The 64,038-nt window shown below is 38.5% G+C and overlaps 2 protein-coding genes across 2 annotated transcripts in view; one reads left to right on the top strand and one right to left on the bottom strand.

Annotated features, from left to right (window-relative positions):
• The first annotated feature begins 4,601 nt into the window (after positions 1–4,601).
• LOC140236656 (E3 ubiquitin-protein ligase UHRF1-like) lies at positions 4,602–36,701 on the top strand. The gene is made up of 16 exons (XM_072316575.1): positions 4,602–4,855; positions 21,714–21,983; positions 22,739–23,142; positions 24,313–24,481; positions 25,242–25,413; positions 26,149–26,335; positions 27,138–27,261; positions 28,189–28,296; positions 28,939–29,043; positions 29,779–29,885; positions 30,358–30,520; positions 32,201–32,338; positions 32,778–32,913; positions 33,333–33,466; positions 34,264–34,362; positions 34,981–36,701. The coding sequence occupies exons 1-16, from the start codon at positions 4,703–4,705 to the stop codon at positions 35,125–35,127; spliced, it is 2,616 nt and encodes an 871-aa protein (XP_072172676.1). The 5' UTR covers positions 4,602–4,702; the 3' UTR covers positions 35,128–36,701.
• An 11,564-nt stretch (positions 36,702–48,265) lies between these two features.
• The window catches only part of LOC140237288 (ankyrin repeat domain-containing protein 13C-B-like), a 50,112-nt gene continuing 34,339 nt past the window's right edge, over positions 48,266–64,038 (bottom strand). The window contains exons 5-11 of the mRNA XM_072317229.1: positions 54,532–54,743; positions 53,477–53,676; positions 52,464–52,554; positions 51,729–51,808; positions 50,727–50,799; positions 49,869–49,998; positions 48,266–48,917 (exon numbers count right to left, since the gene is read on the bottom strand). Of these exons, the coding sequence (XP_072173330.1) occupies positions 48,784–48,917; positions 49,869–49,998; positions 50,727–50,799; positions 51,729–51,808; positions 52,464–52,554; positions 53,477–53,676; positions 54,532–54,743 (920 nt within the window). The 3' untranslated portion in view covers positions 48,266–48,783. The remainder of the gene's footprint in view (positions 48,918–49,868; positions 49,999–50,726; positions 50,800–51,728; positions 51,809–52,463; positions 52,555–53,476; positions 53,677–54,531; positions 54,744–64,038) is intronic.

Genomic DNA, 64,038 nt, shown 5'->3' with positions numbered 1-64,038 from the left:
GTTTCTGTCGAATGATGATTTCGATATGCGGATTGAAAAATAGGAAACATGCCGGATCACTCAAGGTAATCTTTGAGTTGTGATGACACAATCCTCTCCAAGACCTTACCCAAAATGGAAGATTAGCGATGGGTCTATTGTTGAGTTCATTTGGGTCAAGTGAAGACTTCTTCAGGAGAGGGAGGAGTAGATTGGTTCTGGGACGATACCAGTGGACAGAGAGAGGTTGAACAACTTGGTAATGACAGGAAGAATATCATCCAGCGTGTCCTTCAACAACCAGGTAGGTATTGGGTCCAATTTACAGTACTTCGGTGGTAGTGATGCGATAAGTTCCTTAACTTCCAGATCAGATACAGGACAGAATTCTGAAAGTTGAAACTGAGATGGACCAACCAAGGCTGCGGTTGATGACACTGGAACAGAGTCGGGGAAGGCAGATATAACGTTGGATACCTTCTCAGCAAAAAACTTTGCAAATTTGTTTGCAAGTGATGAGTTTCATTGTGCACAGAAAATGAAAATAATCACATTTACATTTCCTTTTATTACTCCGCAACTATGTCACATCACAAATATTGTTAGGTAGCCGTCTCGTCTGGCGATCATCGCTCATTAACCAAAAACGTCCAAACTTCTTTATTATAAAATGTTTTCACAGATTGTCAGATTCCCCTCAAACTTCACTGATACGTTCCCTACATTATTACTACATTCACTGATATTTGGAGGTGAAAATTCCCTCTTTAAAGTTAACTTGATTGTTTCTGATTTTCCTTTAAACAAGGGGGAGAATGACGGAAGGGAGAAGAACATGTTTTGTGTCATTAAATGGCAATTCATCATCCTTGTTTCCTATCGGGAGGAGTGTAGGTTTGTGACACATTATCTCAGTTTGTAAAAACACAGAAAACTTGAAACTTTCATACACTCTATTTTAAGTCTGATACTTAGGCAGCAAAACACGTTTTAATGTGTGTGTGTGTGTGTGTGTGTGTGTGTGTGCGTTGGGGGCGTGTCTTGCTGCATGTTTCTGCAAAATTAAGGTCACTATTACATCCCCCAACAACAGAAAAGTGCACTGCAGCCTCTCATTACAGTATGCAATCAATCATTACATATGCCAGAGGTTTTATTCTTCTCAATGGTATACCCTTCATTCAAGTCATGAGAACCCTTCAGTCATGTCAAGTTATGTCATGTTAGTTAAGTTCTCCTGTCTTGTTCCGTCCTGTCTTTGTAAACAAAATAATATTTTCATAAGAATCCTTTGAGTGGTTCATAGTAAACAAGCATGCTTTTCAGTGGACCTCTCAATTCTTAAAATTCTCCAAACATAACTTTGTATTTTTCCGGTATGCATGTAATGATTTTATTTGTTAACTATCATGTAAAGTTGAGTACATGCCTATACTTCCTGATTTATTCTGTGTTATATTTTGCTGAAAAAAAAGAAAATAAATGAATTCATTGAATTGAACTGAATATTTAAATTTCTTCAAATTCGAGAGTATAATATAAAACTCATCTATGTGAAAATAACACCTCACAATATCGCCTCCAGCAATACAAAGGCCATGCGTGACAATTATTGTCTCAAAGGTGACAGAGTTCAAGTTCAAGTTGTTCAAGTTGATTTTATTTCACTTCCAACAAACAAATAAGAAATACAAAGAAACACTCATATACACAGACGTCATGAAATCAGTACCACGATGCGATGAACAGAATAACATTGTAAGAGAAATATAGGTAAATTATCAACAGAGATACAAATATCTGTTACGTCACTGTGGTAAATGCATAAACGATATTGCTGGAAATGGAGGGGACTGCTAAAAAGCAGAGCTTGTAGAATGCAGTCCCCTCATCAAGAAAAAAAATGCAAAAAAACAACAACAACAACAACAAATTTCCCTAAGCGGTAGCAAAAAAACAAAAACAAAAACAAAAACAAAAACAAGAAAAACAGACAAGAGTACTATACACAGATACAAGCACACTTACGGACGCACATTAACAAACACATGACGGCTCTCTTGTAAGGAAAAAATTGAGGAGGATATAGTAGTGAAGAAGGTAGTAAGTCCGAGGTGGACAAGGGGGGGGGGGGAGGAGGGGAGAGGAGAGGAAAATGGTGGGTCATATCCAGGACACTGGAGGCACAGAAGCACGGGCTCGCTGGTGAAGAAAGAGTAGTGAGAATAACGAAGTAACAACAACTTTGAAAATCAAAAGTAAAAAAAGAAAAATGAATTATGCTGCGTACGAAGTTTTTAGATAATTCTTTAACTTTAAAGAAAATGTATGAAAACTTAAAGTTTCTTTTATGTTATTATCCAGAGAATTCCAGAATTTTGGTCCAGAAAAGGAGAATAAAGATTTTGCAATAACCGTTCTAGTCAAAGGCAAATGATATTCATGGGATTGACGGGTTGGATATGCATGAACAGTTTCATTCTTTAAAAACATGGAATCAAACACAAGGGGGAGAGAATTGTTGGTGAGTTTATACATGAATTGTCCTAATTGCAAACGATAAAGATCATGAATTTTCAAAATATTATTTTCGTGGAATAAATTATTAGTATGACTTCTCCACGATTCGTGACAAATGATACGAAGAGCTTTTTTCTGTAATAATAATATTCTTTCTGTATAAGTAGAAAAAGTGTTTCCCCATGCGAGTATCCCATAATTTAAGTAAGGTAGTATCAAAGTAGAATATAACATAAAAAGTACATTTTTGGGAAGATGAAATTTAACTTTGTTTATAACACCTATATTCCTTGAAATAACACGACATTGTTTTATACAGTATCAATATGCGAACCCCAGGTAAGTTTATTGTCCAGGATCAAACCTAAGAATTTGATGGAGGAAACTTCTTCTATGACCGTGTCTTCCAGGAAAATATTTCTCGGTAAACTTTCCAGCGAATTACTGAACAACATGCATTTAGTTTTTTTTTTTGCAAATTTATTGATAATTTGCTCGCTCTTATCCACTGAAATAACTTCATTAATTCACTATTTAAATTATCAATTAATCGATCAGAATCAGAATCAGATAAAAACACATTGGTATCATCCGCAAATAATAAGAAAGAGAGGATGTTTGAAGAATTTGACATATCATTCACATAGAGAATAAATAAAAGGGGACCTAGTAAGCTTCCTTGAGGAACACCACAGTTAACATTTTGTGTTGTCGATGCATGTCCGTTGATAAATACAAACTGTTTTCGATTAGTAAGGTAACTCCTGAACCACTCCAGAGGAATTCGTGCTCATTTTGGTTCATAAAAGCAGATGATATACTTGTTATTTCTTTCCTGTTGCTTAGTAGTTTCTTACCGAGGCACTTATTTTAGTTAAGTTGTTGAATGGGAAATCACTCGCGAAGTCATCTAAGTCCCATTTGCGGCATATGCCTATGCTAAAAAAAAAATATAGGCCTAGAGCGTAGGCCTACGGGGATCTATAGTTTTATTTCTTGAGATTACAACAAACAAGACTACTACTAGTTGTACTACTACTACTACTACTACTACTACTACTTCTTCTTCTTCTTCTTCTTCTTCTTCTTCTTCTTCTTCTTCTTCTTCTTCTTCTTCTTCTTCTTCTTAGTCTTCTTCTTCCAGGTAAGTAGGCCTACATAGGGCTAGTCTGGTTTCCAGACCCTTTGCCAACTGGACTCCGCGGCGACGAAGTCGCCGCCCCGCGACGAAGTCGCCGCCTTTGCCGAACGCGAGAAAATCAACTTAAACTATACTAGTTTTCGACGTTGAGGGCGTCAATATTATGGATAGCGAAATAGTATGGGCAGAGGGTCTGGAAGCCAGACTAACATAGGGCCTACTACAGACCACCGTTGACGTACCATCGTACATGTATTTGTGCTTGTCAAGTGCCCAGATGAAAAGTGCAAGTAAAAAGATCATAACAGATGATTCTTCGTGCTGCTAAAAAATAAAAAAAAAATAAAATAAAAAAAAGACAGAAGAGGCTTCACAAACGCTAATTTGTTGCACCCCCTTTTTGAAGACTTGATATGATCTACCAGCAAACTCTGCTCGTTTTTTCTGTACGGTATACTATTGGGTCCTATACTGCACCCTTATGTGACGATCGGAGTGATCGAGTTTCGTAAGAAAAACACGTACCGGTACACCAGCCTGGATTGGGCCGCCGCCGACGATCGAGCCTGGGCCCTCATCACGAACCCGGAGGATCAGGAACGCGCTCAACCAAAACAAGAGCACAATGAGCACAGCGCCATCTACAACTCCCACGCTTTGTTTATACAACCCGGAAGTGAAGGTCGCCTTCAAGATTTCCCGCCACTTCGCGTCGAACACATGTTTTGATTATTTACAACCACAACTCCGCGGCGGCATGCGTACTCGTTTGCAGTGCTAATGTGGTGGGAGAGTAGCGTCCCTCCGGCCGTGTGCATCATCAGTTGTATGCTGTGAGAGGTGAGGAAGTGCGTGCAGTGCAATTCGATCGTAGGTTTACAACTTGCTGAGTGTAAAACTACATCTGGGTATCCGAGATAGCGTCTTCACAGCAATTTGACAGAGTTCTATACCTGTTTGAACAGGTTGTTCTGTACGCGATAAACTAGAGCCATCGAAGACCGACCCAAGTGACTGGCGACAACCTTTCTGTGGCTGAAATTTATTGCAGTTTCTGCCATCATGTGGGTGCTCGTAAGGAAGTTCGACTGCAAGAATGCTCAACGAATCGATGGCCTGTCAAAGCTGACGAAAATCGAGCAGTTTCGGGAGAAGCTTGTGGATCTCTTCGATGCCCCGCTTGACCGCCAACGGCTTTTCTACGGTGGAAAGGAGGTGAGAAGCGCCTTACTTACTTGACGTTTTATGATTAATTATCTAGAGTAGCATAGAACACTACCTGTATAATAAGCTTGCTTAACTCCATATTCACGAGTTTCGAAGAAACACCATATTTTGTGTGTGTGTGTGTGTGTGTGTGTGAGAGAGAGAGAGGGGGAGAGAGAGAGAGAGAGAATAGGGAAACCTTGAGGATTGTACTATGTACCTTTAGACCTAGTGTTTTCTATGTTATGTGTTCTTTGCGAGAAATGTAACTGGAGGAGTGCGACCACAACGCGTAAGAGACAGAATCTAGTCCAGGACGATTTTTCATTTGGCTAGCTTTCCTCAGACTCTAACGTTACAGTTAGGCCTAACGTTAGGCTACACTGTATTTTCACAACGGGTGGCTGGTAGACAGTGCATGATTAATGATTTTACAACAACTTAAAACTTCAGCGGCAAGTTTTATCTTTCCCCATTTTTTTTCAAAGTTGTGAGATAGACATGTCTAGATTCTAACGTTACAGCATTCTTTAAAAACTTTTGACTCGGTTTCATTGCTGGTGAGAAAATTTTTCCTGAGTGCTTTCCTCAGTTAATGTGTAACCATTCATGAATCGTGTTCATCTTCATGAGAGTCACCTAGGCGGCTAAATTTTATGTTCTTTTACATCTTAGAACTACTTTGTCTAATGTACATGTGCATTTGTGTCTGCTGCAGCCGTGGACCGATTTAGAAGTGGATACAAATTACCTGAATTAGTAGGCCCCTACCTGAATTATTTTACCTATGAATGTGGGCCGTAATAACACTTAACAGATCCAATCCTAAGCCTGGAGAGTTCAATGTGATGTACAAATGTAGATCATTCTATCCAAGGGATGGCCAATTTGATGCATCACGCATTACCCCGGGGTACAGTAGTACCCCGGGTAACCGCGTTGTGTAACGCCACCTCACGTCCACTCGAGGACAGCCAGAGAAAAATGCATGCACTGTGTGTGCGTGTACATAGCATTCCCATGCCACTGCATGTTATACTATGCGTGCATGGAAGCTGCGATACCACTAGGGTGTGCTTTAGTGCAGTACAGTGCAGTGGCTAGCGCGCGCTAGCTCCAGCACCAAAATAATTTCCTCTTTTTGGCACCCAGGGTACAACTTTACAAAATAATTCAACAAAATGGCTGATTTTTATTTGGTACTCCAGGATACCATTTATGTCATCATTTGTGCAATCTGGATTAAATTTATTATGTTTCTGTTTCCAGTGATCATTGAGTTTAGACTTGAAGTCACTGAAGCCCAAGGCGTTGACTGATTGCCTCTACAGTATCCGTCGCTATGTCTGTTGTTAGTCACATTAATATCACAGTTATGCTGAGTCGAGAGGAAGGTGCATTCCGATGTCTTTTGTTGAACATTTCAGTACGGTACTTAAGCAATGATTGACAGATGAGGTCATCTCAAGAATTGGTTTGGAAGGATTTTTTTAGGGCGCTCCCAAGTAATCTGAAGAAAAATAGAAGAAAAAATTGTTAAAAATATATGGAAATGGGAAGTTTCTAGATATTCGTTTCACCGCAAAAGTGATGTTGAGGGTATCATAAATCAACACAAATCAACATGCATTTGGATTTCAGGGCCCCTTTAAAGTGGAAGAGTAAGGGAATAATGCCAGGTTATTTTCAGAAATTGACCTCCCCCGACTTTCGGATCCTTTTGTTGTAGCGGATCACGTATGTACCTTTCATTCAGATTTTGCTTCCTCCTCATGCCAGTTCAAAGCCAATTAAACAAAGTTGGGCAATTTCAACAAGAAAGAAAGTCAGAAAGAAAAGAAAAGAGTTTGAGTTGGCACTACTCTTCTACTGCAGCAGTCACAACATATACTGATAACATATCGGTGTAATTTTGTTTTCCTTTCACTTGAAATCAAAGGCAGGATAGGTAGTTATCTTTTAACAGTTTCTTTATACAGTAGCCATTTTCCCCACCTTTGCTCATTCTTTACGAATGAGAGACATTGTTTAACAATGGTATTTTGAGACAGCAGTTGCCCGCACAATTTACATGATCATCACAAGTTTTGGTTGCTTTGGGTAAGTGGGAATTTGGTTTGCAGCACATTGGTACAATGTATCTCCTGAGTTTAGCCAGATGTGTGATCGTAAATAACCCAATAAAGAAGTGGTAATATAGTGATATAGAGAAGAAATAGAGCTATGTAAACAGGATAGGCCTACTTGTAAGCTTGATATCCCGGAAATGAACACAAGAGTTTGCTTATCATGTGTACACTTCTTATCCAAACACAAGGGCCATACTTGCCTGAGAAAACACTATTCGTGAAAAAAATGCACAGATGTTTGTGAGGTTGCTGAGCTACAATAATGTTAGCTAAACTCCCCAGTAATTCTACTGGAAACTGCCAACTTGAGTAGGAATTATCTTAAAACTCTTTTTAAAACTGTGGATTTGGGAAGTGTAAATCATGTGCCAGCCAATATTCAATTTTACAACGCATATGGTCACATGACTTTTGGAACCGCCAGACTGTTACCCCTGTAATCTTTTGAAACTGCCGTTGTTTGCTAATGCTATGCCAATTTGATAGAAGTGATCATTCATATCTGCAATAGTGATTAAAAAGGAAGGTGCAGTTTCAGTATTCTAAAAAACTGTGGTTCTTCTGCACACGTGTAAATCGTAGACAAAAAGATGCGGTTTCTGGAAACGGGATTTTCTACTGTGTGAACAGTCCCTCGTGGTGCAGCATTGAGAGGGAAATGTTTGCTGTGGTGTCAAAGGTCACATGCTAGTGAAATGCCTGAGGTGAGGTAGGCCATAAGCTGGGACAGCCGTTCTTGTTATCTTGAAAAGAGATGGGATTATCACCCTATCTATCTATTGCACAGTTTCTCTACCTCATTGTCACATATCGTACTTTCAGGAATTGTAAAATGAAACAATCAAAGTAGCCAAGGCAGGCTTCTTTTAAAGGTGCAATATAATTAAGTTAAGCCCTCCGCCAGGGTTCTCCAAAGTCGTTCATTGTCCAAATGACAAGTATGGACTCTCTGTCTGTGGTGTGGTACCCTTTGTTCAGGAAGACAGGCCTATGGGGGGATCAATGTGACCACATTCCTGGTAATTGTGCTCCCCAAGGAATGAGGTTCTGTCACTATCATTGGCTGGAGGACCAAATGCTGGTTTGAACGAGGTCATTTAAAGGGAAGATAAACCCCAGGAACAATGTGGATTGAGTGAAAGCAGTAACATTAGTAGAACACATCAGTGAAAGTTTGAGGAAAATCGGACAATCGATGCAAAAGTTATGAATTTTTAAAGTTTCGGTGTTGGAACCGCTAGATGAGGAGACTACTAGAGGTTATGACGTATGAGTGGACAACAATACCAAGAAGATATAAAGAAAATACTACAAAAATCCATTTTTCTTGAAAATTACAAATTCCATCAACTTGATATTGACATAATGTTAAGGGTAGCAATTATTCCCCTGCTTTCTGAAAGCGGTTGGTCCACTGCTCTTTCATAATTCTAGAAAAGTGAATTTTTGTTGAATTTCCTTTAAATTTTCTTTGTATTGTTGTCCACTCATACGTCATATCCTCTAGTAGTCTCCTCATCCAGCGGTTCCAACACCGAAACTTTAAAAATTCATAACTTTTGCATCGATTGTCCGATTTTCCTCAAACTTTCACTGATGTGTTCTACTAATGTTGCTGCTTTCACTCAATCCACATTGCTCTTTGGGTTTACCTTCCCTTTAAAGGACCACCCCTCCCCCCCCCCCCCCCCCCCATCCTGCCTTTTACTTGTTTTGCCATTTATTAGTCTTGCGTCAGACTGAGGGACAGGCAGCGCCTGCAGGCTGTAAATCGGAATTGCAGGAGCTATGAATACCACCATGCAACATAAAGCCGTCAAGTAATTGAATCTTGTCAGGGTATTGTTAGCTATGGTATCTTGGGAGGATTTTTGTCTCATTAGACTTTTCTTGGCTGTATGTAAGTGAGTTTGAAAAATTTCTCCCCTAATCAGCAGTCCAAAACAATGTTTATTTTGTATGATCTTTTGATAGTGAATTAAGAATGTTCATGTAATATGATGACCACTTGAGCCTTGTAACATGAAAGGGGGTGCAAACTGTGATCATTCATTTTCAGTGATGCTATCATGGATTATGTGGTGCAAGTTGGTAAGACTTTAAAAAAAAGGGGGGCAGCCACGTACTATTATCATGAGGAGCCCTTGTTCAAACAATAGTTCTGGAAGAGGGCCAATGATAATCTTCTTTTTAAGGAGTGAATGGATGTTTTTAAATGAACTGTATAGGGAGACTTGTGGCCCTGGGGTAATTATGGCCCACATCATAAAATGTATCATACCACCATCTTCTGTCTGTTTGTACAATAGCTCATAGCTTATTGTACTGTAATGTGGAAGGTCAATTCTTACCACTAGTATGCCAAACATCCATTTATTTAGCTACTAGCATTGTGATATGAGGACCCGTTTTGTCAATATCAAAGTCACTGAGTAAAAAGCACATTTTCCACTTTAGAAAGATAAACTCTGTGTCATATCTTCTGTTTATTTGATGTTACTTGGGAATGATAAACCTTGTCTGAAGTGATTATGAAACAAAACATACAATATTTTATCCATCCATCGTTTGGGACATATGCTTCGGGGTAATTATGGCCCCCTATAGAAAAGCATGATCTTGCTAATTAAATATTTTGTCAATGTGATATCAAAGTCACTGAGTAAAAAGCACATTCAGATTCTCCACTTTAAGGTAAACGCTGTGTCATATCTTCTGTTCATTTAATGTTTATTTGGAATGATAAACCTTGTCTGAAGTGATTATGAAACAAAACATACAATATTTCATACATCATCCATCGTTTGGGACATGTGCTTCGCGGGGTAATTATGGCCCCCTATAGAAAAGCATGATTTTGCTATTTAAGCAAGGAAGATTGAGAATTCAGGTTAAAATCACACTTAACATGGTTCATTACTGGGATTTATCAAATGAATGTATAGTGTTTAAGTGTATTATCATTGCCGTTATGCAGCTTTGTTTTGGATATTCTCAGCTCTGAAGAACTCCAGATCTTCCAGGGTCATCATGCCACAGAAATTTTAAGGCCAAACCCCAACAAAATGATAGTCTCTGCATTACAGTTTTTGTAAAATTACATCAAGATAAGATAGATGCAACGAATGCTGTAAAGTGAGGTGGTGGGGCTGAAAGCAGCCCATAAAGCCTTTTGAGTCACTGTTTCCGTAAATCAGTAGGATGTTATGGAATCAACTTTTATATCACTTGTTGCTGATGTATCATGTATAGACAATTGGCTTCCTTTGTCCAGCATGTCGGGACACAATGTGAATTAGCTAAACTTGGATGAAATTGACTCTACTACATTAATTTAAATGGATAAATGAGGCTTGCTGCACTCTTAAAAAGAAAAGGGTACATTGTAAATCAACATTTAAAAGGGGCGAGGAGTCACAGCGTTTTTAAAATGTTGTATGCACCCTTTTATCCAGCTGAATCCAACAGTTAGATGTGCTAGATACAGCAAGAAAAAGTGAATACAACATTTTTAAAACACTGTCACTCCTTGCCCCTTTTAAAACGCTGATTTACCCTTTTCTTTTTAAGAGTGTGGTTTGTACTTTTTCAGTATAGGTATATAATGTTGTACATTGACTGTAATATAGTTAGAATACTGTTGAACTTTTCATATCTAGGGCCTAATGGTAGTAATAGAAAGTGTGAAAAAAGGGGTCAAAATTTTCCCAGTCTCCCCGACATGTGTATTTGTGTGTGTGTTTGTTTAATAGAGCAAGAGAGAGTGGTAGTACGTGATGGAAAAACATTTACAAATATTCAAATACTGGAATGATTTTGTAAAAGCAGAAGGGATTTGCAAGTCTCATTATTTGTTCACCATAGATGTAAATGAGCATATTTTGAACTTGAACACAAGCTATTTTAATTGTGGTGACAGGGTAGATGCTCTTGAAATGAATACACATAAATGCAAAGCTTTGTGTTAATACTTCTTTCTTGTTCTTGCTGTAGTTTTGTATTCCCAGCCATTCTGAAAAACAGCCTCATCTGGCTGAACAAGGGCATTTTATCCCGAGATTAAGTGAAAACAAACAATCAAACAATATTCACTTGACCAAGAATTTCACAAATAAAAAATACAAATGCAAAGAAACATAAATGGGGAAATGGAGAAAAAATATCATAGCTACCTTTTATTGCAGTTTTTTGATGGCCGTATGAAAATTTCCCATTCCTCCTCCAGTGCCTTGGGGGGCTGTTTTGTGCTGAAATCTATTTTGCCTTGACCCATTGACAGATAAACCACAGCATAGACTCGGAGGTGTTACTTCAATTTTTCCCTGGGCTGAAGCGCATTTATATTCACGTTTTTGTGCCAAACTCTTCTGCTGGTCTTATACTGCATTTTGCTCTCTGTCATTCGGTCATTCCACGTTGGAAAGAAATGCGAAAAATCCTGTGAGAAAGAGGAAAACGATAAGCAATGTAACTTGGAATTTCAAGTCGCTGATATTCTCCCTTATCCTCAGTGTGATGTTAGTGTTTTCAGAGTGAGTTCCTTTTACAACATACCAAAAAACAAAGAAACAAACAAATGTATATCACAAATGAAATAAGAGGTAATAGACCTCCCTGCTTCAATGATAGACAATTGGAATCTGCATTGTTGATTTTATGATTTTTGTGCATTATCTTTCTATTAAGTTCTTAAAATTTATTGTTATGTCAGGTTGACCTTGTTTGATATTTTGAAAAAGGCATCACACTTTAATATTGTTTTGAAATAAATTTGACAAACGTTCATGTGGAGATCATACTCTAGTTCCATTAATTTTATAAACAAACAAGATCTGAGTTGACCTTTATTTGATGCAAGATGGTGGAATGCTTTGATCACTGGATGAAATCCTTTCAGAGCCATCAGATTTCTCTTCATGTCCCGAGCTTCATATTTGCTTACACTGTAAACAAATGTGTTTTCAAGGCAGACTTGAATCTATTTATATCAGTGATTTGTCTTAGTTTCTGAGGTAAATTATTCCATTAGGTAGGGGCATTAAAAGCAAATGTTCGTTCTCCGTAAAATTTGGTTCTTCTGTTTGGATTGACAAATAAATCTTTACTTTTTGAACGAAGCTTCCTCTGTGGTGTGTAAATTTGACTTTATTTTTTTTTTTTTTCATGGGATGAAGTTGTTAATGCACAAGTATTGCCCTGATTGGTCTTCTGAACATCATTGATTTCTGATGTGTGAATTTCTGGCAGCCCTGTCCTTGTATTATTTGTGACCGTGCATCACAAAACCAACAAAAAGTCGCACGCACAGATTTTGTGCGAGGACTGAAAATCGGTGAAATGGGTCAACCCAGCCAATCTTGAGTTTTTCATATTTTCTGAAAGAGCAAGTTGTCTTCAACATTACACATATTAAAATTTGAGAACATAAAACGAACAGGAAATTGTGGGGTTTTTTAGCATTTTTTCTTGAATACTTTTTGGTGGAATAGTGTGATTAGTTGTGTCTTTTCGAGTCCCCTTTTCATTTCTTAAAAACTCTGTCCAAACTCTTCACTTTCAACTCTAATAACTTTGGAAAGGATAATGCTACAGCTCTTTAAATTGACATTAATCATCTACAGAATGCATGCTTAATTTCAGCTAAATATGATCATCCCTTTATTTGTTGTTCTGGTGGTGTACATCCCATTTTTGTTCCATTCATCACAGAGCTAGCACTGCTTGGTAAAGATTAAGTGCTTGAATACACCTATAAACACTTCAGAGCCTCTTTTCCCAGTTCAAACTTTCCATAGTGTGTACTTTCTTTCCAATATTACGATATGTTAGGAGAATCCATTTGAATTGAGTTAGACATCATTTTAAAGCGTAGAGTCTGCCCTTTTCAGAATATGCTTTTTAACCAAAAATCAGTGTCTGGTGACTTTTTGTTGGTTTTGTGATGCAGGGTCACATTATACTTCATCACTAGAGGTCATGGTCAAGCAGGGTTCGACTTAACTTTTTTTTTTTTAACCACTTGCTGGGATGGCCGAGGACTGTAGGAGATGTTCAGTTTGTTGCTGAACACTTACATGTTTGTACATGAACATGAATTTCACTCCCTGCAGAAGGGACCAGTTTTTATTATGTTACCATGGTGATACAAGCAATTATTGTTTTCTGAATATGTGGATATTGGATAATTGAACTGGAGGGAATGTTTCCCATAAATTCGAAGTTGTCTCTTTTTTCTAACTTTTTGTTGTTATTTGCCAGAATCAATGTGAAGTTCTAACTTCATCCCCAAGTAAAGAGTTAAGATTACCATCTGAATTTGAATTATTCTTCAGTAGACTTCATGTACAGTAAAATGTATAAGGTCAGTTACTGTTTAGAGAATTGGTTAAAAAAACAACCTTGGTTTAAGATGGAATTCTAGAATAATTTTGTATCAACTCACAAATTGTATGACATTATTGGCTCACACAAATAATGATAAATAAATAATAAGTGAATAACACTTATATCGCAAAGAAAGTAATGGTTAGAATATCACTTGGGTATTTGTAAAGTCTTCATGTCAATATTTATACCCCCGCCACACATAGTGTGAAGGGGGTATATAGGAATCACCACGATGTTGGTCGGGCGGTTGGTCGGTCGGTCTGTTGCAAAATCTTGCATCATGAACTCCCCCTACAGTTTTGAAGCAATTTAAATGAAACTTAGGGTGAATGATGATATTGAGGTATAGATGTGCAAGACACGTTTTTTGTGTTTTTCGGACAATGCGTTGCCATGGTAACCATGATTTTACCAAAACCTTGTGGATTGAATAACTTCCATAGTATTTAAGCAATCAATTTCAAAATTGGTATCTATGATGATCTATAGGTGTAGTTATGCAAGACACTCTTTGTGTTTGTACTTGACAAAGCATTGCCATGGTAACCGTATGTTTTCTTTAAATCTTGTGGAGTGAACAACTTCCACAGTTTTGAAGCAATTGAAATCAAATTTGGTAGGCATTATGGCCTTGAGGCATAGATGTGCAACACATAATTTTTGTGTTTGTCGGACAAAGCATTGCCATGGTAACCATAATTTTACCAACACCTTGTGGATTGAATAACTTCCACATCATTCAAGCAATTAAGGTCAAATTTAGTATGTATGATGATCGGGAGGTGTAGTTATGCAAGACACCAATGTGTTAATATAAGAAAAATGTGTTGCCATGGTAACCACTCATCTTTGTATCAAATTGAACCATTTAATCTATGAAGGTGAAATTTGGTGTGTATGATGGTCTTTAAGTGTAGTTTTGCAAAATGTCCTTTGTATTTGTATTGGACAATGCGTTGCCATGGTAACCACATTTTTTTTTTTTTTTTAAATCCTGTGGAGTGAACTTCTTCCACAGTTTTCAAGCAATTGAAACCAAATTTGGTGGGCATTATGGCCCTGAGGTATAGATGTGGAACACATAATTTTTGTGTTTGTCACACAAACCATTGCCATGGTAACCACAATTTTACCAAAACCTTGCAGATCGAATAACTTTTCCATCATTCAAGCAATTAAAGTCAAATTTAGTATGTATCATGATCTAGAAGTGTAGTTTTGCAAGACACCAATGTGTTAGTTTAAGGAAAGTGTGTTGCCATGGTAACCACTCATTTTTGTATCAAAATAAACCATTCAAGCTATGAAGGTCAAATTTGTGAGAAGGTAGGACATTCCAGTTTTACAAATTGTACTTTGCTAATTTGACTTTGGTAGCTATGAAGCTTTGGTCAGTATCAATAATTAGCATATACTTAGCGTATTATACTTAGTATATGATTAGCGTATCTGTGATACTGTTTAGGCTGTTATTTTCGCGTACAGATGTTTTCGCAAATAACGAGGTCATAGACATTTTTGCGCAATGTTGTTTTCGCGAATCGAAGCCGACGCTTACGTTAATGCTCTATTAACACAATGCATGGAGACATTTTCGCGTGTTGTTGAATTCACGATCCAACTGTGATTTGCGAAATTCGCGAAAATTAAACCCTCGCGATAACAACAGCTTATACAGTACCTCAGGGCTTTTACCCCCCCCCCCCCCCCCCCTCTGTTAAATACAGGTTTGTGATAAGGTTAGAGTAAAGATTAGGGTTAGGGTTAGAGTTTTGGTTAGGGTTAGGATTAGGTTCAGGATTAGGATTTGGGGTAAGGTCAGGGGAAGGGTCTTGGGTAATTGCCCAGGGGTTAATTGCCCTAGACCCATCTATGAATGGGACCAAGGTCTGTACCACAAGTTACTAAGGAATGTAACATTTATTGATTTCATCAGCGAGAATATCCTCCATGGCAATACTAAATTACAAGCTGTCCTCAACCTGTAAAGAAATATGCACACACACACACACCCACACAGTATCACTGGGATGTAAGATGGGACTCATGGTGATAGTCATACTTTCACAATGAAAACATTAATTTACAATTGTAGTACAGATTTCCTCCTCTATTGCCACTTTAATAATTTCGATATCATCTCTTTAGTTCTCTGGCAGCAGAGCTGTAAAAACTTGGCATTCGTTCTCCAGGCAAAACTTCCCAGCATTCTAAGAACCATTTTCTAGAACTTTGTCATTTATCAAGCCATGAAAACCAGTTGTCTGTGAGGCCAGGAGAGATACATTGTAGCACTGGTAAAGGATATGTTTACAGCATCGATGACTCTTTTTTTTTTCCAGGTATCGACTCCTTGTACTTGATTGTCTGCAGAATTCTCAACTAGATGATTAAATTGCTGTGTTTATGGATGCCATTGCTGTCTAGTGGTTGATTCACAGAGGTAGTGATAATGAGAATTCCTGGTAAGATATGGGATGAGGATACCATGGTGGCCATGGCGAAACTCTGGCAGAAGTGTTTCTGGAATCCAGTAACTTCACAAAAATGGTACCTCGGAGATGGAGAATGGAGATTGGTTTTCCCATGTTGGAAGCCCAATAAAAGGATTTGGATTTTGATGTCTGTACTGCACTCCATAGCAAGTGAACTTGTGTGCCTATATCATATTGTTACAAGTTTTCGTGGATCTCTCCCTCCAGTTTTTTTAGATCCCCTTTGGCAAGGGCTTGAGTGAGCTTGTGCCATTGTGCTCAGTCCATTATCCATTATTCAAAAAAATTTTTTTTTTTACATTTTCATGTTGTTCTTTCAATCCCATGATTACTTATAACCAAACTTGGCAGGAATTATTTTAGGGGATACAAGATTCTTCAAATGGATCAGGTACAATATATCCCCCATACATAGGACCCGATGACAAGACACCAAAGACCCAGGATTGTGTGAATGTCAAAATCATTATTTTATTTTCAGACCTAGAAGTAGGGAAATTAGAGTACACCGTATATTGGGCTAGATAGATGTACTCTTGCAGATAAAAAGATATTTAAAGAAGAATGGAACCTATGATACAAAAGAGACAGTCCCGATGGATGTAAATATATGGTCTACACAAACCTTATCCAAATCCAGTGATGTTTGTTTGTTTCATTTCCATCTGAGAAGATGGCTGTAATACCAATACCATATTCAGCTGCAGTAGCTGGTCTTCCATGGGGTCCAGTTTGATGTAAGGCAGAACCACTTCACCAGAAACACCTTGCTCTTTGTGATGAATAAATTATGTGGGATCTTTCATGTGCATGAGTTGTGACTCTCTCACACATGGGACCTCCATTTTATGTCCTATCTGAGGGACAGAGTGTTTTGCCTCTTACTAAGAGGGGATGGTATGATTAAACATAACATCGCTCAGTGGGACCGGGGAATCGAACCGGGGTCCTTTGGATCTTGAGGCAGACACGCTACCGACTGAGCTAACTCACCACCCTTGATGTGAAGCTTTGATAAGGAGTGTAGCCAAGAAAATGCACCAAGCTTCTCTTATAACTATTAAGCAATGCAGTGACTTAGGGTTACCATCTTGGTCATATTTAGCGGGCGATATGAGGCAGGGTATACATGCAGATGGTAGAATACATTTCTCCTTCATTGATCAATTCATACATGTATGTTCACAACTTGTAACAAGTAATACATATTAGATACTTTATTTTCATGTAAATCATGTAGCAAAAACTAGTCTAAAGTACAAAATGTCAGTAATTAATCTGTTATTGAAGTATAATTTTAAAAATTCATTGCCTTTGAATAGATTGTTTATAATTTTCTTGGAACTTCTCTGATGTATATACTAATATTCCTGCATTCTCTCTGCTTCTGTACATATTTGAATTTCAGTACCCTGGAACTGTAGCATTCTTTAGTAGGCCTATATAAATTTTGATAGGATTTGATTTCATTTCATTAATCTTAAACTCTGAGTTAACTTGACTTGATTTTCTGCATGGTAAATACTTCGGTAAGAGGATAAGATGCCCTGTTTTTGCCATTCCACACCTCCCCTCCCCCCCCCCCCCAAATCCTATCAGAAATGTGCACTTGCATCAAACATTTTGACTGCATTATCATTGGGAGAGCGGTCTAGGCAGCATAGCCCATGGTCTTCAAGTTTTGGCTCTTGAACCCTTCACAATATTGTAGCTGTGCCGGGGACTTATGTGCCTGCCACACGGACTTGGTTCTTCGGAATGTGGAATTCCAATCGAAGAATTACTCCCTCTACAACCACCCCTCTACCCCCCCCCCCCCCTTCATTCTTTTTCCCTTCTTTGTTTGACAACAGGCATGAACTCCCATTCAAGAGTTGTGCTGCCTAAAAAATAAAAAGAACAAGTGGGTAAGCCAGCCCCGCAGGGAACACTCCATTTGTAATCACAAGTACAGTTCACTGACTTGGGACTGAAGCCAACTGCTTTGTTACCATGGCAACTGTCAGATTCTGTCCCGAGGTTAAAGGTTGATGGCAGTATGCTGGCATCATGGAGCTGTATGTTGTAGTTTAGGATTTGAATGAGAGGAATTTTTTCCTTGTGAGAAGCCCGATGAAAGCACAAGAGTGCAAAGATGGTGTATTTGTACAAAAAATGAAATAGGGATCTTGTTTCCCTTTTCAGTCTCAAATCATGTACTGTATGTGGTATCTGGTCATAAACTATTCCAGTGTGATTTCCAGCATTGATAATGTAATTGTGGTGGAATGTATTCATCCAGGGTAGTCTCATTGTAAGTGTCATCACTGTGCAATTTTACATCTGGCTCAGCAGCATGGGATTCACAATGACACAAAGAATTAATAGCAGGATACAAATCATGTGATTTGTATTGTGATCCAAATCTCAAGTTTTTTGCCTTAGTGGACATAAAAATCCCACTAAATATCCTGATTAGCATTGCTATCCAAATCTGAAGAGATCTTATATGATTATTTCTGAATTATCGTTATAATTCACACTGTGGCTCTCTGAGTGCTTTTCTAGTTTTAACATATTTTTGTGCACAAACCAATTGAAAAGTTGATGACATCACCTCAGCGAATTTACCACTTTCACTGTTTTCATGAAAATGCAAACCTATAGAATTCTAGTAAACTCTTTATCTTTTAATCAATTTGACAACTTTGATGAAAGCCTATGATTCTGTTCCCCTACAACGTTGTAGGTTTACTACATTTATCAAAGTCAACTTTACACACTGTGTGGAATTGCACTCTCCCTCTGCAAAGATGCCACCTGCTCCGACCCGGTCTTTTACAAACCAGCGGTTGAGAATTCCATTTGTTCCAATAAATGCTCATACAGAGGGCTCAGCAGTGATTGTTTGTCTGTACAAAGCAGTTTGTGAAGTGTGTGGCTAAACATGATGTGAAGGGTAGGCAAATTCCGTATGTATCCACTAACATTTGATGCTGAGCGGAGTTTGAAATCAGAACATGCATGAAGGCATGCATACTGTATGCATTCATGCAGGGCGTTATGATGGTACAGGGATAATAAGTAATATAGTCTTGGAAGAAGCATCTTTATGGAATTCGATTCATGACTTTGTTTTGTCAAATTCACTATTGGATAGAGAATATGAATTAAGTGATAGTTTGTATGATGATGGATATGAGGAAGGACTTTTAATGTTTGTATTTAGTACATATGATTACAAGTTCATGCTCTACTGCTCTGATTTTGTTTATCCTGCAGTTACATGTAAATAGCACAAAGTTTTTAGTGAAGTGAATGTAATGGAGCAAAAGAAGCTGCTGAAAACTGCTTATCCAATAAAGGCGAGCCAATGGAGTAAAATGGAGTCAAAAGGGGCCTGAGCTTTCAATCCTAGCAGAATCTTCGTCAGAGGCAAAATGACCAAGTGAATGTAATGTTACATGTGCGGAGTAACATGAACACAAACATTTGATATGTGTCTGCCTAGTCTGTGGTCGCAGCCAAGTTTCTGTTAAGTGGACACTTAAAAATGGTATAAAGGCTCCTTGCCATTAGCCATTTCCATCCTAAGGGCTCGTTCGCACACTTGCCTGCCACAGATCATTTATTTTTCCAATGAATTAGAGACAGTGAGAAGTGACTTTTCATGATTTCCTTTTTCAATGTTATTGCCCGAAACAATTTCATGAATCTGTTGATGGGAGAATAACGAAATGGGCTGCGAGTCTGCACATCAGGAGCTAAATCTTCCAGCAGTAGCATGGGCAATTGTACTCTGTATTATGTAAAGTATATTCCTACTGTTCACACGAAGGCGGCGAGAGGGACCTTCTTTGGGATGAATTGCGGAGAGTCTGGCGTCGTGCCAAGTTGGTTGCGCAGGAGACGAGATGTTGTCCAGCATGAAGCTTTTATGTCAGCCGTATAAGGAATAAAAAAGACAGTGCTACACATGTACCTCCCTATAAAGTCATATTTCTTTTCCGCTACAAAAATCACAGGCCCTACATGACTCCTGTGAAGGATAGAAAGAAAAATAATCTGGGTATTTTTTTGCTTTTTATTCTACAAATTTTCATTTGTCATTTACAACGATTCTCGATGTAGGACACATTCTTGATGGCGTGGGGCACACAAATGAGTTGCTTGTTCTGAGATAGATTTTCTGTACAACCACTCAATCACACCTCTGATTCATGCTGGTAGAGATAGAAGCATTAATCTTATGGCTTCCAAGCTTTACTGAACAAAAGAGCTCCAGCTCTGGATAGTTAATTGCTATAGAGATGAAGTAATTACATAAATACATGCCAAGAAAACAAAAGGGCATACACTAATTGTTGACTAGTGTAGAACTCCTCCAATTATGCAATTAAAGGGTAAATTCTTGTCTCGTTTTTTTTTTCTCTTTTTTTTTTTCAAGCAGTCAAGTACAGAGTCTTTAGGTATTGGTGAGAGCTTTATGGGGAAATTTCGTGCGTTCAAGTGCCATATTTCTAAGGGGAATCTGTGTGTAGAAGTGATCTTTAAAGTGTCTGGACTCTTGTTTAATTCCCCTCATTCCAAGTTTCCTTCAAGGAATCTGTTCACATGCAGACGCTGTTGGGAAATTTATTTGCAGTTTGATTATGCTGCCACTCATTCAAAGATCCCCTATTGAATGGTCCCACTTGCTGGCGATGTGTGACTTGATTCCGTGTGAGAATGTGGACTTCATCCAACGTTCTCGACCCCTTGACCTCAGTTTTTTGAGAATTGCACTTCGGAAACAAAACCTCGGTCTTTGATCACAGTGCTTCTGTACGCGTTCGAAACGACTTTTCATTGAGCAATTGAAATTGAGTACTGTACTCGTGCCTTAATTGCTTGTTGAAGTTTACGGGAAGAATAGATGGCCATTTAAATGCACTCCTTGCCAAGTTCAATATATTATGCTATGGCATGTTGCCATATCAACCTCCCTGGGCATCATTCACGGTCATGTGACTTCTGCGATTACGGTCACAGTTCCTTTTAATGCTGGCAGCGTGGCATAGTAAACATTTCCCTAATGAATGAAATTGTTCCTGGGTATCTTGTTTCAAGTATGTGTATTGCAAAATTTCTCTTGTAAACAAACACTTATGTAGACAAGCAATCCTGTTGCACTTTTCCCCCCAAAATAGCGAAACTTCAAAATGTCATAACTTCCTTATTTTTCATCCAATTTCGATCAAATTTATACCGTTGAACTCGCAATATTTTACTCTTTCTTATCGGACTAATCTGTATTTGGCCTGGATTTCCCCCTTTAAAAGGTGCAGAGGCATTACATGTATGTTTTAGGGTTGTCACAGTCCATCCATAACGCTGTATGAATTTTCATTGTACCTAGCCTAGATGTGTTATTAGAGGTACTGATAATATGCTGTCAATTAGATGTTAGTCATTAACAAAGGTCAAAGGGCACTGCAGTTTGGAAATGCTTTGGGAAATATTTCCTTTGTGCAGAGAGGGTTAACGGTCAATCCTTGGTCAGTGGTCAAGACCACTTAACTGCATTGAAATGTAAATTTGAAGAGTGAATAGACTCATCCCAACAAATGTACCACATTTAATTTCATTTCTTCTTTATTCATCTCATAAAAATGTATGATGAACATGCTAAAATTATTCAAAAGCACAAATTCATAATTTGTACAGTTTAACATACAGAGTGGAATCATAAGTATAAAAAACAAAAAAATAAATCAATGTATATATACATGTATATTATACACACACAATGTATTAGATACCATGTAAAGTACTGTTTGTAATCACTTCTTTGTCTATAATGCTTTTGATATTTATTTATTTGTCTTTTCTTTACAGCTAGTAAATGGCCACACCCTTTTCGACTACGACATCGCCCTCAATGACACGATCCAGCTGATGATCCGGGCCGCTCCTATCATCGCGGAGCCGGAAGACTCGGAGAAGAGCCAGGAGGTCGACAAGGACAGCGAGGGCAAACCAGAGAGCGGGTTCGGCTCTGAGTCCAGCGACACGGAGACGTCCAACCACCAGTCGACGGCCGAGACTGGTGGAGATGTTGTAGCGGATGTCGAGCCCTCGACCAGTCAGCTCAGGGGCCTGTTCAAGGTGAGAGGTTGTGGCTATCAATGGGAAATTGAAAAATATGAAACGTATCTGACGATTTGTGGCCAGATGAGGAGGACGTATTTGTGTATAGCATGGCACCGCATGGACAGATGTCTTGTCTTACTGTTATCGCAAACTTCTTGGCACATCAGTGGTTAGCAATCTGTGGTTGGCATTTCAGAGAATGCTGACTTGATTTCGAGTATAGTTGTAAGCATTTCTAAAGCCACCAGCATAAGGTAGAGAATAGCTGTTGTACAATGTATTACTAAAAAACAAGAGTGCCTTTTGTTGAAATGGCACTTTTGCAATGCTCAAGAAAACCTTGAGTTCTGTTCTGTGCTTGTATCCCATAAACACCTTTCATGTGGTGATGCTTACAATTTCGTAAGGATGGTAATGATCATGAATAGGATGAAGGAGATGGTAAAGATGAAGATGATGACAGTGACAGGTGAATATGATAGTAATAACAGTAATCATGACGGTTATGACAGTGGCATAGAGATGAGAATTACGAAGGAGAATGGGATATTGTGGGAGTGACAAGAGTAATACCTTTGAATGAAGAAAGTCACTGAACATTGGCTTTTTAAAATATTGTGTGTGTGTGTGTGTGTGTGTGTATGTGTGTGTGTTTAACTCCTGAACTTCTCTGAAGAGAGATTAAGCAAAGAAAATATGTCTTTATCAATGTGTGCCTTAATAATATATTTCATGGTATCTAAGGAGTTCCGCTTTTTATCTCTTTACAGGTTGGTGATGTGGTTGATGCGATAGACATGAGCATGGGCGCTTGGTTTGAAGCAGACATCTTGAAAATCACAGAAAAGGAGGTGGAAGAAGAGGAAAGACAATCGGAAAATACGGAATCAAATAATAACAACAATAATAATGAAGTCAGTACTAAGGAGGGTGATGACAGTAAGGCTGTGGACCTCAAGTCAGCCGACACAATATCCAAAGATACAGACTCTCATGGTGAAGAGGTGGACATCCCCATGGACACTGAATGTAGTGACCCAGTTGAACAAAGGACATGTGATTCGAGTGCTTCCATTTCAAATGCCGGGGGTGTAAGTGGTGCTGCAGTCAGAGGGGAGCACGATGCTCATTGGACGAGAGACGATGGGCTCATCTACCACGTGAAATATGAAGGGTGAGTGGTGACCAGAAGTGGCCATTATTGGTGTGCGAGAAACCTAGTAGGTAGTAGATGATTGTCTTGTAGCTGCACTGAACGTTACACCCTGCTTTGCAGTGCACAAGAAGGCATCATTGTATAGATGATGAGGGATGTGGGAGGGAATATATACCATATGTCCCAAAAAAAATTACAACGGGACCTTCCGCAATGATATCTTTAAAAATATTGAATCAATTTAAATACAAATTCAGGGTATGAAACTATAACTCATTGCCCACATATTAAAGAAAACCCCATTCGATTTGCTTCAGTGGTCAAAGAGAAATGAGGAATTTTGTAGAGGATGTCAGGAATCTCTTCCCTGCAAGTTCTGTCTATTGTATTCACACACAAGAGCATCGAAGTGCTAAACTTAGAAGAATCAGACTGATGACATGCTTTACAACAATCCACATTTCTCTGAGACCGCTTAACCAAATTGAATGGGGTTTTCTGCAAATAAGATGTTACATTTTAAGACCCTGAAGGAGCATTTAGATGGTTTAATCATATTGGGTGTTATCAATGCAAAAATATGATCGTATTTTTTTGGGGGACATTGGTACTATATATTTAAGGTGATCTGTCCAAATGGTAAGACATTTTTGAAAATTATGTTTAAATGTTTTATCATAGAGATGTGTGTTCAGACAAGATTGCAGTATGAGGACATTAAGTGCTTACAGTGTCTGTGGTGTCACTAAAATTCACGGGGCTAGAAAGTCAAAGTATACACCTCCATACAATATTTTTTATGGGTGCACATGGAAAAAAAAATGCAAAAAACAACAACTATTGGGCATTTCAAAAATGTTTGCAGTTTGTTTAAACTGCAGTCATTTTGTTTACTGTGTCAATAGCTTTCAGCTGCAATCTTTTCTTGTTTCCTGCTACCATAGAAAGTACAGTTATTGAAAGTTATAGCAAAGTTGCAAACCTCTTTGAGAAATGGTCACTTTAAAATTCCATGCTAACAAGAAATTGATAACAAACTTGTCATCTTTCCCAACTGTATGACATTTGGATTTTTATAAACTTCTGTAGATTTCATTTCGACTGTGCCCAAGTTACGATTGTTTGCCTGAGGAGTTCCTGCTTTGACACTGATAACTTTTATCTTACCCGGCATCCACTGCATTTCAGCTACGAAGAGGAAGGCATCGCTAAGATCAGCAGTCGCAGCATACGACCGAGGGCTCGCACCATGATAGACTATGACAATGTGAATAAAGGCGATATCGTCATGGTGAATTACAACTGTGATGAGCCCAAACAGAGAGGCTACTGGTACGACATGGTTGTCAAAGATAAGGTGTGTAATAATGATCAGCTTTTGCATGTGTTTTAGGAATCTCCTTTTATTACCTCTTCTAAGAGAGGAGGTTATGTTTTTATCAGCATTGGTTTGTTTGTCTACATGTATTTGCAAATTACTCAAAAATCGTGAATGGATTTCAATGAAACTTGCAGGAAAAGTTGATAATAGCATAAGGAACAGATGATTGAATTTTGGTAGTGATCAAGGAATTTTTATAAATTTTTGAAGGATTTTTGTTCTTTTGGCAGATAGGGTCAATGAACTTGGGAGTTCAAGCTGTGCGTATTTGAGGTTTACAGCGCGTGCTCTGGCAGAGGTCTCCGAAGAAGGGAGATGAACTTTTGTTGGAGTGCTTGCTACAGCATTTTTTCTGTTTTCTTGAAGGAAGTGTTAGCTGCAGACTTTTGAAAGTACGAAGTACTGAGATTTTGGGAAGATAACATTCTAGCAGTTTTACTTAATAAGTACTGTATCGTCATATTGTCTTCCTAATCCATGGTAGCCTCTTCAGCACAAACTCTTTTCTCCCAGAATCCCCCGCCATTATTATTACCCCAGCATTGTCAAGTACCTAAAGATATCGTAGAGTCAGGAGAGACTTGGTAAGAAAAACATCCTGTCCGAGGATGTGTGTGGCAGGCAGGAATTGAACCTCGAGTTCTCCTGGTTTGGCTGGTTGGGAGTCCGAACTTCTACAAATATCTCTGTGGTTCAATGTAGCTCAAACTCCACTCTCATTTATCTCACGCCTTAGAAGCAGACCAGGACGTACAAGGAACTGATAGGGGACATTCTCCTCGGTCCCAGCTCCGACGTCCTCAAGGACTGCAAAGTGCGGCTGACTGAAGAAATTTTCAAGGTGGAGAGGGTGGGAGAGTCGACGTGCGATGCGGCAGCCATTGAGGCCACTGGTACCCCGGTCAAAAGTTAGTGACACCCAATCTTAACTTTTTCCTTTCTTTTTCTCTTGTTTGTCCTTGCTTTTCATCTTCTCTTTACCTCCTTTCCTTCTGTTTCTTTTCTTTCTCCTTTTTCTTCTTTCTCTTCTTTACCTTTTATACTTTCTTTTTTTATCATCCCTTGTCTTCTTTCTTCCAGTCCTCTTCTTCTTTTAATCATCTCTTCTTTGCCTTCTCTTTCTTCTTATTTCTTGTTCTTTTCCCCCTCCTTCATTTCAATCCTCCCCTTTCAACTCATCCCAGTTGTGACTCATGTTCATCTCAAAGTTATTGGTAATATCCAGCAATGATGTGAACAAGGTACATTGAGACTTGAGTTATTTGATGTGAAGCATTTGCCCACAAGTTTGATAATTACTGGTTACCCTGATATGCTTCTGAGGCAGTTGGATTTTGTTGACCAAGAAACTGGCAGTGAAACTTTATGATTTATGGATTTGACCCATGCAAAGATTTTACCCCCTGCAGGAAAAAAAAATATTGCCCATGACTTATCCCTGCAGTCTTGCTATGCTCAGCTGTGCTCATTTATATGTCTGATTTTGTTTGATTCATACATTCAGGATAAATACGCTCATTCTGTGGGCGTGTTTGTTTGGTGTGTCTTTGTGTTTTTATTTGTATGCGTGTGGGTTTTATTAAAGTAAAACATTGGCTGCCAGGCTTGTGAAGAATTACCTTTCTGTCTGTCTTTGTTGCCAGGGACAACCACCCCAAACTGTTCTCGCTGCAAGGACAACCCGAGGAGAAACTGTAAGTACTGCGCCTGCCATGTCTGCGGGAGCAAAGAAAACGAGGACAAGGCCCTGCTCTGTGATGAGTGTGATATGGCCTTTCACATCTACTGTCTGGATCCACCCTTGGCAAACATCCCGGATGTTGACGAATGGTAAGATGAAAAGCAAAGCAAAGGAATGACACTCAGATTCTAGTGATGGGAGGCAGTGACGTATTAGTGACTTTGAGCACCAGGCCATGATTGGAGGGCGATAAAACAAGAAACAATTATTGTTATTTAGTGATCATTTCAAGGCAGGCACCAAAAGAATTGATTCTGTTTGGAGATGATAGTGATGATGATGCTATTACAGTCTCTGTGACTGTAGTCGTTATGTGGTCATGATGATAAAGATAACAGTGTTGGTGCTGATGATTATATTTTTTATGACAATGGTGGTGATGATAATGGTGATGCTGATACAGGCACTATGAGTGGTTTAAGCAATGTTTACTAATGATGATAATATTTTATAGTGACATTTGGTGGTGTAAAGGGACAGAAGAGTATTGATTTAAATGATTATTGATTAATCTGTAAGAAAGAAGATGATAAGACCGTAAAAGTGACATTAGACAAACATGTCCTGACAGTGTTATGAATGGTGATCATTTTGTAGTGATGGCAAAGACTGGAGATGCTGATAATATTGATGATAGGACTCCTACCAACAATGATTGTGATAATTAAATGGTTTATTTAATGACATTTCTGTTCATTGATGACTTTAGTAAGAACCGAAAAAGAATCTTAGATCATCTTAAATTGTCACAATACAGCAGAACAACTTCAGATAGTGTGGCTGGTAGTAACTGCATTGATATTGGCGAACATTAAAATCATGCACATTTGAAAGTGAGACATTTTACCAGGTTCCATGAATTGTGTGGTCTTGCAATATTCCTGTGGTTAGGTACTGCCCGCTGTGCAAGAACGACGACTCCCAAGTGGTGAAGGCGGGAGAGAGACTCAAAGCCAGCAAGAAGAAAGCCAGGATGGCGTCTGCTACCTCTACCTCCCAGAGAGACTGGGGAAAGGTGTGTGCAGAGAGAAAGGGGGGGGGGGGAGGGGGAAGGTCTGCATTCAGAGAGATTTGAAATTTGGTGTAGCTTTGTGTTTTCTCTTCTCTGAGGTCTTTGGAATCCCACTGCTTGGAAGATTCACTTTCTAACCTCAACACCTGTTTATTGAGCATGATGGAATGTGTGTTCAAAAATCCTTTGCAGATCTGCCTATTTCTGTTTTTTTTTTTTTTTTTTGTGTTTTTTTTTTCATATGGTGCATTTGTACATGGTAACATTATTTCATAAATATAGAATGTAAATTGCTCAAAGGAATCTGCCCCACCATTTCTTACACCTTGTGAACAACTGATATGCTGATGTTAGACAAAGAAGTTTCTTTAAGATTTTTTTTTTTCTGAACATAAGCCATATTAATATTTTGCCATACTGTGTGTAGAATATAAAGTGATTTGCATAGGTTTGTTCAAAGTATTTCTGTTTGTTAATCACTAGTTACTGTAAAACCTGATATATTCGCGGCACAAAATTTTCACAAATTGGAGCCGACAGCCTTTTTTGTGGCATGAAATTTTCGCGAATTGCCACTGGCTTTCAATGCATATAGGAGTGTAGACAAGAAATTTCGCGTGCATTTTAATTTCGCGAATCTTGGCGCTCGCAAAATTGGCGAAATTAAAATGCATGCGAAAATTCCTGGTTTTACAGTAGTCAAAGAAAACTGTAAAAAGTATTAAAAAGGAGGAACTGGAAGTACTGTAATATTGTGTAAGTTTGCTGCCATCATTTCTACCTCAGTACACCTGGTTACATTGTGGATTGCTTTAGAAGTAGAAAGGCACTAATGTTATAGTCTTGTATGGCTTGGCTCTGTCATGGTTCTCAATCCTTGACACCATGCATCACCACAGACATTTATTCTTGTTGTACCCCCCTCTACAGGGCATGGCGTGCCAAGGACGGACCAAAGTGTGTACCATTGTCCCTCCCAACCACTTTGGGGCCATTCCAGGGATTCACGTGGGCCAACTTTGGAAGTTTAGAGTTCAGGTAGGTCTAGGTCTTCTCCAGACCAATACCAGCTCTAGTTATCATAACTTTAAGATTTCTCTTTTATATCACTTCGTTAAATCAGTTTACTTAATCCAGATCATTGCAAAGTACATGGCGTTGCATTGTGTTTAGTCAATGTGCTATCCAGTTTGATCTACAGGTAGTCCTCAGACTAGTAGACAGAATGACAATGGAGACCTGCTCAGTGGAAATAGGAAACACATGAAGGTCAAAGGTCACAGAAGTTCATCTATATATAGATGTGCTGTTTTAAATCACTTGAAACCATGTCTTAACAAAGACATTGACATCCTATGCATTATAACTGCCAGAGATTTGATGAAATGGATTGATGCAACCTGTAGTGAAGAGTGCAAAGTTGTTAAGGGTTATTTTCACTGAGCAGGCAAATCAATTGCAAAAGGTACTAATGTCAAATAGTTTTACTCAGAATGTGTCCCTGCAATGGAGCCGTAAATTGTTCTTGAGCAGTCTGTCCATAGTTTGTACATAAAATGAACTTAATTACAAATGTTGGACATTGCCATTTTTTCAGCATTCGCATATTTGACAAATTGTCCGCATTCCCTCTTGAAATGGCCCTTTGAAGTTGTCATGTGACCACCCAAATCAATGCAGGTGAGCGAGGTTGGAGTTCATCGCCCCCACGTGGCCGGGATCCACGGGAGGGAGTTTGAGGGCGCCTACTCTATCGTGCTGGCAGGAGGCTACGAGGATGATCTGGTGAGGAGAAAGAAGCGAGACAAATTTCTCTCCTAAGACTACCTCTAATGGCTTACTAAATACAATTGTAGTTATCCTTTTGAACATCAGTGGCCACACCCTAGTATAGTCAAAACTATCTGCAAGAGACGGGCCCATTATTGCTCAGGGGCCCGTTGCATAAATGTTACAATTATGGTAACTTTGCCATCCAATGGTAACTTCCATGGAATTCTTGATTTTGATTGGCTGTTGAGTATTGTTACCATGGAAGTTACCATAATTGTAACTTTTATGCAACGGGCCCCAGATATATTGAAATGTAAATTGTCTTGAAAACACCATTGTAAGACCTGTTACATGTATAACATAGAAGTATTCCTTACAAAACACTGATTCTAAATGTTCATTGTAAGGCCAATGTACAGGTGTTCCTTACAAAATTCTGGCTTTGAATGTTTATAAAAGAAAGAGCTGAGTAGAATTAAAAGCTGCAACATAGAATATCAGTCTACTTTCACTGTCTTTGCTACTCGTATTCATTTCATTTCTTCAACTTTAGAGGCAACACACCTGGATATTGATCCACATTTTTAAAGGAAATCATAATGTGTGGATAATAGCAAATTATGGATAACAATCTAGCGTATATTCAGAAATAATATTGTGACACCATGAATATACATTGCAAGTAGATCAGCTGAAAACCATGCACATTTTCATAGCCAGAAGCTCATTTAACTCTGTCATACACAGGACAATGGAGGTGAGTTCTACTATACCGGCAGTGGAGGAAGGGATCTGTCTGGCAACAAACGAACAGCTGAGCAGTCACATGACCAGAAGCTGGCCAAAATGAACTTGTAAGTGGATCTCAGTATAGCAGTAAAGTCTACTGTAAGTGGTAAAAGCATATGTTGCTTTTGATCATCAATCTTTGATTTTTATTACGTTTTTGCGTATTTATTATCATTTTTTTTTTTAATGCCAAACAGCAGAAGTGGTTTGGTACTGGGTACAAAATATTTCTCATGAATACGCCTTTGGTCATTCTGTGTGTGCTGCAGGCAAATGCAGCACTTAACCTCATGTATTTTTTTACATTGTACTTCAAATGCCTGTTGTGTATGTTGTATGCTGCAAGAGCACTTAACACAAAAAAAAAAAGATTTTTGAAAAACATAAATAAATCTGACCCAAACTGAAAAACAGGAACAAACATAACAAAAACAAAACACAAGTAGAAATACAATGGATAGCAGATCATTTATTTCCCCAGCTCTCTCTCTCTCTTCCCTATTATTGATTGTATGTTTTTATCAATTTTGTTCAAAGGGCCTTAGCTCGCAACTGCAATGCCCCCGTCGACAAGACCAAAGGAAACGAGGCCAAAGACTGGCGAGCCGGAAAGCCGGTCCGCGTGGTGCGCAACGCCAAGGGGCGCAAGCACTCCAAGTACGCTCCAGAGGAAGGCAACCGTTACGATGGCATCTACAAGGTTGGTATACCCATCACTGACACACCTTGTGACTTAGCGATGTTTTACACTACTTTAATGACATTCTCGTAATGAAATTTGGCTGGGAGAACATGACATATTATTGTAGCACTAGAGAACATGGTTAAACCTGGACTCAAAACACAGTACTTTGTGACACTCTGTAGCCTTGAACATCTGATGCATGTGGGGTTTTGTGCATTCATGCTCTGATAGAAGCTTTACCAAAATAGACATGGACTCATTTTGAAATGGATGTTTTACATTTGACATTCTGTGTAAGCTGTTATATTCGCAAATGAGAAGATCACAGACAGTTTTGCTAGATGTTGCTTTCGCGATTTGATACCAAGGCTATCACAGGTGCACTATTACCCTAGCGTATGGCGACATTTTTGTGTGTTGGCAAATTCACGGTCCAACAGTGATATACGCAAAAATCAAACCCTCATGAAAATAGCAGCTTTAACAGTATAGAGCCTTTACGATTACTGGAAAATCTCCAGATGTGTTTACAGTGAGTTGGTGTTCATCAAATGTTCAACGTTGAAGACATAGACACAATGTACACCCACCTACACCATTTTTGTCTGTTTTGAATATACCCTAAAGTGGTTTCCTTGAGTGAAAAACAAAAAATAAGCAAATTATATGAGTAGTAAGCAGAGCATTAACACTAGACACACACACACATTTCCTCAGTGTGCTTCAGGATCTGATTCAGGGATTTCCAAAAAGTTGAGAGGTGCAGGATTAAGGATTTTGGATGCCTCAACAATCAGGATCTCTAAACTCTCCCTGTTATTCGATCCCTCCAACAAAAGCCAGTCACAAATGTGAGTGCCAACGTCGCCAGTCTGGACCTCATCCCTCTCAGAGAAAAATCAATTGAGGTAGTCCCACTTTAAAACATAATCTGGAATGGGTATGCATTGCCATGGCAAAGTCTTATGTTTGCTCTGGCTGTAGCTGAAAATTAAAAAAGCCAGCCAAAGGGATTGATAAGGAGACTATTTCCAAGAAATGGGAATATTTGTAGTCTGCCGTTATGGCTTCGGGCTGGCAGCATACATGGCTGTACTTAAACTTGTTGAGGATGGGCTGATTTTGCTACAACGTGCATTTCCCATAGACACCTGCCCTAGTATACTTGGGACTTGTCCTCAACGGATTAAAGATACACAGACCCAGGATTCAAGAGGGCGCTGTTGAATGGCGTGATGATCGCTGCTATCTTCATTATGAAGATAGATGATGTAACACAGGTTTACTCTCAATCAAAGTAGATCTTGTATTTACCTGCAAGTTTTGACGACAAGCTAGCTAGCACACTTTGTCTTAGAAAGATCCGTGTGTAGTATGTGGACCCAGCCAGGAAGAATGGCCGAATCAAGAGATGATCTGAGATTGACATCATTTTGACCATTATGGACATACAGTCATGCAAATCAGTTTTACTTAAATGTTCAGAAAGTAGCAGATGTGCAAGCCCGAGACCATCCGAAAATGCTTTCTTGAATGCCAGGTCCATATGTACATATTGTACCTTTCAGGTGAGCTGGAGGAGCCATGTCTAAGCTATATCAATCATTGATGTTATAAATCATCTCGTGAATCAGTGTGTCTGAATAAGTTGGTGATTGGTGATGTTGGTCGATAATCATCTTGATCTGTTTGTAGGTGGTCAAGTACTGGCCGGAGCGAGGAAAGAGCGGTTTCCTGGTCTGGCGGTACCTGATCAGGAGAGATGACCCAGCGGCCGCGCCATGGACCAAGGAGGGCAAGAAGAAAATAAAGGAGCTTGGACTTGAGATGGAGGTAAGATGAGAAGAGATGCCGCTGTTGCTGAGTGGTGACATTTTCAGTGCTATCTTCTTGTGAGGCGAAAAGTCTGTGGAATATTTGTTTGTTTCTAATGCTCACTCTGACCAGCTCAAAAGTTTCTTTGCATTGATCCCAATGACAATTTCGTTGGGTGAGTAAGATAAAGGTGGTAAGGTTTCCATAACTTATGGCGTTAGTGGCACCCTAACGCTCTTATCTTTCTCAACAGACAATTTAGTCTATTCAGCATTTCAATTTGAATGGTTCAAAACACTATTGGTTTGACTGATGATGCATACCAATAATTCACAACAGTCCACTTGCATTTATGTGAGTATAAATCAGAGGTCTTGTGATTTTCATAAATCTGGTTTGATTCAGAAAGTTATCTTGTCTGTTGAGTCAAGTTTTCATGTTTGAATTTGCTCCCCAGTACCCTGATGGATACCTTGAGGTGATGGCCGCCAAGGAAGCAGCCAAGGAGAAGGAGAAGAAAGGGTCGGAGGAAGAGGAGGAGGAAGAGGAGGGGTCCAAGAAGAAAGGGAGAGGAAAGAAGCGTCCGCGAGAAGGTACTGATATTCATGGGAGGGATGATGAATTAGAGCACTTTGGGATGTGTAGTCATTATCAGTATTGATTAGACTTTGCAGTTGTTTTGGGGGTTCTGTTATCTCGGAGTTTAATCAAGATTTCTCCTTCAGAAAACTGAACAAGAAGGAATGAGAAAATTAAAATTGTATTAATAAAATTTGTTGGTGGTCATTGGTGGCTGTATGAATGCCTTCTAATATTGATAGAATTTGTTGGTGGTCATTGGTGGCAAGAGTTTAATGCACAGATTTTGCCTGGTACACAGTCCATATGTCACTTTACACCATGAAATGCAGCCGTAATGCTGTTACAGGAAGACAAAGATGCAATTTCTGTGATGATGGTGAAGATGAACATTAAGTTTTCATTTGTGTTTGTGTGTTTTCTGTTTGCGTAGAAACGCCCAAAAAGAAGACTACACCGAAGAAGACCAAATTTGAGCTGAGCCGGGAGACAAAGAAGCTGATTGATGAGGACGAAGAGAACAAGTCCCAGTGGGAGGCCATTATCGATGAGTGCAAGAATGGAAAAGTGAGTCAGAATTCATCGTATCCTGGAGAACAAATTCAGTGTCCCACAAACCTGACGTCATGAAAAATGATAGTAATATATTTTGAGGAGTATATACATCACTTCCATTATATGCTCCTCCTTTTTTTATATAACTCAATCAAAAACAATCTCAATTATATAATGAATTCAATGCAAATTCCTCTGTTCTGCTGTTTGTATGGTCTGGAATGAGAAGTTGATGGCTCATACAGTTTGTTTGAATGTTTTATATTGTTACCTGAGAGTTATTTTTTTTTCTCCAAAGCTGATTGTAATTTCATACCAGACAGTATTTTGTTATGCTATGAATTGCATGTTACATAGAGCCCCCATAAAGACAGTGCTTAAATCACTGGAAAAGCTAATGTTTTTAAATAAAGTGAATGAATAAATGAGTGAATGAATGAATGAATGAATGAATGAATGAATGAATGAATGAATGAATGAATGAATGAATGAATGAATGTATGAATGTATGTATGTATGTATGTATGTATGTATGTATGTATGTATGTATGTATGTATGTATGTACATGTATGTATGTATGTATGTATGTATGTAATTATTGAGAAAGGGAACAACTGAACAGTGACTGCACGAATAAATGATATTCCAGGAATGAGTGAACGATAAACAAATGAATGAGTGAGCTGGCAAGTTAAGAAGGGAGATTAAATGATGACTTACAGTATGACTTTCGAGAAGTTTTTGTAGTACTCTAATGACTTTTGTATGATTTCAGCTATATAACTGTTCTGTCTGTCTCTCCTTCCAGAAATTCATCTCAGCAGTCGAGGACACCTTCACCTGCATCTGCTGTCAAGAGGTAGTCTTCCAACCCATCTCCACGCCGTGCTGTCATAATATCTGCAAGGTAGGTCTGATTGGTCAGTCTGGTTTTGATAGCCAGCATTCTTTCTACCCTAGACATGGCTGAAGTCTATCCTGATTTAATAGCAGGTTAGGTTGGCATTGCTTTGGTGCTTTTATCACAAATTGTGTTTACTTTGCAACCTCAACCCTTGTATGTCTATTGATGTGCACATCTATGATCTTATTCCATTATCTTCACAGTAGTTTACTGCCAGCCATACGTATTCTTTATATTTGTGTTTTTCTGCAATACACATGGTAATTACTGAAGAGGTTTTGGGTTGAATGTGAGGTGTACATTCTATATTGTGTAAGCAGCATCTCATGTATGGTGCGTTCACATTCATTTTACTCTCAGTGACACCTGCAACGTTTTAGACAAGTGTCATAATTAATTTATAATGGGAGTCGAGAACACTTCTTTTACACCAAAGGGTGTTCCGGCACAATGGTTTCTGACATTTAGGATCACAACTTTGTTGATTTTAAAGAGTAGAATAGGACAGTTAGTAATTGCAACCATTTTTGTACAGTTTCTTTTAGTTGTGAGTCTTTACAGAAAAAGGGACCAGTGCAATATCGGTATGTTTACCTACATTCTCTCTCTCTTTCTGTTCAGTCTTGTCTGCAGCGATCCTTCAAAGCGGATATTTTTACTTGCCCGACCTGTCGCTACGACCTCGGCAAGGACTACAGCCTCAAATACAACAAGAACCTTCAGGCTGTCCTTCGAGAAGTCTTCCCGGGATACGAGGCGGGTCGCTAGGAGCTTGGAAAGAGAGAGAGAGAGAGAGTTCAAAAATAGAATGAGAGAAGTTAATATGTGACAGAGGTGTTCTTGACAGGTTGTCATTTTTTTGTTGCGTTCACCGTCATCGCTATTGTCTGCCCCCAGCCTGTCTTTATGTGCTGCAGTAAACATTTTATCGCACAAAAGTGTTTTTTAAATGAGAGAGAGGGGTAAGTTGTTGGTTGTGGTCATGTTGTGTACTGTACAATTATCTAAGTGATGTGATGTCGAGGGTGTTGCAGCCATTTTTTTTTTCCAGAGATGACTTTGCTGTTCGACCAGAAACTGATGACGATGTCACTCAGTTGAGGTTCCTTGCGTGTACGTCTTTACCTGTGTTTAGTCTTGTGTAGATATGAAATACGTTTTTTGTTCATTGTATTAGATGTCCTTCTACCTGTAGGTCCAGTTTTGCTAGCAAGTGTGATAGATGTTTTCTAAACCTCTTCCTCTGCTTGTTGTCTGGCTACATGCACCTCCGCTTTATTCATCATTACACTTTCCTATGTATTGTCTGTTCGACATGTACAAGTGTATGGACACTTGTCGTAGATGTGCCCAAAAAAAAGACAATTGTAGGAAATATGTAGAAGTAAGCACCTGCCTTTCCAACCCCATTATCAGTTGTAGTACTTTGTTAGGTTTGGAGTGATCTCAAATGATCAAGTGGCATGCAAAGTAGTACTTGGAACTTCTTAAAACGTCTTATGGAAGCCTAGCTGTTTTTAGCGCGGCTACTTTACCCATAATATAGCTTTACTCATAGCTTGGAAAGTTGCCATTTTTCAGCATAATCACTGCTCTCTGGTACTGTCTCACGTGGCATGGACATGAAGAGTCAAATGCTATGTGGAAAGAGTAAATCAGCCTGTTGCAAACAAACATGATACGGAAGCCATTCTTTTGTAAAAGCTAAATGTTACAAAATTTATCAGTGAGAAGTTAGTGTGATTACTGTCTTACAAATTCAGATATCTCTTTTCATCAATCTCAATGTATTTACCTTGTTTGTGACACCTTTCCGACAACAGTTCAATAACAGAAATATTTAGATTGAATGTGTACAAATGTTTTTAGCTGTACATAGCCAATGCTCTTTGTCTTTTTTCTGTCTTTGAAGATCTCTTTCGTTAACATTTCAAGTTTTTTACAAATTTAGGGCAGATCTATCTAGTTTGAGCAGTTGTGATTGCTGGACAGTAGACAAAATGTGCACATGTTATTCAGTGAAATATCACTTATAGTTGAAATTTGCACATTTTTCCCCCCACTCACTAAGCTTTGCACTCTTGGTACAGTGTTGATGTATGTTATACCTGTACTGCTAAAACTCATACACTGGTGTTATTCTAATCAGGAGTAATGTAAATTATGTAAATTCTGTGATTGAAAAGTGGAATACAATCAAACTTACCTCGGTATTGTGTCACGGTTATTCCCAGGTGGGGAGTTGGCAGCGCGTAAATGTTTAAGTGCCAGGCACAAATGCACAAGAAAAGGTGTGTGCGTCCCCCACTGACTTTTCATGCTGAAGTTGTTGCATTTTCACTTGTAATTTGTGTGTGTTTGTTTGTTTGTGTGTGTGTGTGTGTGTGTGTATGTATGTATGTATGTATGTGAGAGTGATATGTGCCAGTGTCTGTGTGCTTAAATACGAACATTTGTGTCTGTATGCTTGTATAATTCATTATGTGGGATGGTATTCTCTAGCACTGTTTCAATTCGCCTGTTTAGGCCTTTCTTTTCTTGTGAGGTATTTGCAAGCTACAATGTATTTAAGCACCAACACATGCATAATATGTTTTCCACTGAAGGTTGATTAGGATGTACACCCCCCCCCCCCCCCCACCCAGTCTGTTTCGTCTGTTTGCCTGTCTGTCTGTCTGTCTGTCTGTCTCAGTTTCAAATGTCTGCATAGAAAGTTCAGTGTTCATAAATGAATAACAACAGGAAACAATTGGTGAGGTAAACCATTTACCCAACCAGAATATGGTCCAGTATTTCTTCTTGAAGCTAATTGTACCATAGTTAACAGAACACCAGTTAATGTTAATTTGCACATTTACAGGACTTAAAACAAGAGTTATGTGTAGCTGTGTATACTGCCAAATCGACATGCTCATAAGGGTTCGATGCAGTCCAGCAATACTCTACCAGACTTTTGAGCCAAAACTACCACCCCACTAGTATGGCAAACATTCTTCTCATAATAAATCCATCAAAACCTGTTTTCCTGGCAACCTGCCCATACCGGTGACTTGCTGGCCCCATAAATGCAGACAAATAAATTGTTTGAACACTAACCTGTTTGCACTGGCCACCTGTTCACAGTGGTCACACAGATAGCTTTGACTATCTTAATTATGACTATCTCAATAACTCACCCTAAATTGTCAAATGTGGCGTATTATAGCTATTTCCAAGGCTTGACTAATGTTGAAAAGGAAAGAAAAATTCAGTAGACGGCTACGCATCCCACTTCTGCATATGTTTCTCTTTCGGGAGGATATGTTTATTGAACTCTCACCTTTGCATTTACAACTTTGTGGACATGTTGACAGATTATATGACAATGTGATACCAAATTACTTGCACTCATATGCACTTCATCTCCTCACTCCCGCAGAAAGATTTCTTTGAAAAGCTTCTCTCGCAAAGGGCGCAAAGGAATCGTAGGAAGCTGAATATGTTTTGATGATGAGTAAATGACTTTCGACTTTTGAGTTACGATAGTGGATGTGTGATATGAAAATGTTATGTTTGGCTTTTTTTGTTTTTGTTTTTTTGTTTTGTTCTTATGACAACTTTCTGCTGATTGCTGTGCCATACCCGCACCAGTAGTTATACTACACCAACACTGATCCTTAAGACTTTTCTACTTCATACAAATAGTGAATGGTCACGAGTGCGATGGTACAAGATTTCGCACGAGGTGAACGATAGAGGCGCTCTATTCAATGAGGCGAAGCCGAGTTGAATAGTGTGCCTCATCTTTCACCGAGTGCGAAATCTTGTTCCATTGCACGAGTAAAGACCATACACTATTTCTTTTATACAACACCTCGAACGTCAACAGATGTGTTCCACACAGATTCTTGAATTTAGCACAGAAATGGCAACCATTTTCTGTGAAAGACGAATGAGTAGCCGCACAGTCACAGTCACCATGTACATACATACGCAAAGCCGATCGGTTGAAGTTGTTTACAAAAATGAGTGACAAAAGTATGCGCTTGTATTAAGCGCACTTGTAATTGTTGAGTGCGCATGGCAAATGTTTATTGTGACATCAGAGCCGTGCGATGGAACAAAAATTTCAAGTCAATCGTGAGTTTACAATGGGAGTCAATGGAAATGGGTGACGTCAGCCATGCGCTATCCATTTTTGCTCAAACAAAATTGCACGGCTGACGGCCACAGCGTGTGATAGAACTTTTAACTAAATGTCACATGTGGGCAATCGACCAATCAGATAGCTACATTCTTTTTAGGTGTTGTATAATGGTTGATATTTTCCTCTGTGTACCTCATCTTACTACCTCTTTCTAAAGCACGAGCACTAACAAAAAAAAAAAATTGTTGCCAATTTGCAAACTCTCTGATTTTTGATGTAAACTATTTTGCCAAACTATAGCTCACATATTCTGACATCTTAAAGTTGTGCAATTTTTGCGATGTTACACCTTTACTCTTTTAGCATTTCCCTTACAATTGTGCTTTAAATGTTATAGTTGTTATTTTTTCCCTTTTTCGGGGGGGGGGGGGGGGCTTGGAGTATTTGTGAGAAATTTAAGATATTGGTGTTACCATGGAGATTTTGGTTAGCTGTTATCTCAGCTGTTCTTGTGGATGTTTTTTGTGGGATTATAGTGTAGAGAACAGCTGTCTCGGTGTTACAATCGGCTGCTAATAAAGTCAGTGTACATGCAGTATATACATCTACAGTGTACGTTTGAGCTGCTTGGTACGTCTTAACCTCCACTCTTAACCAGTAATTACCAGATGCGGCCATTTCTTATATTATTTGGGCATGGCATATTCGGCATTAAACAAGCTGTTGAGATGGTGTATTGAAATGCCATTTGATGAAATTTAAATCTGAAAGGCCTGTTCTTGTGGTTGATGTTGAAGACCTTGTGAAAATTTTACGTCTAATGATTTCATAGTCTCTAAGCTTTCTCAGCAAAGCTACCAGTTGTAGTACTGGCTCCCTACGTGTACATGCACGTGAAGTCAGAATTGTGTATGATTTCACAGCATTACTTGGAAGCAATCCTGAATTGCACTAATCTAACTGTTCTGTTTTTGCTAGCATTTCTCGGAGATTAAAGTACTGTTAATGGGTCCATGAACATTGCATAATTTTAGAATTTTATGTCGTTATTAACAGGTATGTCATGTCAGTTTACAAGTAGTGTGATGTACAGCTTTAGCCAGCAGAAATTGGCACGGTATCGTCTGTTGTCGGGAAATTGCTCGTCTTTTATGGAGCGACAGATGACTCAGCCTTGGAGTGGCGTGTTGTCATGGAGATGAAGAGCTTTTTTTTTTTTTTTGGTGGCAGCTGTGTGAAAGTGAAAGTGCCTTAAGATGGTAATGTTAGCAAGGAGTAAAGTCTTGAATTGGACGAAAATTAGCATTTGCTTTCTTTCAAATTTTTCCTTCTTTTTTTCTTTCTTGTATTTTAGATTCTTAGAGTTCTTATTTAAGGTCTGTGCGAGTGAGATTGGAAGAAGAATGTGAGAGAGAATGAAAGAAAATGGCAAAAAAAAATATATTTTGTTACGAAGAAGAAAGGAATGGATTCTATGTGAAAAGCATGCATGATTCATATTTTGATATTGGTTGTTTACTCACAGTTAGCTTTGTAAAACAGTTAATGCAATGTGTACTCGATTCTAGGTACTAAATTTTAACACTCACAAAGAAAAAAGGAATGTAAATAGATGTATTTTGTAATCATGATTTTTCTTTCTTTTTTCATTGTAGATTATCCCCCCGTGAATTTGTTTACTCGCGAGGGGCTAAAATGTACTATTCCTAATGCTTGTGTTCCTCGAGTCTTTATGCCCCATCCCAAGGGGTGTCAGAGGCATTATTTCAATTGTTTAACACTCAACTGTTCTGCACCTGGCAAGCAACTAAAGTCATTGAATTCCAGAGTTAAGCATTCCTGTGTGTATGTTAGTTCATGATAAGTGTTATTAATTGAAAAAAAAAAAGTATGAAAAAAACAACAAACAAGTGATTTAAATTAAGCATTGATATTTGAATGGTTCATTGCACTTGAGTGACCAGTATATGTTTTTGAATGTAGTGAATGACTTTATTTTTCTTTCTCATTCACCAGGTAATATCTAAGGAGGATCTGTAACACATGTATTCGTTTGGCAGAATAGAAGCATTTTGTTGTATTGTCGGTGTATTCTGAGGTGTTTAAAAACAATGTGTCGCAGAGCGATTTTAACAGATGAATTGTGGAATGTACGTACGCTGTATGACCCTATTGCAAAGGGCAACTTGACCAAGTATTACTGATAAATTTGCCAAATTTTTACCCATTTTCCTGTTGGTATTCCAAGTAGAGTAGAAGTCCTTTTTTTTTTTTTTTTTTTTTTTTTTGATTCCTCGAAGATTCATGCAAACGATGTTCCCAATGTGTCGAAATTGAAAATTGCATTAAAGAAAGAAAAAGAAAAAAAAATCAGTGTAGTACAATGTATTCAGTCATTATTAATAGAGCGATGTGGTCTTTGCATCCTTTTTGTCTTAACACAGCATCATGAAATGCCATAACATCAAGTACAATGCCCTCCCGTTGCAACAAGCACGTTTAAAACAAAATTCTCGAAGCAACAAAGTAAAATTCAGGTCCCAAATTTATCTATACACTGCATATCTTTATATACAATATGTACTTTACTGTTCAGCTTACAAATTTGTACAAAGAAATTTCAATATGAAAAATCTTCTGGTTTCAAGAAATTTGCCTGTGTAAACATTGCAATAATATGGCAGTGAAATGAGCTACACGATTGACCATGTAGGTGGCTGTCAAATTTCCCTGATTAAAGTAGCTCTAAGGTCTTGACAAGAGACTATGAAAGTGTCGCTGATGTTAAAAGGAATTAGTATTGTTTTGTTTAAATATTTGCATATAACACATAGGCATCTCCTTTAAATATTGCTCTTGGAAACTCCCTGGTTTTGATTAAGGAAATGTTTGCAAACTGACATATAAAATTAGGGGCAATGAACGGGACATTGTGTGGATAAATGAAAATTTACATGGATTCAGGCATGGAAGAACAAAGTTGTTTTTTTTTTTACAATTTTCAGTTACAGTACAATCTTTGAACATGAATGCCCATTAAAACTATTTTTTGTAAACATTCCCTTTGTAAAACATACAATTCAAAGTCAGGTAAAACAACCACAACAACAATGCTCTTTGTAGAATTTTGCATTTTATTCCATTTTGGAAAATGATCTGTTTTTTACAATCCATCAGAGGTTTGGGTACTTTGTACAAGCAAGAAAAGAGACTAATTGTTATAAAAGTAAGCTCAATGCCTAGTTTACAAACTTACACTTGTACAGTAAAAACATTGTTTTCATACACTTTCATCTTTTAATATTTATATGCATAATATACACACTCATAAAATTCCCACTATACAATATATACGCTTAACTGCAAAAATTGCAAATCTACATGAATGTAACCAGTGTGTAAACTACATTCCAACCTAAATTCTGCGACTTCTTTTGAGTCGCATTTCAACAGAATATTTGCCGAGACGAGCTTTGAATTGGTGTCCCATGCAACTGCTATTCACTCTCCTTGGCTTGTTAAGAAACCACACAAACGGATGCAAATGCTCACACAATGAAATCAGGAGAGTGATTTAACTAGAATGTGTCGGTAGTTGACCGCGTAGTGCATGTACATCTGCGCAAAATCAATCTAAAGAGCTTATTGCCTTGCTCCACTTCTCTGAATGATCTAGCATATCAAAGAGCGTCAGATAAAGTCGATTAAGTCATAATCGCCAATAGAAGTGGGTCATTGCAGAAGAGTTCAGTATCACATGGGGGTTTTCCCCGCAAATGCCCCTTTTTGCATCTTTGTAGGGTTAAAGAGAAAAAAAGGATGCCCATTATCTGCTTGATGTACATGATAAAAACAAAATTTCACCTCATTATCCATTAATGAGAACAGAACAAGGAAATTGATCTCTGAAAATGTCGTAACAAGCTGACAATATGAAGGGGGGGGGGGGGGGAGTGCGTACCCCAGTACTGGCTGGGAGTCAAACTTGTTTGAAGTTGGCATTTTTGCTATCAAAATGCAGTGCATGGCTTCACACAACAGCATCAAGAATTTTCAATCCCACGAGACAATGAAAAGGGACGTCTTTGGGCCATACTACTTTTTCCTCCGATAATGTCTTCTATTTTCATCCTACAAGCAAGCCTCTGACTTGACATTTAGACTAGATTACACACTATATTACGAGGGTTACCAGTTTGGATTAAATGCACCTGTTTAGTCAGTAAAAACACAATTAGTTAAACCTTCAACTACACTGTACTGCAAAACAATATTTTTGTGAATTGGAGCTGACTGCCTTTTTTCGTGGCATTAAATTTTCGCAAGTTGCCTCTAACATTTCTTGTGTACAGCGTAGACAAGAACTTTCACATGCATTTTAATTTCGCGAATCTTGGCTCTCGCAAAATTCGTGAAATTAAAATGCACGCGAACATTCCTTGTTTTACAGTATACACTGGCTGAGTGAGCTGCTAGCACCTACGACTAGGAAATGATATCAACGATTTTACTAACCAGGGCAACATGATGTTGTACACTGCCTTGAGCGTTGCACCGTTTGGTATAAAGTATGATATAAGATTTAATTAAAAAGGGTGATAAGTATCAGATAACAAATGAGACTGTGCACATACTTATCATTTGACTACACTGCAAGTTACATGTATCACAAAAGGATGTACATTGTAAGTTTGTGGCTAATATTATAAATGGTATACAAGTCCCAACGGTAAATCGTAATGCAAGTATATTGACCGACATGATATGCAATTCAAAATTTGAGAACATAATAAGGGTAAACCGTCATCATGAGAGCCAGCACGTCATATGTCACATCTTTTAAATTTGATCACTTATATCTGCAGTGATACATGATACAGACATATCTCCCAATGAGGCAGGTATTTGTATTTCCCTTTTGGGGGACACAATGTGATTGGATATTTTCATTCTCTTTATCAAAATGCAGAAATCATATAACATGACTGTGTGTGTCTAATGAATATCATCAGGCATACATGTATTCTACTTAAAGTAACAAGTCATACACTTCAAAATTTCCAAATGATAATTATTAGCTTTTTTTTTTTTACAAGAACCATTTTGAACTCTCAAATGATCAGCATAGGACAGGAAGTATTGTCAGCAATGTCCTAGCAAATTGTGCACAGATTATGTGAAGGAGTTAGATGATATGCATGTACAGCAAACCAGATAATCATTGTTAAACAAGAAAATGAGAAAAAAAATAAACAACCCCTCACAACCCCATCACACACATATTCCTTAGAAGAAAATAAAAATACCTTCAGTTCACATGAAGTATTCATGTTTTGCGAGGAAATGTGACTGACATTTTCTCTCCATCAGCGACAAATGCCTCTTTTGATCCATTGGCTCTTTGTTTCCGCTATCTACAGCATTATAAATATGAGGTATTTTGGTAATATTGGCTTTTTTTCCTTTTTTTTTTTTTTGTGCCCAAACAACACCCCTGTCTGGGGCTTCATAGCTACAGTGTAGTTGAACAATGTACCCATAATGCACTACAGACACTCCCGTCAACAGGACACAAACCACAAATGGGGAAGAATATAAACGTACATGAGAAAAAACCCAGAAAACTACTGTTATACTGTGCTATCATAATTGCTGGAAATCTGAATGGAACGGTATGTAAACGTTTCATGGAAGCCAAATAAAAATTTCAAGATGGGAACCAGTTTCTGTCAGCATTCACTGCACGTACACTGCACGAACATAAAAAGAAAAATATACAGTCACCCTCGCCCAAGTCGAAACCAACATGAGCGGAGAAAATCCTATGACTTTTTACATGAATTTCGACTTAACCAGAAGTACACAACAGAACATACGCATGTTAATATCCATCGGAGCGAATATTTTTCACTGAGACCATTTTTTTACTTGTGCAAGGTCGACCTAACCAAGGTTGACAGTGCATGAAATAAATGAAGAAACTGAGTTGGGTCTACAAGCAGAATTCATATAAAATGTGTCCAATCCACAGATACATGTACATTATTTTCAGATCTGTTTGATAACCATGATCAGCACAAGTTTCTTACTGCTGTGAACTACAAACTGTATTCTGTTTCTCCTTTGTGAACTGAACAGTGCAGAGTGCGTCAAACAAATGAAAAATTAGCAAACCAAAAGTTGAATATCAAAATAGCACCAAACAAGCAACAACATTAAAAAAAAAGGAGTAAAACCACAAAGCAAAACTGGACATACTGACCACTCTGATGATAGCATATTAGCATGTTGCACAGAATGAATTTTGCTACTATAAATGGCCATGAACATGCTTGTATATTATCATAAACAGAGTATTAGAACAGTGGCGTTGCATTTACATTCATGGGATAGCAGATTTTTTCTTAATCATTAGAAATGAACCAAGACAATATTCCAGATCATTGGTAACTTATCTGTCAAATTTGTCACACTCTTGTCTCATTCTCTGAATGATGAAACATTTTCTCCGTAGGCACAGATTTGAGCCTCTAGAGGGAGACATCCAAGCTATGACTACAGAACCAGGAAGTTTTGAATCAATCAACAGCAAGTACTGCATACACACCCCTCAAAAACTAACTAACCAAAATAGAGTGCTGCATTCATGCTTTCCACAGCTGGCTATTCAGCACAAGGTGCTTTGTACACATCTACTGCAACTTAGTCATCATAAAAATGTGCTGTATGAAGCCGTGTTTAAAAGGCTATTAAAGAACAATTGGTGGTGTTAAAACGCATTACACAACATGGTGCATGCTCAAGTAGAAAGATATATGTACCGCACTTTCGCTGAGCTCAACCCCCTACATATCTCAACGACAAAAAAAAAGAAAAGAAAACAAACTCTGTAATAGTCAAAGGAGCTGATATTCAAGAGAATAACTTGCCAGAGTTGATGCTGCTTAACAGTCCTATTAGACTGCAAGCAGATACATACGGTACTGGAAATGTGGACATTTTCGCAGTGTGGAAGTCTATGTGTATTTCACAGGACCAGGAACTAATGCAAAAACAAAAGCACACCAATATTTTTGCTTGTTGTATAAAATACCATCCAATGTTTCGCTATTGCAGACTTAAAAACCAGTAAAATTTATCTTACCTGGCCAAGCAAAAATTTTCACTTTCACAGTATTTCAAATTGATTCTCCAATAGTCTGGCACAACAATATTCACTGGAGAACAAAACGTATACAAACGACATAGACCGGAAGCTAACTGAACCAAGAAAGAGAAAAAAAAAGCACATACACCAACAAATGCAAAATACATGTATGGTAATGATCAATTATAATGTTGTCCACAGATTCTTATCATGGGAACAGGTTTGTGCTCAGTAAACTTGGTGCCTCATAGATTGCAGTTTAATCCACGTTGGACATATACCAGCCGGGGCGCCTGAAACAAAAGTGAAAACTGCACGGTGAAATGTTGGATAAACAGCATGCTAACAACTGTGAGTTACTTCTCTCTCTCTCTCTCTCTCTCTCTCTCTCTCTCTCTATCTATCTATCTATCTATCTATCTATCTCTCTCTCTCTGGGTCTCTCTTTCACACACAGATACACACAAACACATTTGGTATTAAACATGTTCACAAGCCTTCATTTTAAACTACCAGTGATCCATATAAAATAGGAAACAAAGATTACAATAACTACTACTAGTAGCGGAAGCAGAAGTGTCCAATCGTATTTCAATTTTTTAGGCATCGTTTATGTTGCTAAGAAATCAGAACTCAGAGAAGTTCATCTCTAATCCCAATTGTGGAAGAAAAAAAAAAAGAACATGATGGACAAATGATGTTGTTTTTTTCAAATGCATCTTGCTCAGAGGCTTACATATTGGGGCGGAAAATAAACCACCACCACAACCACAAATTTCCTCGCAAATCTCCTATAAGACAGTGGCAAGGAATAGTGCCGACTAAACATGATTCCATATTTCTGCAGTCACATCAACCTCCAAGAGAGTCTATAACTTGGAGTTTAAGTACCTGAGAGCTGTGATACATCTCCTCAAAACCAGTGGTAAGATTATATGGTCCTTGTTCGACTTTCACTCTAGTGTCTCGCTCTAGTCTTTTGAACGTCTTCCAGACTCCAAGAAGTGAGAGTAACTGGGACGACAGACAACACAATGACCCCACACACTTCAGTAAAGAGCACAATACAACAATAAGCAGCTATGCATCAACCACATTGCAGCATTTTAAAGATGATTCTCAGCCTGCCTTCAAGGCTGAATGATTTTTTTAAAACACACATGTGCAGCCTCCATCTCATTCTTTTTTAACTATCTACTGTGATAGTCCCTTCTAGTCGTAGAAATATAACGCAATATCTTCTCTCATTCAAAATCAGCAGAAGAGCATGCGCAACTTGGAAGTCAGACTATCAAAGTCTACCTAATGCAGCCCTTTTTCAGTTTTATTTCATATAGAGCAGCGTCTTTATTTGTTGTTCTGAGCCACCTGACAAATCTGCTTAAGCCTTATCAGAGCTAGTTTACGACTACCGTGTCAAACCAAACCTGATGAGCCTTGAAGGGAGGCTGTCATTCAGCAAAGTTTGACTCTACCAACGTACTAACCAAACAAGTGACCTTACAACAGCCCAATAACATTGTTAAACAAAAACTCCCGAATACTAAGCGTTAAAGCTTTAAAGCTCTTAAGTATTTTGATAAGGAAGCAGATGGCTCCTCTTGAAAAAAAAAAAAAAGGATAAACAAAACTGTTATGCCTGCATGATAGAATGATGTGTATGCATTACTGTTTGCTTCAGGCTCTCTTTTCAAAATCTAGCATTTCCCCTGAAGAGAAATAACAAAACGAAATGATCAATATGGCAAGGGAAGACTTCCGACCTTTTCGCTCGTTGAATCCCAACCATCAAGCCTCTTTGTCTTGCAGCAGACGGTTTTTCGCTAAAAGTCCTGAAGATGATCGACTGTCTGATTCGAGGAGAGTGTCCTCACTTTGCATAGCACTGAAGGGGAATCCAAGAATAGGCCTATCCTAGCTCACAATGCAGTGTCATTTAGCAAAAAAAAACCAACAACAACAAAAAACAGAAGATACACATCACTGCTCGGTATGCTGCTAAAAAGACAAATCTAACATGATCTTATAAGGAAATACTTCAGGTGACAAGAACAAACCGCATGATGGGAAAAAAAAACCCCAAGAAAAACGAAAAACTCTGAAAACATTTGATCTCGAGTCATATCACAACGAGGTACACAATGTATGTATGGGTGTCCTTTCTCGCCGAAGATGACCGTCTTGTGTTGGATTTGAGGCCTATCTCAAGCAGACTCTTATATAGGCACTGCACACTACACATCACATACAGGTATCAATAGTGACTCAGGACTTTTCTAGAGTGATTAATTTGCGACTGAAAAATTATAGCAATGGAATGACAAATCTGTTTTACCCTTGTAAAGAAACAGAGTTAGACATTTCCCACCTTGGCAATGATATATGTTGTAAAATGTATTGTGCAGACAGTGATTTGAACTAGAATCTCTCTCAAAACAAAATGGAGTTCAACTGCATGAAATTCTATCTATTTTGGAGGACTTGCAAAAGCTGTGGAACACCTTTAAACACCAGCTATATTGAGTGTCCTAAGAAACATTGCTGTCTTGATGAATTTCCACCAGTCATATGCAGCTATTACAGCCTACAGCCGTGTATATCAGCATATGAATTCAGTGACACTAATCTTTACCTGTGCATAAACTGAGAGACCTTGTACTTTACTAGTCTTCATACAGAAACCCATCCCTCCCCCTTCTCTATCAATAAGGACTCTTGCAATGCTTTTGCCAAATGTCCATTGTTAAAAGGAAGTAACTGAAGGTATAGTGTTAAATGCAGGAAGATGATTTTACTTTCTACGATCTTGTGTCCACATACTCACAAAGTACTGTTCCGAGTACCAAGTGTATTCTGATACTACGGAGTCATCATTACAATTTATCTGTCCAACACACATGAGCACAAAACAAAGAAGAAAAGACGTAAGAAGTCATACTCAAATGGCTCAACAGTACATGAGTTTTCATAAAGACTAAAACTACGTAGAGAAATAAAACTGGACTGGCTTGTTCACAACAGCACAAAATAATGACATAACTGCAACTTCGGAGAAAGACTCAGTTGACCTCAGTGAGCAATGGCCTGCCCCACACCTTGTCCTCATCAGCAAGCCAGGAAATTCAGGAGGTCGTTTTCAAGGATAACAGCGCTAAAGGTCGCGAAATCTGCTGGAGTTCTGGCGATAGTCCGAGGGAATGGTGAAGAGCGTGGGGCTGAGGTTGTCGCGGTACTGGAACGCCTGGAACGTGACGCGGGCTGTGATGGTCGGAAGGACGGGAACGTCTGCGGGGGGAGGAGGGAAGAGACAACAGTGAGCTTTTGATTCTCACAACTAACATAATCTTAATCAACATTGAGACGTAGTGCACGTTATTCTAGCTGAGAGTCACATTAGCACCTCATTCTTACGAAATCAAGTATATTCAAGATGATTTGGTGTTGTGATAAAACACGGAATGTCCACATTGATCGGCACCTTTCACATGCCATAACTTTTACGCTTTACATCCTTGCACATAAATTTATAAACCTTGTTGCAATAGCTAGAACGAGTGTGTAGCAAGCAGTGTGCGACCATCATAGCTGGTATTATGGGGACATACTACTAGTACTACACCAGCATGAACTTTTTATGACCAAGATAACGTCACTATTCACAGATCATAAAATCTGCATCATTCAATCTCAAAGTCCCTCTTTTGTGGCTAAGGATACAATGGACTGACATTCCATACTACATATGAAGTCTTCTGAAATGAAACAAACATCATTATACTACTGGAAAAGTGGAAATTTTAGCACGAATAATCATTCGCACTCGGCCTGGTAAGATTAATTTCACATGGTTTTAATTCCGCATAATCAAAATCTAAAGTGGTACAATATAAAGCAAGCAAAAAAAAATGCAAGTTTTCTCATGTCGTGTGAAATGCGCAAACATTAAAATTTCCACATCGCGAAAGCGAAGAGTTTCCACTTTTACTGTACATCTGCTCAAGTTTAGATATCTACAGATGTACACTAAATTGCAAATTTACAAAGACAATTATTTTCCTTTCCAGACACAAAAAAAAAATCACATGTTTCTTTTATTATCTAAAGAAATAGATAAGTAAAAACATATTTCATTTGTACAATATGGGAAAGACACAAGAGCATTTGAATCTACAAAATAACTGTTAGCACTGATAGCTCTGGATTAGTTTTGTGCATTTACTTCCTTTATAAACTTACCAATCTTAATTGGGAATCCTGGTGGGAGCTTCAGCTCGACGAATTCTCTTAACTTGCTGAAGTGCTTCATGGAGGTCAGTACTTCTAACATGTTGAGGAGGTCTGTCACTTCCATGGGGAAATCTTCACTCTGTGATACAAAGATCACCATCAAGCATTCACAAGTCATCAGAATACCTAGTACTGAAACAAATGTCTCCAGAAGAGACTGGAGCATGAGGAGACTCGCTGTGTATTGTGAAGGTTGGCCAGTCTTGGATATATCTGGCAATCCCCATAACAAGATTTATACGAAGCACATACCCAGCTGACGAATCTCGCCTGGAGTTGAAAGTAACCGATGAGCATACTGATACACATCTGTGCATCCAAGATGTATATTTGCTGACAAGCAATTCTGTTTTAGCAGGCCCGAGTTAGTCATTTTTTTTTTATGTAGCCTGGTGGGCAGTAAATGAAGATCAATTCATTTGGGTTAACCTTCACATAGTCTCCCCACTCTCCAGACCCTTTAAATATTTACTTTAGTCATGCCAAATTCACTCTGGTACCATTGCTGTAATTATAGAGATAATACTTAAACTCTGCAATTCTTTCCTAGCAGGCCTCAATAGCTGACCATGGACCCTTTTTGATTTTGTGCTATAATATCATGAAGCAATATTCTTCCTTTTCACATGAGATGATGTAATTGAAACTAGAAATAAGGATGCTTTAATGTTCTAGCTAACTTTTATGACTGCAGTGATGGTGTCAGACAAATTCTTGGCACGACTTCTAAACATCTGCGTCACATTACTGACTACAATTGTGCAATGTAGGATGAGCCATCAGATTAGTTTCCATAGTTACACTCACCATGGCAACCGTTGCTTTGAACATCTTCCTCATCTCCTTGCTCACTCTTGGTCTTCCTAGTAGCGTTAAGGCTCTGAAAGTGGATGAGATGATAATATACACAACATATTATGAACCAAACTTTCACACATTTCCTCACATTCAAGGAACCCCATCATGAATGTGTTGTGTATGGGGATGAATCACTTTCATGGCTATGAGCATTTCACTTTCAGTAATATGTCTCCAAGAGTTACATGTTACCTTGATGTGTTTGACAACAATAATAATGGCTAATATGAAAGGACGTGAATGAATCATGTGCATCTTTTATGACTTTATTCAGGCTACAGCAATAAACCCCATATCATTTCTAACCTTTCGAGATAAAGGGAGGCAATGTACTAATTACATATTCACTTTCACAGTTACTGTAGCATTTTGGACTTTGGTGAGCTAATTACAGGTATCTTTTTCATGATCACTGACATCACAGTCACTCTCCAAAGCCAATGTTTCAAGGTCTTCATAAAATGCCTCAATAGATAATAAAGCGGCATTCATTATCATTGTAACTTTTTTTTTTGTGACAATTGTACAATCTTGCTCCAACTCTTGCTGGGACATTTCTTTGATTCAACTGATGTTAGCATGAAATCCTGTCCTTATTTGAGGGAAAATTTCCTTGATGAGTGTTCTCCCACGAGGACTTGCAGCGGTATTGGCAGAAGAAAGAAACTATACCACTATAAGGATTACTAAATTCAATAAGAATCTACTGACAAGCAATCACTCACTCTACATTGATAAATTCGTCCGTGTTCCATGCTACCTACAAACTGTATGATGACCCAATAATGCTTGACATCAATTTCTATGGACAAACTAACTGATATCTAAGTGCTACCGATGAGGACACACTAATGCCTTGATATCAACTTCTGGGGACAGCCTAACTGGTCAAATGTTGCCTATGAGGATTCACTAATGCTTCGACTTCTGAGGACAAGCTAAAAATCTCACCTCCCCCTCTCAGCTGTGACATACTCTTCCCACGTCATCTGAGACTCAGGAGGCGGAGGTAAGGATGGTCTTCTTTGTGTCTGTCATTACGAGGAGAGAATGGGAGAGATGGGGATTGCATTATGATGAAGATAATAATGATGACATCGTATGCTGATACACATTTTATTTCCATGACATGACACCAAGCAATGAAAAAATAAATAAATAAAAATACACTAAAAATCGGAGAGGGATAGAGATAGAGAGATAGTGGGATTGCATTACAATAAAGATAATGATGATGAAATTATATGCTGATATACATACACACATTTTGATCCGATAACATGATACTAAGCAGTGAAATGCACACTAAAAAAAAAAAAAAAAAAAAAAAATCAAAGAAGACCATGATTCATAATACATATGAATAGATGATTTAGTATATATATTTGTGTGTGTGTGTGTGTTAAAGTATATTCAAATTTCATAATCTTACCTCTTTAATAGTATAATTTAAAATAAATTAACACATTTGTAGGACATTGCCTTTGCTTCACACACACACACAAATATATAGATATATATATCATTGTTATATTGTCATATTCCCAACACAAATATGTCAAACATTCATAATTATGCTACAACATGGGCAAAGTTTTTCACTGAAAGATCTAAAGTCCACATGATCCAGTATCACACAATCCCCCAGAAATCTTTGTCCAGCTATCAGTGACAGGTGTCTGATACCTGAAAGGTGTCCTCCACTGGGGATCCTTTACTTATACTCTCAACAGCTGCCTTGTTCCTCTGCACATCTTCATCTGATAAGTGTTCTCTCCTGTAAGACCAGGAGAGACAGACAAAATGCACAAATATAATATTCTCAGTTGTGGAGTAGATGCAAGACGAGAGGGTTATCCCATCATATTCACAGGTGCAGTTACAAGACTTGGGAATTATCCACATATCATTCCTTCTTGTGTTCATTTCCACTTGACAGATATTCTCTCCCATGAGAGAGAGAGACGGAGGGAGAGAGAGAAAATACTGGCATATATTCACAGCTGTAAATGTGTGTAGTTACAAGATTTGGGAATTATCCACATATTATTCTTTCTTCTGCACTTTTCCCCTTCATAAATTCTCTCTTCTGAGAGAATAGGGAAGAGAAAGAGTAGGAACTCACATCTGTCTGACGCCATACAATTCCATGAGCGGAGAAGGAATCCAATGATGCAAGTGTCAAAAATTCAGAATATCATTTCATTTTTTGATAATTCTTGGTATCGCCAATGTGCAAAAAAACTTCTGTGCACCCTGCAGAGCCCTGTCACAGATGTACTGTGGGATTCCTCAGGAGCATTGTCACTTCTGGTTGGTTTGCGTGTGTCTCAGTTCCCATGCGATTCAATGCAATTTTTGTCTGCTTTTCTTTCTTTGCCGCTTTTTTCTTTGGTCAGAATTAAGCTTTAAAAAAAAAGAGTTTAAAACTTCTAAATTTTACCGATTTCTTGTCACTAGAGTCATGGTTTACTACTGTGAGGCTTCGATGTGATGGTCACATGATGGGAAGTGAAGAAATCTTCAACAACAACAAAAAATACCCCTGGATTAAGATGGAATGTGACCTGATGAATGCATTTGCAGCCCAAACCGAATGCAACTCTGTCCCCTGATCTATCCCATAATGCATCTAAAACGCTACTCGCTGCACGGCACTTAGGTACTGGCGATACCAAGAATTACTTGAGGGCACTTGCCTCTTTCTCGACTCAATGGCGACCCCACTGACGTCGTAGAAGTCGGCGAAGAAGCTGCCGACGAGCTCCCGCTTGTCCTCCCGGAAGAGCCAGCCGCTCTGGGAGCGGTTGAAGGTGATGGGCTTGGTGGAGATGTTGACGGTGACGACGTCGCTGCTCATGAGGATGTCGACCTCCTCCTCCAGCTCTGCCTCCGATTGCTGGATGAGGTTTGTGGGAGGAAGCATGTACAATAATTTTCAACAACAAAAAAAAAAGAAGAAGAAAGCAACTGTCTATAATAGGTATCAAACTGTCCTAAATTTTCATAAGCATCCCCTTCAACTCCAAACACCATAATGGTAATGATTATGATAACAATAGTAGTAATGATAACAATGTTAACAATGATAAGAATATTATTGCCAATATTCTAATCATTATCATTATCATCATCATCATCATGGTTATTATCATTATTAATACCATTATTATCATCAATTCTAATGAAAAAGCCAAACCTACAAATGTACTCATATTTTTACTGTAACAAACGCAAACAGAAGAAAACTGACCAGAAATGAATACAATTTATTCTCGATGGAATCCCATTTTCTATGCTCAATTTTCCACTTATAAATCATACTTTTACTGGGCGGCATCAGCTCTCAATGTACCTGGTATTGTAAGGTGTAAATAAATCACTGAACACATATGTTTGTAATTCTGATATTAGGAAAGTGTTTAAATGGCATTGAATTTCTCACATGTAAATGTAACTTAAACCACCATTTTGGAACTACACATGAAGATGCCCTTTGCCCCACATTCTCTTTGTTTTGGATGACGAGGTTTGCAAAAGTAATATACATCTTGGGGGCTACAAAGTTTGTGGCAACATTTACAAGACTTAGTGTTTAGATGCTCATAAATCTAGCTTGGAGGCTTGATCTCTAAGTGCTTCATACAACCTGTGAGCTAGGGAGAAACTTTCATGGGACAAGATGAAAGAGTTTGCATTGGGGGAATAACTTCACAAAATGAGAACGCCTGAAAGCGAATCGTTTGCGGCTCACCTCGTAGGATAATCTTTGGTAGATTTTGTTCTCGTTGTCGAGGAACACCAGGGACCTCTCCGGGGTGACGGTGCCATCAAAGAGGAACGTCAGGTCCCCCTTCTGCCACTTCATCTCCGAGAAGTCCACCAGGGTGGTGTCCACCCGGATCTGCGCCCCCTTTTTGTATATCCGGCAGGTGTCGGAGGGTAGGATGCGGGAGACCAGGGGGACTGTGGAATGGTGGAGAAGGAGGAAGAGTACACTTTTAATATTTTTTCATTTGGTGGTATGCTGTTAGATTGAAGGGCATTTAATGCCAAGTACAGCTAAAGGTTATTCTCTTTTTCTTCTTTTTTTTCTTTGAGGTCTACAAGTGTATGTCAACTTATCTGTAGCCATTCACTTGAGGTTGCAGTTGGGATCCATTATATCAATCTCTTCACGGTACATCACCTACACACATTAAGGAACTCATCCATCCGTACCAACCTACCGGAGTGCATCGTCTCCATGGACACTGGTTTCTCATCCACATCACACAGGAAACGCTTAACCCTCGCTTACCCTTACACTTATTACCCCATAACATTGTACACACTGTCCAAAGTTCCTGACACAGAAGGGGTTAACTGTTTGTGTGCTTTGAGTGCTGATTAGCACAGAAAACCCCATAGCATTGTATACACACTGTCTTAAAGTCCCTGGCAACAAAAAAGTTAAGGGAGTTTTCTTACTAATGATCTTTTACCACATGAGGGTCGTCTCTCTGGATCAGGGTACTACAAGCCAACATGCCTACTGGCTACTGGCTACTAATACTCTCTGCTGGGCTAGTATATTGAAAGGGCACTTGCCTACTTGTGCAAGAGGAATATCTATTGCAATGCCCTTTGGACTAAACTCCCTTTCAGTCTTCCGTCACCCCCATCTTTCTCCTTCTCCCCCCCCCCCCCCCTCAACAACTGGAACATATGGCAAGCACAGATATTCGCGTGCTTTTATTTTCGTGCAGGTTTCTGGTCACATGAAATGGATGAAAATTTCAACACCACAAAAATTTTTACTTTTTACATTGTGCTCTTCATGGTAAGATATTGAATAAGGCTGAATAAAACAATAATGCTGAACTTCTATGCTTGAACAGATGCTCCCTTTAAATTCATTCTATGGGACAGTTTGACCTAGTAAGTCACATATCCCCTGACTCCCATTCATCGTCAATTCCCCATCTATCACAAACGGAGAAACTCAGCCTTAAACCATATAAAATGCTCACAATTACTCTCCATGGGGGAAAAAACCCATCGTTTGATGATCTCTTCCATGAAAATCATGCCTGCCAAATTCTAGGCAGACCCCAGTTGCATCTAATATGAGAAATAGGATCATATCTGAAAGTTTGATCTTGTGTGCTATAAGTGCTCATGATCACTTCAAGGTACAAGGAAAAAACAATGAATTTTCACCTAAAAACCACAACATGCCCATAAATTTCATACATTGTAGCTTTATAAAACCAGCAGGTACATGTATTAGGTCTTGTCAACTGTTAGACTGTAATGAAATGCAATCTCTCACAAACATATTTACTTTGTAATGAAAAAAAGAAGAAGAAGAAAATATGACCTACTTTCATTTTCAGTTCACCCCCAGAGTTGCCTCAAACCATGGTCATTGTTGTCTCACAATACATTGTATTCCACCTGTTGTGTTTAGACTTTGCTCTACACTTATGGCACTCGGCTAAATTAATGAACAGAATTTGAATGGAATGCCAGTGCGAGAAAGATATGTTTAGCACTGCTGTATTCTCCTGAAAGGTGCCCACAGGTTTGTGTGAAAACAAAAAAAACAAAGAGGGAACAACAACCTCTAGGTGGGGTAAGACGGTGAACAAAAACAGCAAACTGTGCCTTGAAATGATGGTTTATATAAAGGTAAAACAAAGATTTAAAGATGGGCAAATATTTCTATGGTAGCTGAAAAAACAGCATCGGGGTCCTAGGGGGAAAGAAATACCCATTTTCACGGAAAACAGAGATATATAATCACAAGAAATATGACAGAAACTGACTCCTCTGTACCCCATAAATTTCAAACAAGATAATGATCAATGAAAGAAAAAAAAACTCTGTCATCTCTGTTATTTTTTTTTTCTTAGCATGTATGTCCATAAATCATAAATTTTGGGTGCAGTGGGTCACATCTTCCATTTTAGCACACTTTGTAGATATGCTATTTGCTCCCTTAATCAGCAGAGCATGGTACAACTATGCGTGGGAATACATGCATGACATCTTGCCAAGGATCACCTGGCTTCACAGTCGCAATTACTTTGTCTTTCTTCTACCACCTGTCCAAGCTAGGAGAACACAATTGGAATAAAACAAGACCTTAAAATACAATAGAAAAAACAACAACAACTCACTCATACAGCTGGTGGTTGGACAGGCTTATTAATATCTCTTGTGTCCATAGTGAGCTGTTTACAGACAGCATACATTGTTTACTCACAGAGGCTAATTAGGCGACACAGTGTTTACAAATACTTGAAGCGCACCAAAAATAGAAGGATGATAATAAAGATAGCCATAATGAGTCCTGATATAAATTTGCACAATGGATGATATAATGCACAAACACTGTTCTGTTAAAAAAAAAAGAAATAATGACCTTGGAAGTCTGATGTACTGTAGCACTGTCTGCCCCAATGTCTTTTGAACCATTTCATAGGCAATTCAGTGTTAGAGCTTTGCATTGGCTAGGACTGTGCTGCTAATTTTGTTCTTCTTGGGGTCTTGTTTTTTCTGTGTGTCATGACCTGATAAAGAGGTGGTATTTTATTCACGCGGGAGCTTTATTTTTCGAAAATATACTTACAATACATACTATTAAGTATCACAATTATTACTGTCGCTAAATTACAATATACAATTATCATTGTGTTGAAACAGATTGTGAGGGTGATATGGGTGACATGGTGTAGGGCGACATTTTGATAGCAATCTGTCACAGATTCCCCCACTGCACTGATAATCTCTTGCTTTTACCATTGCATACAAGAGCAAGAGTGATGACAAGATTGATGTAAAACATTAATGTACAGTTTGTATGGTAACTGGAGTGGACCTCCACCAAGCAGCTCATTTCCACCCATATACACATAATCATGCTAAAAATGGCCCCATATCCCAATGATAGAGAATCCTTTCTTGTGTCTGGACCTTGACTCCCTGCTACTGCACCTCAAATGCACTCAGTGTGAATATGCGCACTTCAAATACACACAACTTGAATTCCCTGGTTTATTTGGCCCTATTTGCAAATGATAAAGATTTCTTCTTTTTTAAAATAAATTTTGGTTCCAGATGGTGATCAGGATTACTCCCAAAATTCAATCATCTGTTCCTAATGTCATTATCAACTTTTCCTGAAAATTTCATCGAAATCCATCTCAACTTTTTGAGTTACTTTGTAAACAGACAGACAAACCTATGTCGGCAAAAACTTTACTTCCTTGGGGGAAGGTAATGATCAACTAATAGTATCAATGGGTGATCATATCCTGCCATAAAGTAATACAGGACAAAGATTATCTTCGTATATGATGCCAGTAATCTGCAACACTGTTTAACACAGGGCTCTAGATATTTCTGTGCACTTTGCCCCCATACAGAATCTCACATCATTTTTGCTCTGTCGGACAAGACTACAGTCTGATCTTCACTACTCATTTCATTTTTGTCCATAGGTAGTACTCTGCTGTTTATGACAACATGACTTCAAAAAGACATTCTATCTCAGTACTAACCCGTTGAGGACGAGTCCAAGAATATTCGGGCAAGCTTCTATGGGAAATGCGTGTTGTAGTACAATCAAACCGTCCTAAACAGGTTAAACATATGCATGGAAACTTACTTACAATGGGTTGGAACGACCATTAAGACGGAATTGCCATTTCCTATCTAATACCTTAAAGTATTGATCACATGACCTTCACAAGGCCCATTCACACACACACACATTGAAAAAATGCTAATTGAGCCGCGATTACAACAACGTTTGTTTTTGTTTTGTTTTCTATGGTTCCCACATACACAGGCTTGAAAAAATTTGCAATCCCAATTGCATTATAGTTCATGAAGATCAATTTTTGCTCAAATCTCAGTGGTTTCAGCGGGGCCAACTTGAACATGTGTGACTCTTGGAGTTCGGCCAAACTTTGACCAGAGTGTCCCAAGCGCCTTGCATTATGGGATATCAACAAAAAAATTAATAAAACTGGTGTGATTTCATACAGCTTTCATTCAAACTCAGCACAGTAAATAATCACAACTATTCAGGTAAAAAGTACAATTCATTTCAAAACCATTGCAGTTTTAGTGGTGTACGGATGATTTGAAGTCACAGTTATTACAACTGTATGTCCACACACATTCCCCCCCCCCCAAAAAAAAAAAATTGTTGTTGTTGTTGTTGTTTTGTGGGTTTTTTTTTGCGACGCGATTCAAATTTTGACCTCAATAATTACAACTCTTGGTGGCTGTGAGAATGGGCCCATGGTGTATATTTTTCCCCCTTTATTCCCCCCTCACTCCCTTCATGCACACTGTCATAATATTTTTATATATTGGAATGATTTTACAAAATGAGCAACGTACAATGAGTCCCTAAACATTTCGATTAGTACAAAGGCTAAGCTCACAAAGTTGATAATACAGCAAGAATAACACAATGTGCCCTTTTTTATTTGATCAAAATCACCTTGTTTACGATCAAATTAAGTGGAGTTATTTGATAGGTGCCTGTAAAATGCTCCCTGATTGCTTCAGCCTTGCAGCCATCGTGTGCGGGCGAAGCTTTGATTCCGTCAATCCTTCCACCCGTCTGGGCGGTCCCGGCGAAATGCATAACTCAGTTAAACGATACTTTAATTTGCAACTAAAGCGACATGGTGGGAGTCATTTGCATAATTGCTCCCAGTGAAAACAACGGCCCAATATTTCACAATGAATTCAACTCGTCCTATTAAATGAGATTGGTGCGAGTGAAAACGTCCTTGGTGCCAATTGTCATCCACAGCCAAAAGGAGTCCGCTGTGAGGCGCACCGGGATCGATGTGTTATTGCACTTAATCAGTCCCCTATCACCAAAATACATGTTGTAAACCACACCTAATGACATACCATACATGGGCATTAAAAAAAAAGAAATATGCACCTAGTTTAGCCCTTTTTTAAAAACATTTTGCTGGTACAAGGCTTCTCAACAAGAAGAACATTGTCTAAGAATTAACAATGTACATACATGTATGTATATGCATCGGATATACAACTGTACACGTGTATCTATATATAGTATTTCACAACCTTCAAACAAAAAAGACACAAGAGAAAATGCATAAAATAGTTTTATACGTGAGTTTATAAACTGGTTGAAAGCTGCGGGGTAGGTCATTTGTTATGGGATATACTGCATGTGACTCATTGATATTGTACTGGAATGTCAATGGTCTTTGCTGATGAATCTTTCATAGTATTGGTCTCCTCATTTCATTTGCAGTATTTGCCATTTCCCCGACTCAACCAGGATTTAACAAGATGATGTATAGAGAACTGCCTTTGAAGGTTAAAGGCGCATAGTCCCGGTGGGTTAGAGGGCGCTGTTGGATGATACTGCTGATCACCGTTAGCATGATACGAAGATTGCCGAAACTGAGCTGTCATCAAGAGTAAAGCACGTAGGTGTTGCTAGGTAACACTGCCTTCGTTGTCTTCTCTGCGCGTCACGCAGTCTGTAGTGATGCCAGGAAGTGTGCTTTATATATATGTGCTTCTTAGTATGACATCACAAAAGAAGCTTGCTAAAGCTGCCATCCCCCTCAGCCGAATCATGAGCCGAACTGTGATCGGACCACTGACTATACAGTGGATCGGACTTCTTTGGACTTGAGGAAATGGGCCAAAGCGTAAGCGCCAAGGAGTCGTCGATAGCGTAGGTCTCTATAGGAAACTTGCGCCGTGCGCCCGCGTACGCATTTGACTAAACCACCGGGACCATGTGCCTTTAAATTATTTGATAGGGGTTAGAGCTGGGATCAGGGTGAGGCATTTGGGTTAGCTTGAAGGTACTGCCAAAGGATAGCATGCCACAATTATAGAATGAACACAAATCCAAATATATAGTCTGCATTTAATCTATTGGTCTATCTCATATAGTATCATCTATGTCTTTCTACCCACTTCAATATCACCTTTATGCACACAACCTACATGTTGTGTAACTCATCAATAATTACATGGATCATGCTGTTCATGTATGTACAACATACTGGAAAGCAAGACATCTTGGTAGCATGAAATTGTCGTGACTTGGAGCCGATGGTCTTTTTTGCGACATGAAATTTTCGTAAATTGTCACTGGCATTACATGCATATAGTGTAGACAAGAACTTTCACAGGAATTCTAATTTTGTGAATCTTGGCTCGAGTGAAATTTGTAAAAGTGTAAAAATGCATATTCCTCATTTGACAGTACGTGTTGTGTGTGTATGCCTTTGTATAACAGCATACTGAGAAGTACTAGTACCAGTCTAGGGGTCTATGCGACACAATGAATGTTCTGTTCACATTCAACTCAGCAAGGGAAACAGTTAAAGGACAAGTTCACCTTCATTAACATAAGGATTGAGAGAATGTAGCAATGTTAGTAGAACTCATCATTGAAAGTTTGAGGAAAATCGGACAATCCGTTCAAAAGTTATGAATTTTTGAAGTTTTTGTGCAGTCACCGCTGGATGAGAAGACTACTGGAGTGTATGATGTCATATGCGTACAACAATATAAGGAAAATATAAAGTGAATTTCACAAAATTTCATCTTTTGAAAAAAAGTACACATTCCCTTGACTCGTTACTGACGTATGTTATGGGTAATATTATTCCCATTGTCTTTGGAAAGAGGCAAGTCAAGTGTTCTTTTATTATGCGAAAAAAAGTGAAAATATGTTAAATTTTCTTTACATTTTCTTTACACTGTTGTATTCATATGACATCACGAACCTTAGTAGTCTCCTCATCCAGCGGTTCCAACACAAAAATTTTAAAAATTCATAACTTTTGCATCGATTGTCCAATTTTCGTCAAACTTTCACTGATGTGTTCTACTAATATTGCTGCATTCTCTCAATCCTTATGTTTATGAAGGTGAACTTGTCCTTTAAATGCTACGTGTAGCAGGGAAGAAAAAAGTGAGAGAGGAAAGGGCATTTTGTACTAGGTGTACCAAGTACACATACATGTAATAAACATTCAACAGAGTGGGATTAAATTGAAGGGTATAAACCACAGACACACATGAGGTACATATATCATAACTGCTTGTATCATAACAACATTGTGCGCTCACATTACAAATCTACTGGTAGTTTAATACACAAAGATGGTTTGTCTTTGCTGTGCCATGTACAATAAAAGTACTGTACCATCAAAGTGTGAGTATGTTCAGGTATTGCCTTGTGGATGAGCAATTTCTGGAAGTAGAAAGTAGATTTTTTTTTTTTTTTTTTGTTTGTTTTTTTTTTTTGGGGGGGGGGAGGGGGCTGGCAGTATTTTCATCATCTTAATATGCATCCAGCACAGTATAGTACAAAATATATGAATTTGCTCTACAAGGTAATTACAGGTGAATCTGTTTTCTTCCTAAAAATGGGCACCATCTGATGAAATTACAGCCCAGAATAATTACTTGGTCTGCTCAGGTGCACCCCGTTTCTTAATTGAAGTACAAAGTCTGGCACTGTTGGTGACAGTCAATTACACGTACTCTAAAATGACAAATTCAGTCTCTTTTTAACGCTGCAAATGACTCTGACCTTTACAGCTACTTCTCAATGACAAGAATAGATGTTCAAAAATGACAGATGATTACATTCGCTGCGCGTAAACTGTCAACACAGAAGACGGCTTTTCTCTTTCGTTAATGAAAATACCGACAGACTCAGTTCTGGAATAGGATGATGATGTATTGGCGTATCATAACAGCTCCAAAAATATACCAAACATTATCACCATGTGCAGAGTTATCATAGCTCTGTTTAAGCTTATACATGCCAACGTATGGCCTGGCAGAGAAAATTAATTTTGGTAGAAATTGGCTCAGTCTCGTCTTGATGTACTTTTTGTGTGTGTCTAGATATTTGCATTAATGACCTTTTGGCAGCCAAGTTATACACTCTGCATACCAGCTCCTACCTGCCATTATAAACTTGTGACATACAGCCTAATGACGTGGTTGGCTAACAAAAAAGTTGATATATTCTACTTATGGCATTTCTTGGTACTTTGCCTAATGTGCATAATGTACTTAAGATTGCCTATTAGTAACTCAGAAATGAGCACTTAGCAAAGGTTATGGACAGACAAAACAAAGCATTAAGTGAACATTTTAAAGAGACAGTCATAGTGTCATTGTATAAGGTGATACTACAGGACTCAATGCTGCCAGCTTATAAGAGATATATGGCACATCACATTGCTACATGTCTGTTTATAGAGTCATCCTTCCTCAAGTTAGAGTTTTAAAATATGCTGGCTGTGAGTTTCAGACTAACTGCAAAGTTGCATTCCCTCCCATAAGGCACTAGTTGTGCACCATACCTTCATACATGTACAATTCATTTTTCAAAACATTCATTTATCGCTCAGTGTGTGATTGGTCTACACCACACCATCTCGCAACATAATGCAATTGAAGCACTCTGCGCTCACCAACAATTTAATAAGAGATGTTTATAAAGTTGAGTGCTTGTAATGACAGAGGAGGTAGTGGTGGTGAATAGGGGGGGGGGGGGGGGGGTTGGTTCAGTCGATGAATTTGAGTTCATCAATCGGGCAGTCAAGCTTCCACACGCACACAGTCGAGCTTCCACACGCACACAGTTGATCTGGTCCATGAAGCTAAGCCGGATTGCAAGCCCCTCCAAGAGATTATTTCTATTCTAGCTGTCATTGAACCTGGCATGAACTGGGACACCAAGTCTAACTCCCATTCCAGAGTAGATAAGATGCCATTTACCGTGGATGCCCCCCTCCTCTATGTATCGCTGGTCATGCAGTTAAAGACATAAATGACAGTGGCGTGACAATAGATTTGAAAGGTCAATGCCAGCTTTTAATACTGGGGAGAGCTAGAGATCTTATCAGTTGGTGTTGTACCTCCTTGGACTCCTTCCAATTTTGTCTCATCCTACTTCAAAGGACTTATAAAGAGCAGTTAGGAATAGGATTAGGATGTGAGATTACTATAAGGAAGGGAATATGGAATATGGGTCCATGCAGGATTCAAAACATGATTAAAGGGATGGTTTAGTTTTGGTTGAGATGGGGGTTACGGTTTTAACTTTTTGCAAGATAATTAGAAATCACTTTAAAGGAAATATATATAACAAGAGCAAACAGCGCTGAAATGAATTACTGAGTTTATATGATGAAATTTGGTTTTGAATCAGCTGAGATATCCAAAAACA

Source organism: Diadema setosum, chromosome 13 (assembly GCF_964275005.1).
Source record: "Diadema setosum chromosome 13, eeDiaSeto1, whole genome shotgun sequence".
Lineage (NCBI taxonomy): Eukaryota > Metazoa > Echinodermata > Echinoidea > Diadematoida > Diadematidae > Diadema > Diadema setosum.
Note: the sequence above shows the minus strand (reverse complement) of the source record. Positions and strands in the feature narration are given on the sequence as shown.

Bases quoted from the DNA above. Each gene is read 5' to 3' on its own strand.
- LOC140236656 (XM_072316575.1), top strand. From the start codon at position 4,703: ATGTGGGTGCTCGTAAGGAAGTTCGACTGCAAGAATGCTCAACGAATC. The intron at 23,143-24,312 runs GTGAGTGGTGAC...ACTGCATTTCAG, and splicing joins TACCACGTGAAATATGAAGG to CTACGAAGAGGAAGGCATCG. The intron at 24,482-25,241 runs GTGTGTAATAAT...CTCACGCCTTAG, and splicing joins ACATGGTTGTCAAAGATAAG to AAGCAGACCAGGACGTACAA.